This window comes from Corylus avellana, chromosome 8 (genome assembly GCF_965113065.1).
Source record: "Corylus avellana chromosome 8, dhCorAvel1.hap1.2, whole genome shotgun sequence".
NCBI classification, from domain to species: domain Eukaryota; kingdom Viridiplantae; phylum Streptophyta; class Magnoliopsida; order Fagales; family Betulaceae; genus Corylus; species Corylus avellana.
The window spans coordinates 4174906-4244848 of record NC_142497.1 but is presented as its reverse complement, the minus strand read 5'-3'; the positions used below and the strand labels follow the sequence as shown (position 1 = coordinate 4244848).

Genomic DNA, 69943 nt, shown 5'->3' with positions numbered 1-69943 from the left:
CATTCCAGGAGTGTGTGGTGGAAGCAATAGAATCCAATGATCCATATATTGATTTCAGGAAATCTATGGAGGAAATGATTGAGGCTTATGGGTTGATGAGGGCAGGGAAAAAGGACTGGGAGTACCTAGAGGAGTTATTGGCTTGGTACTTGAAGATGAATAGGAAGAAAAACCATGGATTTGTAGTCCAGGCCTTCATTGATGTGTTTGCTGGGCTTCCTTCTTCTTCTTCTTTTTCTTCTTTTTATTATAGTGCTTCGGATTCATCATCAAAATCGAAAGACTGGCGGGAGATTGAGGTAGAAAGCAATATTCCTTCATGTGCAGAGAAGGGAAAATCTCCAAAATATTGTTGAATTGTTTAATAAGCAATCCATCCATGTATTGTATTGGTCAAGGATATATTTATAATGACCATGAAATTAGAAGGAAACTTCTAGCTACCTCTTTTCCTCTCAAATTTGTAAAAATAAATGCTAATTAATCTTTGATCAATACACACCCTAACAGATTTCCTATTATCTTCTTTACTTTCATTAAATATTATTTTCTTTTTAACAATTTTTTTTTTTCAATGGCCATATGTATTGAGCTTCAAATCCGAGAGCATGCAACAAACAGAACTCAAAACACAAAATAGATGTTAGAGAAAAGAAGCAAATTAAAGCAATTCAACACTAATATTTAAAAGCCAAACAAATACTGAAGTCACATGCAAATAAATAGTAATTTATGAAATTCTGCACAATTTGATGCTCGAAAAGCCAACATTTTCTCACACAAACTTAGCCCATATCGGCCACTTGAATAGATTTACAATAAACCTAGAGCGATTGGAAGAGAAAAAGAGGCGGAGGAGGAGTGCTACCATGTGGTGCTTGCCACATAAGAAAAGCTTATGCATGGCGGTGACACATCACGTTATTGTTGAAGTGTTGATTAAATAATTAAATTTACCTCGTTTAAATTTTTAGAATAAATTGTGATTAAAAGAAATGTTTAAAAAAAAACATTTGTCTAGATAACCCTTCCGTACGTAAATAGTGAGAATGGTTCAAACAGGACATACAACTATTTAAACCACATCAACATCAATGGAGGTACAAGATTCGACAACAATGGACGTACGGTACTGTTCAAAGTAGCAACTGTATATATATATATATAATTTACAACCTTTGAAAACCTTAAAAACGGTAACTTTTTTTCACAATTTCGGTAGCGGTGAAAAAGAAAATAAAAATACAGAAAACATTTGCCCTTCATTAAGTGCCTTATTATAATTATATTGAGCTTTCACGTCTACCACATCGGTTTCTTGATGATCTGATCAGATGTGAAATTTATACCATCCTGCCATCATGACCATCAAAGTTTTTAATGGTCAGTAAATTAAGTTTGTTTTTTAATATATATATATATATGATCATAATTAGAGGATCGAGAAGATGGAGTCTGTTGTTTTCAATTAATGGGTTTGCTGTGACAAAAGATAAGTTTTGGTTTGCTTGGTGTGCGTTCATTGTTGAAGGTTGCCTGCCTTCTGTCACAATATATATTACGCAGAAGATAAAATGTTTTAATTATTTATTATGTCATTAATATATTATTAATAGATAGTGGCGGAGCCACTTGAGGCTTTGGGGGTGCCACTGCACCTCCAAAGCTTTTAATTTTAATTTTAATTTTTTTGCTATTTTTCTACTCAAGTTCCACACGGTACCCCAAGAATTTTTTTTTTTTAAAAAAAAATTTTCTCTCCTACTTATGTTATGCAAGTTACCACTCTACACCCTCAAAAAAATTTTAATGGCACCCCAATATCAATTGTCTGGCTCCGCCACTATTAATAGATTGACAATCTCTCTCTCTTTCTCTCTCTCTCTGTGTCATGGAATGAAACACATGCATGCACCAAGAGACCCAACACCTTATCCGTTTTCTTTCTTTCTTTCTTTCTTTCTTTTTTTATTTTTTTTATTATTATTTTTTTTTTTATAACTTTTTCCTGAGCTTTACTCGTGCAATTTTGAATACTACTTTGGCTTTAGTTGAGCCGGAGCTCGGAACATTTCTTCATACAAGCAAACCTCAACCCCTTTATCGGGAATCATCGTGCTTTTGTTGGCCTTATGGGTGCGAAGGACTACATATTTTCAGCCGAATTCAACCTGAGTTATGGAGCTTCATTATCGAGCACTAGGAATTGCCTTGAAGAGCAACGGGTTGGATTGAACCCTCCCTCCATACCACCTTTGCCCAAATTTTTTGGTTGCTGGCCTATTTTGACTGTCGGTATATATGTGCCATGAGCGAACAAATCAAGGAATGGATTTGAGGAAGCACCGACTGGATGAGAGAGGGAGAATGTTACGGCCTTTTCATATTAGGCTAGCCGTATTAAGTTTATATTATGTTAGCATAAGGCGGCTAACTCTAGACTTATTAGGGTTAATTATGATATTATTTTAGAAATTTTGAATGCATTTGTTTATGAGATTATGTCATTAGCGACATCTAAAGTTAATTCCTTTAAGAATATATGAGATTCTCCCATTAATTACTTTATAGTTGGGCCTTACGATTTTATTAATGTAATCTTTTAGTTTTGCTTGCCAATGTTTGCCTCCTTGGAGGCACTTGCTTGTGTAGGTCGTCATTACCTCATGCATGTTACACACCAGCCAATTCTTAGTATTCAGTTTTCACTACATGGCTAATAGTATAAATGGCGAAGGATCAAACAAGCCTCCGTGCGCTGACACATGGCTTGCATGCTTAAGTGAGACTCCGCTTTTCACTATCACTGCCACTCTCCAACGCACCTCGCTATTGCCACCACCGTCCACTCCGCTCCTCACTGACTTCCTCTGTGACTCCTTTAGGCCTCCACTCGTCGTTCTTTGTGTCTCCATCGGGCCCCCATGCATTGGAGCTTGTCGTCCACACGCTAACACATGGCTTGCACACTTAAGCGAGAGTCCGCTTTCCACTATCACTGCCACTCTCCAAGGCGCATCGCCATCGTCGCCAACGGCCACTCTGCTCCTCGATGACTTCCTCTGTGACTCCTTCAGGCCTCTACGCGTCGTTCTTTGTGTCTCCATTGGACCCCCATGCGCTAGAGTGTGGCCTCCATGCGCTGACACATGGCTTGCACGTTTAAGCAAGACTCCGCTTTCCATTATCACTGCAACTCTCCAACGCATCTCGCCATCGACTCCACTGGCCACTCCGCTCCTCGATGACTTCCTCAGTGACTCCTTCAGACCTCCACGCATCGGCACATGGCTTGCATGCCGTGGACAACCCACATTCCTCCTTCGTAGCCTATCTCAACCATCCTCCGTGGCTAGCTGCCGTTGGTTTTTGTTGTCTTTTTGTTGTATTTTTTGTACTTCTTTTGTTATTTGTGGGTTATGGTCTCCTTAGATCTAGTTTTTTTATCATGTGAAGGAGACTTTTTTTTTAGAATGTGTTGGTTCTAAGTTCACAAGTGCCTAGCTCCCCTCCTCAACCTCCTCTCGGGGATTGTTATTTTTACCTAATAGAGATTCGGGTAAGGTTGAAAGGTCCCTTGAGGATCATGTCTTTGCCCATTCGAGTAGGATTGGACAGTGTCGCGAGTGTCGTGCACCTACCCTCCTCTATTTTGGTGTCTATACTGCTTTATGCTACCAATTCATTGGCTTTTGCTCAAGGTATAAAGGACCAAGACATTTTTTACCCATTTGGGGATCATTAACACACCTATTTCATGTTTGTTGTTTCCAAATTCGGCGTTCTTTCTTTCGTTTAGATTTGTTATTGGAGAGCCCACCTCTCTTGGACTTTTTGTTCTTTGTAACTCTTCTTATTTTTATTGAATGATAAATTTACAACAAAAAAAATTGTTGAAGGATCAAAAATATCTTCTTCTTTCTTTTTTGTACAAGTGAATTTAGTCCAAATTAAGAGGAGATCGAAGATTCAACCCGGTAAGTAGATTAATTGTAGGGGCGGAACTACATGGGGGCTTGGGGGGTCTTCAAGCCGCATGCATGTTTCCCCAAAATTTTTTTAAAATGCCTTTAGAATTTCTTTTAAATTAGAATATGCCCCCGCCCCAATTTTTTTTTTTTTTTCTTTTTTTTTTTTTGTGTACTTTTGCCCCTCAAACTATAGATGCTAGTTCCTCCCTTGTACGTGTTATCCCTTGGGATTAAAATATCTTGTTTTAAGTTCCTCTTGGGAGATCGAAGATTCCTCTTGTTTTGCTTAATGAATAGTGGTTCAAAATACTTAACTAGGAATAATATCCTATGGGACCTTGTTAGGTAAGGGCAAGTATTTTGCCTTTTTCAGTAAGATATTATTGTTATATAACATAGACCATTTGTGTCAACCACTAGTACAAAAGATTAAGAAATGTAGCACTAAAAATCATTATGAGAAATATATAAATTAACCCGTTTAAAATTTGATGTTAATTTTCAATTTCATATCATATAATAAGTATTTGAAAGTACAATTAGCGTTTTTCATTAAGACAAATGTCACTCTCTCTCTCTCTCTCTTGCTTGCTGGGGAAGCATAATCTAAATAAGAACAGAAAGTTCTGGAACCAAGCTGTAATCAACAAAACTACACATGAAAGTAAGAGAAAGTGCAACAAAGATAGCCCAACCACTAACTCATTAAAACTACACACTTCAGTACTACTTAATGCATGCTCATGTAGGAATTTGTATGACATAAAATGATACAGATTACTATACAGACCAAAAAAACATTATATATATATAAAAAAAAATTAAAGAGAAAAAAAAAAAAAAAAAAAAAAGATTATCCCTTCTAGGCAGACACATCGTTCATCTGCTAGCTACCATATATGCTTTAAATTTGATCAAATCCCATCTCTATTGATGACTAAATTAAATGAAGTGGTTACCTTCCCATGCAGCTTCCTTGCACGTGCGAATTCAATGACCTCCCATGGCTCTCACACGTGCCAGTCTGCCACAGCTAGGATTCACATGGTTTTGACGGTTTCTGTAGCAGAATCAGCCTATCAGAGAGAACCTCATCCCAGATCTCCTTGAAAGCCTTAATGATGACGTCATGGTGGCAAGGCGAATTCAGCCGGAGAAAGCAATCAAGAAGCTCCCGGAGATCGTCTTTCGAGTAAATCTCTTTCTCTAATATCATCTGAAGCATCGACTGCCGGAAATCTCGATAAGGGTCACTCGAATCCTTCTCCACGGCGATGCTGTCGCTGATTTTCTGGCACGGCGTGGGAATCTTTGAGCTCTTGGGGTCGGTTTCGGATTCGGAGATTGTGGTGGATGTGAAATCTTCTTCGTCGATTGAGAGGCCGCCATTCCTGTCGCAGGAGCTTGAGGAGGAGCCGGAGGGATTTGGGTTTTCGTCGGCGATGATTTTTGGCTTCGCCGTTGGCTGAAATACATCTGCGGGTTTTGTCCTGCTACACCCACACCCTGCATTTGATGTAAAAATGGTTCTAAGGAGGTTTTTCTTGTTGGAAGACATGAGAGAGAGAGAGAGAGAGAGAATTGGAAAGCTTTTGCAGTTATAATTAAACTAGCGGTTTTGAGAGAAAATGGAAGCCATTTGCACAGAGAGAGAGAGAGAGAGCTGCGAGGAATAAGGTGTTCTTGGTAGAAGTCCTTTTCAGTATTGGCTTCTGTTTAGAGAAAAGTTAAAAAAGGGTAGTTTTGGGCAGGAGTCATTTTTTTCAAATGTAGTTGAGAGGAAGATACTCAAACAAAGTTTAAATTAAATTTAGCTCTAATAAGTTATTTTAGTTGATTTAATTAGTTATTTTTTTTCAAATTATTAAACATCAAACTTTAATTAAGTTTTTTTATTTTTATTTTTATTTTTTTATTGATGAAATAAAATATATAGTTTTAAAAAAAGAAATTGAGAGACACTTGAGTTAACGTAGCAGGCAACTAGAGATTGGGCATGTGATACTGAGAAACAACTCTCATGATAAGATTATTTATTTTTTTTTTTAAAAAAAATTTTGTTTATCTAATTTGAAATTGGGATATATATATCCATTTATTCTTTTTCCGGGTGGCTTTGGGCCTTCGGCTACCCCCAACCGGCCCTTTGGGGGGTGGCCAAAGCCACCATCCCCTAGGGCCCCGGGGGTGGTTCAGTCACCCCCTAGCTAGGGCCTACGGGGTGGCTGGCCACCTCTATCCGCTTATGAATTTTGAAGGATATTTATGAATTATCGATATGAACTGGGAAATTTGTCTTATCGTCAGTTGCTTTTGTAATTTCAAAATTATTTATCACTTATTTTAACTTGATAATCCTATATATATATATATATATATATATATATATATATATATATATATATATATATATATATATATTTTTTTTTTTTTTTTAAAAAAAAAAAACGCATATTTAGGGGTGGTCAGACCACCCCACTCCCTTTGGCCAAATGATCAGTGGTCGAACTACCCCTAACATGAGCAAGATTCGACTACCCTTTCTGAGCATATCTGTGGGTGGCCATCCGGTGGTTCGGCTATCCCTATTTATTTTTTTAAATGTAAAAATATCTATATTTTTTTTTTATCCAAATTGTTTTCCCCGTGGCTCTTTTAAGCCAAGTGAAATTGATCACCTTATTCAATAGGTTTGGAACATATTGGTGGATATTGGACCGGCATTAATGTGATTATAAAAAGTTATTCAACTATGCCTTGAACTAATAATTAAATTCAGATTTTCTGCTTCATCTTATTGTAGAAGCAAAGGACACCCAGAAGATTGAGTTGCTTTGTTTGTTTACCTCCAAATCAATAGAAGAGTATATTTGAAGAGATTGCTTCAAATCAATAAAAAACAAAGGGATAACAATGGCCCTATTGAATAGTGAATATATCGTTACATATAAAGGTATAATTATTTTGCTCTCTTCATACAATACGGTTTGTTCCTTTTCTGCTTTCAAAGGGTAACAAGCTAAAAAGAGCTGGTAAAATGGCATACGTGTTCTATGAAGGCCCGGTGAGGATTCGTAGTTGGCAGGGCAGAATCAGGATTATTATTTATTTATTTTTTTTATGTGGCGATTTAAATTTATATAAATAAAAAAGCGTATAGATGCGTATAGTGTGTGTGCACGGACGTTTATGTACAATAAGAACAAAAAAAAGTCTGAAATTGAATATCATATTTAAGTTGTAAGTCTAAAAACATGCATGTCATAAGTCATAAAGTAATATGACATAAGAGTATAAAAGTAAAAATCTATCATATGAGAATCAAAAACTATTTATTTGACGAGGCCAAAATATCACAAAATAATATTTTTGTACTCGTTTTAAAAATGTTTAGGGCTATGTATGCTCCTACAGGCTTGGAGGTATGAAAATCTCACGGAGTGCCACCTTAGTAAAGATAAAAAGGATTAACAAACAACAAGCAACGGATAAGCACGCTAATGCAAAATCATGGCGCATTAGCGCAATAGTTTGATTGCTCAGCCTTTTGTCCATGTATACGTTTAGGTTTAGCTTTAATTTGGTCCTATTAGAATTTTTTTTCACTATTTTTTTTTAAAAAAAAAAAATGAAAAAAGTACATTAGATCGTCTATAGTTCAGTCAGTCAAGTAATGCTATACGTATGACTTTAATTCATGTTTTATCCCCAAAGGTAATATGGCTTTTCAAATCACCATTGAATTAAAATCAAAAAATGATCAATCTTAAATTTAAGAGTAATTTTAGAAGTTCCTTTTATGTCACTGTAAAAATGAGGTGGCTTTTAAAATCATCATTTAATCAAAATCTAATAGTGATCAATCATAAGTCCAATGGTGATTTTAAGAACCACATCATTCTTGGAAGCATACAAGAGTGATAGAAAAAGAACTTATAATATTGCATAATTTTGAAAGTCACATTATTCTATTCAGGACTTTTATCCCTATTTACTTATAATATTAAGTGATTTTAAAAGTCACATTACTTTTAGAGATAAAAATGGGATAAAAGTTCTACTCATATAGCTAATTGTTTGACAGCAATATGTCAAAAAGAAAAGACTTTCAATTGAACGAGTATGACGGAAATGAGATTAGGGTAAATTTTATATTCAACTTCAAAATCTTTCCCAACAAACTCAAAAACTTTCAACTAAAAGACTATAACTTTCATGATTTACCGTCCTTAGATTAGGGTTATATTATAGGTCACGGCAGTTAAAACTTTGGCTTTGAGAAATGATATTTAAGTAGAATATCAAATGACTCTCATACAATTATGATGATGTGACAGTAAATATCAACTATTAATTTTTATTTTTACAAACCTTTGTTGATCCAAAGGTTAATTTGACTGCAACATCATGATAGTTGTATGAGCAATCATATAAAATTCTAATAAATAACATTATTTAGGTTAGGTTCAGAATGGAGAATTGAGATCCCCTACAATTTCCTTTAAATTTGAGATCTCAAATTCATAAATCTCAGCAGTTCATCTCATTTAAGGGTCTAAAATAAGCTATATTTCAGCATTTAATGAGGAAGTTACGAAACATAGGTTTAGGAATTATGATCCCCTCCAGTTGTTGTTTCTAAGTTTAGTAGCTTCCTCATTAAATGCTGAAATATGACTTATTTTAGACGCTTAGATGAGATGAACGGCTGAGATTTATGAATTTGAGAATCGAAATTCTAATTCCTTTGAAATTTGAGATTCTCAAATTCATAAATTTCAGCCGTCTAAGCATCTTATCTAAATATATACTCAAAAGTTTCAATTAAAAGTAAGTTTTCAAGAAATTCTTATTGAAACCTAACAAATTATTTTGGAAACCTAAAAGAATGATTTATTTGAGGTGGAATTAATGAGATAAATGTTGTTCTCAATTACTAATTAATGTATAGAATTGAACCATTAATTCAACACTTTTACATTTACATATAATTGTGGAGTATGATTTTTAACTTCATATATTCTTCAATAAATAATCAACTCTTTTTAAGATTTGATCGACTTGTTCTTAACGTGTAAATTTTCTGCAAAAGACAGGTATACATATATTACTGTCCTATCCGAAATGCTTTATATATTATTAAACTCATGATCCAAACTATAAACTTTGCGAGAAGAATCAAAAGCTAGGAAAAAAAAAAAAAAACATAATCGAATACACAATTTGAAAATCTAATAATTAACCAGTTAACTGCAGCAACAAAACTGAACAAAATAAAAATAAAATCAATATTAATTGAAAATCTACCACCAAGAACATTACTCAGACACACGAACAGCTCCCAACAGCCTATTGAACGCGTCTGTTATTGCCACGATAACATGCTTGTTAATGAAATTAATACAAGCATTCACCGGAGGACTTATCCTATCCCAAACACGACGCCAATAGTTTGATTGCTCAGCCTTTTTGTCCTTTTTAACCATGTATACGTTTAGGTTTAGCTTAATTTGGCCCTATTAGAACTTTTTTTTTCTTTTTTCTTTTTTTTTAAATCCCCAAAGGTAATGTGGCTTTTCAAATTACCATTGAATCAAAATCGATCAATCTTAAATTCAAGAGTAATTCTAGAAACCCATTTTATGTCATTCTAAAAATGAGATGGATTATAAGCTCAATGGTCATTCTTGGAAGTTGGAAGCATACAAGAATGATACAAAAAGAACTTATAATATTAAGTGAAAAGTCATGTTACTCTTGGAGATAAAAATGAAATAAAAGTTCTACTCAAGACTTTTATCCCTATTTTGTGGTGATTTACTCGTACATAGAATATTCTATAATTGTTTGACAACAATATGTCATAAAGAAAAGACTTTCAATTGAACGAGTATGATGGAAATGAGATTAGGGTAAATTTTATATTCAACTTCAAAATCTTTGCCAACAAACTCAAAAACTTTCAACTAAAAGACTATAACTTTCATGATTTAATAAGCCATGTTTCATATGACTTATTTTAGATGTTTAGATGAGATGAACTGTTGAAATTTATAAATATGAGAATCTCAAATTTAAAGGAAATTCTAGGAGATCACAATCCCATGACGGGAAATTCTAGGAGATCACAATCCCATAACGGGATTCAATTTTTTTTTTGAAGGAAATTAATCCGTTTATAATTTCTCAGATCAATTGTTTTTAAAAGCCTCCTCGATAGGCATAAAAAAAAAAGGGAAGAAATAAAATTATCTTTGATTATTTTGAAAACGATTTACTCGAGGTGGAATTAATGAGATAAATGTTGTTCTCAATTAGTAATTAATGTATAGAATTGAACTTTTCAACAGTGGAATATGTTGATAAAAAATAAAAAAAAATAAAAATTGTGGAGTATGGTTTTTGACTTCATTCTTCAATAAATAAACTCTTTTTAAGATCTTGTTCTTAACGTTTAAATTTTCTGCAAAAGAAAAGGTATACATATATTACTATCCTATCCTAAATGCTTTATATATTATTAAACTCATGATCCAAACTACTATAAACTTTGCGAGAAGAATCAAAAGATAGCTAGGAAAAAAAAATAATAATAAAATGCACAGTTTGAAAATCTAATAATTAACCAGTTAATTGCAGAAACAAAACTCAACAAAATAAAAATAAAATCAATATTGAAAATCTAATAATTAACCAGTTAATTGCAGAAACAAAACTCAACAAAATAAAAATAAAATCAATATTGAAAATCTAAACATTACTCAGACACGAACACCTCCCAACATGCTTGTTAATGAAGTTAATACAAGCATTAAGCGGAGGACTTATCCCATCCCAAACACGACGCCAAATGCACATATTTTCGGAGCTTGACGCGCTTCCTGGCATTGGAATCGGCTGCAAGTAAGCCGAAGCAGCCTTCTTGACAAGAAAATTACTAATATGAATCTCTTGAGCAGTTTGAACTCCAAAGCTTTCTGACAAGAAACTTCTTCTTCGCCTTTCCATCCATGATGATGCGGGCATCAAATCTCTTAGCGAAGTATAACCTAGTAAAGGAGAATCTATAACCTTTGACTCGGCAGCTGCAAAGGTGGTGTCCTCCTTAACCATTCTTGGAAAGCTTCGACGTTGAAGGCTTTTAATGAAAAGCTTCCTCCATGAATTTGGTATTGTTTTGAAAGATAAAAATTTGGTAGGCTTTTATATATATATATATATATATATATATATATATATATGCATGTAGAATAAGGTTGACTTGGTTTTCATATAGAATCTTATTCAGTATTAAACTCTTCATTTAAAATCCCCAATTTTTAGATAGTTTAATCTTTTTGATATATTCAAAGATTTGGATATAGTTTTAGATTCAAATATCACTATCTTCAAAACAGACTTTTAACTGAATGCAACTTACTAGCTAGTATTCACCCGTTTATTGTGCTGACACTAATACTTGAGAGATTGAATTTCTCATTAGAAAAACTAGATAAATAATTTTAGTTCATTTTTTTGTGAGAATTTGGCTTGACACATTTTCCAAATTCCTTCCGCCCGTTTATTGTGGGGGAGACAAATACTTACTTTGATATTCTCATTAGAAAAACTTTGGTTTTTGACACATTAGACGACGTTGGGATGTTCAAGTAGTGGGCGGTCAAAAACTGTTCTGCATCCGCTATTCATTCGTCCGCATGGGTTGTAAGCAGATTTTCAACGACCCCTTATTTCGGGCAGGTGAATGCCATGCATATTCGCTATCCACATAATTGCAGGCGCAGGGAGGAATATGGGTGGCGGATTATAGTGTTTAATTTGTATGTTGTTGCATGCATTATGTGTGATGAATGTTGGGACTTTATTTGTGTATGCTTCAATTCATGCATTTAATATTGGCTAATTTGGCATGGTGGTTTGAAATGTCACTAACACACTAAATTGACCTTGCGTGTTCAGTACTATTCAGCTTTAGACATTATTATTATTATTATTATTATTATTTTGATATGTCCACACAAGAGAGGGGAGAGAGATTATTTAAAGGCAATTGAAGTTATAATTCATTTGTATTTTATAATTCAATTCAATTGTATTTTGTAATTATTTTCAATTTAGTTGTATTGCCCAAAGTTTATAAATGTATGTATTTTTCATATTAAAATTCCATTATAAATAGCACTCACAATGGAGGAGCTAGCCAAATAGTACTTTTATCTAAAATGGCTAATCAAATTTGTAAAAAAAAAAACCCCCACATTGGAGTAGCCAAAAAAAAAAAAATACAAAATGAATATTTTATTGGATTAGCCAAAAAAAAATGCAAAATGAATATTTTATTAAGGAGCCATTTTATTTCTCTCTCTACATCTCTCTTTTCCCAAAATTTTCTCCTACTATTTCTCTCTCCACATCTATTTTTTTAAAAAGTTGAAAAATATGATCTTTAGAAAAAATACAATCCTTATATATATATATATAGCTCATAGGATGTAGGAAGCCTTTAAAAATTCATAAGCTAAACTAGATAAAATGAGTTTTAATGAGCTATTTTGCATAAAAATTTGGCTACTCCATTGTGGGTGCTCCAAATGCATGTATTGCCCAATGTTTAGTTGTTTACAATTCAATTGGAATTTTCCTATTACAATTTACACAATTATATTCAGTTCAAAATTTGGATTAATCCCATTTAAAAACCTCATAAACAGCTTTATAAAACAATAGGCTCATATAAATTAAGTTCATAGTTTTTTTTTTTTTCAAAAAAAAAGAAAAAAAAAAAGGGCAAAACCAAAAAAGTTTGTCACACGCAGCCCCTTCAACTATCAATTTGTTACCAAAAAAAAAAAAGGTCATTCCTTTTCCTTTAGTTGAGCATGTTGAAATGGACCGAATTTTCCGCACGTGCCATACACATACATGTAGACCGGTGGGGCCATGGCCCCCACAAAAATTTAAAAATTATTTTTGGGATAAATGCAAAAAAAAAGTATATGTTGTTAGCCTAAATTACAAATCGTTCATTGTGGTATCAAAATGAATTTAAAGGTCCTTAGGGTATGTCAAAAAAATAGTTTAGTCCATGAAGTCAAATTCTGTTAAAATATTTAACGGATTCTGTTAAGTGACATGTCAGCTCTAATAAAATAACAACACATGTCACTCTTAATAAAAAAAATATAAATATATAAACTTAAAAAAAATAATAATAAATAAAAAACCCAAAAAAAATTATTATTTTTAAAAAAAAAAAAAAAAAAAGAAAAAGAAAAACGTACAAATTAAAGAACAAAGAAAAAACAATTCATTACCCAAAAAAGATTTTAACCAAACCTATCTACATATATATATATAACAACGCAAAGAGAAAATATCACCTTGAAGTCCTGGTCAATTTCATGAACAAGCCTCTGGAAATGAAGCTTTCTATTCAGGAGCTCGGTACTCTTCTGATACTAAAGGATTTGACTACATAACATTAACATAACATTAATTTTTTGTTTTTTTGGTTTTATATATTTATATTTTTAATATATCTATTTTTTTTTTTTATTAAGATCGAGTGCCACATGTTGTCATTTTATTGGCGCTGATGTGTAACTTAAAATTTAACAGAATCCGTTAAATGTTTTAACATAATTTGACTCCAAGAACTAAATTGTTTTTTTTTGTCATACCACCCTAAGGACTTTTAAATTCATTTTGATATCACATGGAGTGATATGTAATTTAGGCTAACCACATGACTGATTTTGCATTTATCCTGTTATTTTTTTTAGAAATAATTCATATCTAAGGCTTGCACAATCGAGTGATCAATAAATAATCAACTTGTTTTAAGATCTACACCTTTTTTTTTTTCTTTTTTGCGCCTTTCTAAGATCTACTTGTAATTCTTAAGGTTTATTTTATACTCATAATCCAAACTTTTGGCTTTGCCAAAAAAAAAAAATACAAAATTTGAAGATCTAATACGCCCACTATTATTAACAAACTCCTTCTTTGAGGAGTTTGTAGTCTGTTTGGATTGAGTTAATCTGTCTAAGCTGCTTAGCTTTATGTGTCTGTCTTATAACTTTCTTATGTTTTAATGAAATTCAGTTTGTTAAAAAATAAAAAAAAATGACAGTGGCAACAAAAGCTAAAAAAAAAAACACACATATTGAAATGACTCTCATATATACATGCTAAAACTTTTAGAGAAACTTGTTACTGAAAATCTACGCTTATTGACATTTTCATTCATCGCGGCGAGTCGCATGAATACCTCCCGGCCAACAACCTATCCAACGCGTCTGTTATTGCAACGATAACGTGCGTTTTAATGAAGTTAATACAAGCATTAACGGGAAGCGACACCCTGTCCCAAACACGGTGCCAAATGCATTTGTTACCGGAGCTTGGCATGCTTCTGGACACCGGAATTGGCTGCAAGTAAGCCCAAGCAGCCTTTTGGACAAGAAAATTACTGATAGGAATCTCTTGAGCAGATTGCATGCCTGAATTTCTTGGCAATAAATTTGTTCGCTTTCTCATTATGGATGATGGGGGCATCAAATCTCTTAGCGAAGTATAAGAATCTATAGCCTTTGACTCGGCAGTTGCAAAGGCTGTGTCCTCACGAATGGTTCTTGGAAAGCTTCGACTTTGAATGCTTTTAATGAAAAACCATCTTTTTCTTGATTGAGTGGAGTAATCCATAAATCCTGTTTTGTTTTGTTTTGTTGTATCAATAGAGTTATGTTTGATTATATTGTTTTGAAAGATGAAAATTTGGCAGGGTTTTTGAGATATTAGTGCACAGAATGATAAACAATAGAATTATTGTTAAAATAGATGAGCAAAAAATAACTTAATTACTCTATATATGGTATGATTGACTAGGTTGCCATGTAAAAACTAAACTCTTGATACGGTTAATCCCCAGTTTTAAGGTAGGTTGGCCCAATTCTTATGTATATTAATTTGCTTAATCTACCAATTATAGAACACTCTAGAATGGCAGGTATATTCAGCGCATGGATTTGGGAGTGCGACCAGAGTAATTTTATATTTTTAAGGTTCTGTTTGTTTGGACGTAAAATAATTTCTGAAAAATATTTTTCGTATTTTTGAGTGTTTGGTACGACCGAAAATAATAGTCAACGAAAAATATTTTGAGTTTGACTAAAAAAGCTTCTTAATTTTCGAAAAATGGTTTTCATTTTTGAAAACCGTAAATTATTTTCTGAGTTTGAACATCTCATTATCAAATCGACAGATCCAGCTGAGATGTCACCTGGACTTCACCAGGTCACTATTGAGATCCCACCTAGACCTAATTGGGACTCTTTACCGGGACCTATTCAAGACTCGCTGGGCCACCGCCTGGATTTCGAGGGGACTTGGTCGGGCCAAAGTAAGGACCTAGTCGAGACCCAGTCAAGCCACCATTGGGACTTTACCAGGACCCGGTAGGAACCCCTGCTTGGACCCGGTCGGGACATGTCACGACGGTTTTTGTTAAAAAAAAAAAATTCAATGCCTAATAGTCTCTCGCTCGTGTCCAAAGCTGATGGATATTTGTTGCAGCTGTAAACGTGTTGCGATGCTTGTGTTGCTTCTTGTCCCTTCTTTTGACCACAGCTTTCAACGGGGCGGGAGAAACACAATGACCAAAATAACCTTTTGTTATTTTTAATCTTTCTGAACCTTTTTTTTTTTTTGGGTATTCTTTCTAGACCCTTGAATAATTCTTTGATGTTCCAGGAAAAAAGAAAAAAGAAAAAAAGAGCAGTCACTTTGCTGGGTTGTGAAATGTAAACTCTACCAATTAAATTTTTGGGCTTTTTCCATTACACGAGACATGAATCCATCAAAACATGCGTCCACATGTTGTAGAAGTCTTATTAATGCAGCCTGATTTAAAGTAATTCAAATATTATGATGAGTACCCTATACGGAACATATCATCTCTATTCTATTTTGGATTGGAGAATATCTAGTTAATTGTCAAAATCTCTTTAAAGAGATCGTAAGGCTATAAATGAGACATCATTCGCATTAATAAAAAAAATAATAATAATAATATATATTTAAAAAAAAAAAAAAAAAATTAAAAAAGTAAGGGGTGGCCGGCCACCCCATTTGGGGTCTGGGGTGGCCGAAGCCACCCCATGGCTGGACCACTCCTAAGGGCCAAATCTTTTTATTTATTTATTTATTTATTTTGCGGGGTGGCTTCGGCCACCCCCAGCACCAACTGGGTGGGTGGCTAGTCACCCCTTTGTTTTTTTTTTTTTTTTTTTTTTAAATTTATTTATTTTTTAAATATATTGTTTTATTATTATTATTTTTTATTATTAATGGGACAGATGTCTCATTTATGACTTCAAGATCTCTAATCATCAACTGAATATTCTCTAGTTCAAAATGAATTGGAGAGAATCTTATTCTCCTATACGAGACTTGAGTGTGTTTTGAAATTACGATCATTATTATTGTTATTATTATTTTGTTGTTGGTAGAACATTAACAATACACCAAATGTCGAGTTGAGAAGACATAAGAAAGACACAAAGGTTAAAAAGCTTCGTTTAAAGTACCAACAGAACCACTTCTGATGCTTCAGTTAATAACAATAAAGTGAAAGGGATTATGTTTCCCAATGTTTCACATTCAATAACATATGATTTTGTGTTAAAGAAGAGAGGGAAAAAAAAAAAAAAAAGTCCTAGTGGTATTATCATCTATATCTCACATAATTAGTGGAAAGAGTTTTATTTTAAACTGTTAAAGTTATTAATCTGAAATCTATTTTTAAAACATATTACATACACTTTTAATTATCATATTATTTTAAAATTTTAATGAACTGAATTAAAAAAAAAAAAAAAAAACCCTCTTCCCATCTAATAAAGGAAGCTTTCCAGGTGTTTCTTTTAAATTTTGCGGTCTTGGGACAGGTGTCATTGTGATCCTGTTACTCTGGAAATGCAATGAAGCCCATGATTACCAATTTACCACCGACCAAATGAAACCAATTGTGCATTGCGGGGGGTAGCAAAGTAAAACGCAATCCACCCGTGCTTTCGTTGCTTTGCTTTGCTTGGTTCACATACATAGTCGTCTCCTCTCTTTCTATTGATTTTCTGAAGATATTTACTTCTTTTCTCGTCTCGGAATTTATAGTCATGTTTTAACAGATAGAAAAACCTTTGGTCGGCTAACAATGGCAACAGCTCTGCCAGCGCCTTCTCTCGCCTATGCTTCTTGCTCCGGCAGTGGGCAGCTCAGAACCTGCTACTGTGCTTCAATTCCACCCTCCAAATCCAGTTTGAAGCGCTTCAGTGTCAGGGCTCTCAAAGAAAAAACAGAGGAAACGAAAACTCCGTCTTCCTCTCCTTCGGCTGAGGAAATTACGAAGAAGTATGGCCTTGAGGCTGGTCTCTGGAAGGTACCCATTTCTTCTCTTCTCCGTGTCTGTTTGTGTTTGCTTGTCTGTGGGCATCTAAACTGCTAACTTTCATTCTAATTCTTCTTTTTCTTATGGGATTATGGCTGTTCTCCATGGTACTAGTCCTATAATGCTGTTATGTTTTTTTATTTTTTTTTAATTTTATATACATGAGTTTCCTTGTTCTTTTTATGTGTAAATTAGATGTTTGATGGGTATAGAGGGTGTCATATGGGAGTAAATTGCAGTCAATTCTGGAAATTTTCAACATCTGTTATTGGTTTGGTCGCTTAGGAGTTTGAGGAATGAAAGGAAGAAAGAAATTAATTCTGATTTAATGTATTTTGTGTGTTTGCAAGAAGTAGCATCCAGCCTAATTACTCTTATTAAGTTCAGTGGAGTGGAGGATTTTATGTATCTTTCAGAATCCCTGGGGAAAACTAACTACGAAGTAGCTAGTACTTTTTTGAAGATGTGTGTTAATGCTTTCTTGATTACTGTGTGGCATTTGAAAATGTCATGGATGTCTGCAGATATTCAGGTCGAAAGAGGAAGGAAGGGAAGGAGCTGAGGAAGGAAAATCAAAGGGCAATCAAGCCAAGGAACTGCTAGCAAAGTATGGAGGAGCATATTTGGCCACCTCCATTATTCTCTCTCTGATCTCTTTCTCGATCTGCTATGCACTAATTAGCGCTGGAATTGATGTCCAAACTTTGCTGCAAAAGGTAAGGACAAATAATAAAGATCCTGATCTAGTTTCTATCTATGAACTGCAAATTGCCTGATCCTCCAAGGTATATGATTTTCATTGTACATACTATATTATATTTTCAGGTGGGGATTTCGACTGATGCGACTGGGGAGAAAGTTGGTACCTTGGCTTTGGCATATGCTGCACACAAGGCTGCATCTCCAATAAGATTCCCTCCAACGGTGGCTCTGACTCCCATTGTTGCCAGTTGGATTGGAAAGAAAGTTGAGAAAGAGAAATAGCCTCTTTTTGGTACAACCAATATTGTTTCACATGTAACATATCATGGGATTTTTCTTACTTCCAACTCCTGATTATAAAGGCAAATGATCTTCACGACGACCACGTTTCTCCAGTCCTATAATGCCTGCCTTCTTTTTCTTTTTCTTTTTCCTTTTCTTTGCATTATCGGGTCGGGTCCGTTTTGAACCACAAGTTTATAGCTCGCGATGGTTAGTTATGGCATGAACAAGCTTAAAACAAAATGACTGTTACCACCATACGTATGTCGATGCCACCTTGCTCCCACGTTCAAATCCCTCGGAGCAGTTGAGCATTTCATATAAACCAGGTAAGTTGCATTACGATGCCACCAATAATATGAAAGACTTCAAGCACAAATCGGGTAGCGTATAAGGTTTAGGTACTTCATTTCCAAAAATCAGTAGGGCTTTTCTGGCTCATCATATTGGTAAACGAGTCATCACATGGTTTTATTTTATTTTTCTAAGCATATGAAATATCTCTTCATTACTTGAAAGAACACAGATTCATCCTATTCTCTTACTTCTAATTTCTAAACAATACGAAATACATCTCTTCAGACTCTTCAATACTTGCGAAATTAACCTAGAGGTCAAGCTAGTCAGTACAATAAAGCCAAGAATGCTAATATACACCGGTGAACAACATTGGTATTTTCTGCTTCTTCTTTTTTTCTTCTTTTTTCTTTTTTCTTTATTTACTACAAGAAGAAATACCTAATATATGGTACTTAACTGTACAAAGAAGCTGCGACCTCCACCTTCCATCCAATAGTTTCTTGTGCATTTTTTTTATGGGAACATCCTGCAGGCATCTCCTTGGAACCTTCAATCTAACCTCCTCCAGAGATTTTACACAATCGAAAATGGTTAGACATCATAGGTTCTCATGAATAACAAGTAATTGTATCCTCGATTAGATTCATCAACATACGCTTTCCAAGTTCTCAACTCTTAGTAGGGTTAGCGGGAGGAGGCTCTTCGGTTGCACAGGACGGTGGAGTCTGGGGGTGTGGTGTGCTGACATTAGGCATGAAATAATCTTCATGAAGTGCACCCAGGTCATTCCATCCTACCCCAGCTATGGTAAAGAATCAAGGAATTCAGTACTCACTGTAAAGATTTTAAGACGGGGCAAATCAAAAATAACTCAAAGAAAAAAAAGGAGCAGCATCTTTGCTGTGAGGATACGTTCCGTTCGCCACATGTCTGTGATGCTAACATCAGCATCTGATAAAAGCCAGTAATCTGCATCACTCTGAATGGTAAAACAGAAAACATTAGTACTCATTGTTGTTCCTTTCATCAAAAGAACAAAAGAAACTTCAGTAGAACTGAAACAAATATTTATTAATGACGTCATTTTTTAATTTTTTTTAAACTATTAACTTACTGGTAGGAAACTATTTAAGTTGGGGCTTGCAAAATAACCAAACAGAAGGCATTATTTTACAGGTTAAATTATTCTGCTCTTCTAAAACCTATCGTTTCTTCAGTCATTTGATGTCATCACATTTTAGACATTTTTTTTTCAGAAAAGCAGAACATGTAGTTTCTGCTTGTAATAATTTTTTTTTGGAGCTCCAGTGAACGAAAAAATAACAAAACTGTTTATAACAGATTGTATCTTTCAAAAAAGCTATTATACCAAACAAATCAAGAGCCAGACTTACATCAACATCTGATGGAACAATCTTCATGATTCCACTCACAAAGTCCTGAGAGGCATTAAGATCTGAGCACATTCTATGAGCATCTTGTCCCTGCATTTCAATCTCCTTTCCTCTGCTCTCCTCTGCGACCATTGCTGTTGCTGGGTTCTCATCAAACCCTGAACTTGATGGAACGTTTGGAGGTACCTCAACACCATTAATCTCCTCAAACCTTTCTTCAAATTGACTAGAGAGAAAGATAGAGAGTCAGATTATCCGGATCCGAAATATTCAATCATTACTTACACTAGGATTGTGTCTTTATCTTTGCTAGTGCAGGGAAGACATTAATGACTACAGAAAATGCAATGATCTTGTAACCAGGTAGAATCAATGATACCTTACAAGGTAAACATCTACGGGGCCCATTGTGCTCCTTAGGACTATCCTGTACCTCCTCTGGGGATAGTCAACAGCCTGGTACAAATTAGAAAAGTCATTGAGAAATATGCATGTAAATACATAAAATGAACTTTCATCTATCTTGTCCATTCTTAAATTACCTCATCAGGATCTGGGACTTCCAGAGTGGTGCCATGTGGAGCTTTAATTGCTATTAACGTTTCATTCTGGTAGAAGCAATTACTGTATGTATTTAGTTGACTGGTAAGAGAAATTTATTTTAGGAAATGCAAGGTTGCCAACTCCAATTATATATGGTGACATTACTAAAAACAAACCTGGAAGCAGGGTAAGCCCTTGATGTCTTCCTCAGTGACAAAAAGCCACCTAGCATGGGACAAAGGCTAGATTGTATCAACTAAAATGATACCAATTATGGATACAAAATAAAGATCATAACATCACAAAAGTGAATGAATCTTGGTGGAGTAAAATGGAGGGCAATTTACTTCTGATGGTTCTCATCTTCACTGAGCTCCCTCAATCGTTCTTGCATTTCCCTGCAACAGATTTGAAGCCTCAGCACATCAACGGTTGGAAAAAAAAATTGTAATAGAGCAAATCTAGGAAAGGCATAGGTAAGTAACCTTATTTGCTCATCTAATCTGCTCTCTTGAATGGAAAGGTTTTCAATTTCTGCCTACATTAAAAGAAAGAAAACATGAGGCCAAATCCTTCACCTTCAAAAATATGCAAACATTATTTACGCTCATTTTTTTTTTTGGATAAATAATGTATATTCAAACAACGAGCAGAGGGGGGCAATCGATGTACACAGGAAATATACAAGAGACCCCTAATCCGAAAAGAGAAGAACATAAATCTAAGAATTCAGAAAAATTAGAAACATTCGGAGTAGGCCAGGCCACTCTCCATGAATACAGCGTTTATAACACCAACTTCTTCAAATCGGTCAATCCTCTCTCATATTCATCAAAACTTCGAGTGTTCTGCTCTAGCCAAATACTCCACATCACATACAAGGGAACCATCTACCATATATGCAAAGCAAGATGGTTGCCCAGTTGTCCTCTCTAACTTCCCAAACACTCGCTCACCCTGCGAGGCATAACCCAATCAACACCAAAAAGCTGAAGAAGTACACTCCATATCTCTGTTGCAACCGTACAATGTAGGAATAAATGATCGATCTAACTCTCTATCATGCTTACTCATACAAAACCATTCAATCACCATAATATTCCTCTTGCGTAAATTATCCACTGTTAATATTTTCCCTAGAGCCGCCGTCCACACAAAGAAAGTCACTCTCGGTAGCACCTTACTTTCCAAATACTTTTCCAAGGGAAAATATACTGTACCAAAGTAGACAAAACTTGATAATAAGATTTCATTGCAAATGTCTTCCTTTTCGATGGAATCCAACAAATTGTATCCTCACATCCATACCAAACTTTTTGGGAATATAGCAACTCAAAGAATCAAGAGACCGCATCCACTTCCCAATCACGCACAGGCGAATAAACAACACATTCCAATGTAGAGTACCATTTTGAAATTGCATATTCTCCGCCACCCACGCGTCCTTCCCACATGCAATAGTGAACAATTCTGGAAAAAGGATCTTCAATGGTTTTTCCCACACCACACATCATGCCAAAACAAAACTTTAGAACCATCTCCTACCTCATAACGCACATGGTGTGCAAAACCATCCCACCCCTTCCTAATACATTTATGCTCATAATTACTACACATTGGAGATAAAATGATGTATTTGATCCATCACCATCAGAATGTTATGCACATGATGGTACATATATAACAAACTCAAGTCAGGAAGCCTAATCTAACTTTTCAACAATGATGACCAACTTCACCAACTGCTCATTTTCACGATTCATGCTAAACGTGCTACAAGGGCAAGGGCAATAGCCTTAAAAGAATGTGGATTGAACTGGTGACATGCGAACAGTATGGCCAATGATTAAAAAGTCAAGGCACTAGGTGAGGCTAACATGAGGAAAAACCTGTGATGTCAACCCAAAATGGTTGGCATACTAGCACTGTTGAGTATATATTCATATAAACATATTTGCTTCACTATAGGCCAAATGTTGCCTTTACAATCAACCTAGCAGAGTTAAAAATTCACTCTCAAAAGAAAATCAAATCATACTAAAGGGGGGAAAAAAAGGGCACAAAATGTTTAAAGAGCTGTGCAGAGCCTGAGCAACCATGGTTCATGCATGACAAGAAACAATTTCTCTATTTGGCATACCTGTAAACTGGAATAATTTTCATCAGCCTCCCCTGGCTTTGAGACATCAACTCCCCTAATCAAACAATCAATCAAACTGAGTGAGTTCTCATGTGCAGTAGATAATTGATTTTCGCAATTTAGAAAACAAAATATGACATTAAACTTTCAAAAAATAAGAAAGCATTTCCATACTTCCATTGGATTCTGTTTTTGAGCTTCTTTTCTATGAGACCAATTCCTTCAAGGACATTTGTTATATCATATATCCTCCTCTTTTGCACCTGTAGCAGAAATCTTCAACTTATAGAACTTTACAACAATTGGTATGTTGAACCAGACAGAATAATGGTCACCTCTAAAGTTTCAGCAGCTTTATTTAGATCAAGAATACCATCTTCAGCATGTTTGATCAGATTGATAAATTTTTTTGTCAAGAGACCTGAATGAGAATCATAGGACATTGTTGTCACTCTTAAACAAGAAATTGGTCTATTCCACAAACAGAGCTATACTGAAATGAGCCGTGCTTCTTTAAAAATAAAAAATAAAATATAAATTAATCAACAAAGGCAGAAGTAGTAATTCTGTTACCAAGAGAGCTGTCATAACGGCAAGGGCCAGCTGGAGTGAGATTATTGCCGGAAGGAGAAGCTGCCAAAATTTAGAGAAAGTTTTGCCATAAATGCATCTTACACTTTCTGCTAGGACCAATGGAGACAGAAGGAAAGAGAAGTACTTGTGCTAATTGAGAGGATTCAGATAGTACCTAATTATCCTTTGATTTACAACAAATAATGAAAGAGATACGTAGCAGGAACATAGATATGGGAACATAGTCCTAATATTTATACTCACCAACATTTGAGACTGGAGTTTGAGGTCCAGATTTATTGCACTTTGTAAGCCTTGACGTTTTGCTTCCCTTTCCCCCTTTTACTGACATTGGTGTCTGAAGGGGACTGTTAACTACTTCAGTGAATCCAGAACCTGTTATTCTATCACCAGACTCAGCTTCATAGTCTGCTGTGTCACTCTTCCGCTTTAAATGCTAATAAACACCATTATGTTTTTGAAAAATTCAATCAGCAACATGAGCAAATACATTTGATCACAATTCAAATAAATGCAAGAATTCAAGGTTCCATTCAAGATAAAAGAATGCTAATGAAACATACAAATATGCTGGCTGAAAAAAAAAATCAACGAATTCACAGCCAGCCTAATTTTCGAGAGGCTAGATATGCAACTAGAGAGAGAAGTTAGCTTTCCAACTTATCAACTGACAGAAGTAGCAACAGCAAGACTAGCTAGTTCGGTCAACCAAAAGATCATTGAGTTGTAAATATCTCATCATTCTCAATAGCAAACTACCAAACATCTGAAATTGTTATATATCTGAGATTTCTCAATTGCAAAATCATATTAAAAATATTAATTTTCTAAGGAGCAAACTTATTTAATAAAATAATGGAAACAACTGAACAAGGAAATGCAATAAATATGGTATGATTAGTTGACAAACACGAGTATAGTGCTTCCATATAGAAAAACCTCTGATACATCCTATAAACGTCTAAAAGTGAAACCCAACCAACCAAATATCTTAAACTCTGAAAATACATATGCCTATTCAACAATAAGTCACACTTATTGTGAAACATTTCTTTGTTCTTTTCAAACTCAAAAAATACTGTGAGAAGGAGAGTCATTGTAAGAGATTCTACCAACAACAAACAGCCAGCAACACCACTTTCAAAAGTGCAAATGCATCAAATTCCACCAGCATCCGACGCCCTCAAACTGCATGATCCAGACCCCTAGGGCATTAATATTGAAGACAAATTTTGAAAGGCAAAGGATCATGCAACATTATGTCCCTTACCTCTACTACTATAAAAATGACTTAAGCTTCGCCAACGACCTCTCACGATCCTCAAAACTTTTGTCTTCACGCATATTCCTTGAATATGGGGCAGTTTCTTACGAAGAAGTTCAAAAATAAGACTTCAACCATAAGCACAGTACTTCATCATTGACAAAGGTTCCTATTACCACAGTAGTACACCATATCTACGTGAGGAGTTCAAGTTTTCATTGTAACAAGCACTATGCTGTAAGATGTCATTCCTACAAAAGACTAGCAAAGCTCAAATCAAAACCATCAGATTTGGCATATCTCATTTCATCTTATCTATGCTTCCCAATGACTGACTAACCGATCTCGGGTACAACATATTGAAGAAATAAAATTATTTGATGGCCCAAAACTTTTGGTAGCACTACTGAGCAGCAATGTCACTATCTCATAACACTTCATTGGTATATGTCAATCAAAGAAGTCTTGGAAGCACCTAACAATTACATCCATTTCCAGCACAACAAATGGATATACATCTAAACACTAAAATGACCAGACTATTGATCTGACAAACAAGTGTGTCAAAACTAGCATCAGTACTTTGAATTTTAATAAAATCAATGCAAAATGATCATGTTTAGAAGATCTTTCAGTCATTTCCATAGATAAGTAATTGAAGATTCTAAAATAGATTCAGTTTGTCCACTAGAAATTAACTCAACATTATAGATATGGGCAGGGACCGGGATACCCCAAACATTCATATCATCCAGACACATGTTGAAAAGACTTAAAGCCATGGCAATCATTATTTATAGAGGCTTAATGCTATACTAAGATGTCAATCTAAGATATTTTTCAACAGGCATGTATTCTAGAAATGTGTTCGACATTCAGACATTTCAAAATATTTGCAATCAAAATCTCTATAATGAAGTGTCGACTAGTTACAATTACTTCCACGACTGGATAACCTAGCTAATTGTATCAGCCATGATATAAGGATGTAGGTTGCATGGGCAACATTGAGATGACACAGAAAGCTCTCTAAGTTCAAAACATCTGTCAATGGGTACATATTCAGGCGAATGTGGAACAGATGAGCACCTGTAGAAAATGCATCAATGTATACAATGTTCTATAGTGAATGGGAGCGAATCAATATTTTTTTTTTTTTTTTTCTGTGATCAGCGCTTGGACCATATTTGCATCAATATATAAAATGTTCTACTATCTATGTTCAAGATGTAAACATGTAAAGAAAGCTATTTATTTAGCATCACTATGGAAAAGAGGCCGTTTTTCAATCCTTCATGATACCATGTGGTATGGATCACCATTCCAGTACACATCATTGTCATATTCCATCAGCACCTTGTAATTTTATATGAAAGGTGACACAGGATAGTACTTTGATCATTGAGAATCCGATATTCTTAGCCCAATTACCATGTCCAAAATCTTGACTATCAATTGTTTATCAATGACTCTGACACAGCTTTTATCAATAACACTAACAACATTGATGTCTCTGATAATTCCAAAAAATATTAGAACACCATAGCTCCTTATTTATGATCTCAACATACTTATCAACACATATTTAGAACATTGAATGTGCAAAATTAATTTACTTAGATGAGCATTCACTTTTTCAGATAGGTCACTCTATTGCTTGTAAGAAGATCTAGATGTAGCTGGAGTTCTACATCAAATGTGAGCTGCTTCCTCTCCAACAAGCACCAAAGAAGAGTGTCAAACTAAGAATGAGAAACTTATTAGGCAAACACTTGTGCAGGCGGCTGAGCATAGATAGCAACCCAAACAAATCAGTAACTAAGAGTTGGTCAAATATTATCATTAGAACAAGTATTAACAATTTGCAAAGGAATCCATTCTCTTGCGCAAGCATCTTCCAGACAAAAAGAGCATTAGTGGCTAACAACCTTTCTCCAAATTTGCAGATGAGGGGGGCCAACAGGATGCCAACTATCATATCATAATCATGGTTTCACAAACATGAATAACAAGAAATGTAACAATCACCATATCCACATAGTCAAACACACAATCAACCAAATGTCCCCCCTAAAAAGGCTGCAAATTTTACCGATTAAGCAAGAAATGAAGTCAGTCAAAGAACCAAACAGATTCAACCAAGTCACCGCGCTCCAAAATAGACCAATATTACCAAAGAAATATGAAATTCCCAAATAATCACAGTCCAGTAAAAGAAGGAAACAACCTTGTTCCACAATTTCCACAAATCCAAACCCCAAGAACTCCCGATCACTAATTCCAACAAATCAAAACATCAACGACTCATTCCGCTCACTTGCTAAGCAGATCCCAAGGCAATTCTCAAATCACAGACATCACTAAAAAAGAAATGCATAAATTTTACCAAAGCAAAAGTAAGAAGAACTCACAGGAGACTTGACAACGATGGCCTCAGCTCCGTGATCAGCAGCACCGCGGCGAGGATCGGAGAAGCGGTGATATTCCGCTGGAGTAGCGAACGTGGGCTTCAAAGACGAGAATGGTAGCTGCCGCCTCGGCGGCTGTTGCTGCGGCTGCTGCTGCTGCGTGATCTGCTCGAAAGGCGGCTGCGCAGACGGTGCCGGAGCTCTCGGGCCCGACATCAAGCGGCGAGAGATCGAGCTCGAGTGAGCTTTGCGGTTTGGGGGTTTTGAAAGAGAGAACGAGAGAGAGACAAAGAAAGAAAGAAGACAACTAAAATTTAGGGGAACAGAAGGGAAATTGGATGGGAGGAGTTGGAGGGAAAATTGGGGGCGGGGAAGCGGGGATCTGAGGGTGTTTGGGTAGAAGGAAAATGGAAAAGCGGGAGAGAGAAAGAGAGCAGAAAACGAGGGAAACAAAGGGCAGGAAGGAGGGAATTTGGTTCGGATATAGATGTGGAGGGAAGCACTTATAAATTTACTGGCAAAAGTTAATTGTTTTTCTTTTTTTCTTTTTTATAGAAAACAAAAATAAGTTATAAATTAATTATATAAGACTAAGGAGAAACGAGTGGGTGCCTACGTCTAACCGCTTGGTGCGTCTAGGATCACATGCGCTCTGGTCCTCCATACTCTCCTTGACTCCTAGTCTAGGCTTTTACAAAAAATGTAGAATCTTATTATGAAAATATTCGAGAGTATTACCGTTTTTATTATATTTTTTTTATAAAAAACTCATATAATAGTTTACATTTTTATGAAAAATGAGTATAACTAAAATGTTTCGTGATAATTTATATTTTAGTGATTAACGTTATAAGTATTATAGAAATTGTTATATGATGGTTATATTTTAATTATTAAGATAATTACCACATTATTTATAAAGAATTTGTAATAAAAATTATAATATACTACTGTCTTATCAAATATGGTTTAGAGTCGGTTTCAATAAGTACGATTTTAAAAATATCGTTTTTGGGATTGCCACTTTTTAAAATCGTAAAGGCATTTGATAAAATATGTTACAAAGTATTTTTTTTGTTAAATATTTGTTATGCGAATTCATGATTTTGGTTTAAATTCGCACTTTTTTTTAAATAAACACCTCTTATCCTGCTTATTAAAATCGCATATTTTTTTCTTATTTTAAATTTAAGTGTTTTTTAAATCGCAATGTCAAACGTGTTATATTTTGTGATATATTTAAAAAATGCAGATTATTTTTACAAAATCACAATCCTAACGCACCCTTAAATATAAAAGATATATATTTATGATTGGGAAAACAACTATTTAATATTATCTGAATTGAAATAATTGTATGATTAATAACTAGAGTTCTACACCGTCAAAATAACAAATTATGCTAAATTTAAATCTACTTGAGCAAATAAAAATAAAATCGTGCGGTGGGCTTCTCTTTAGCGAGATTGGAAAGGTTTGGATGCAGATAGATTTGAGTGTAGCGTATCGAAGCTCTTGTGTGGTGTGAGAAATAAGTTCTGGTTTTTCGCGGTTAGGACAAAGACAATTAAGGGGGTTCGAATCGGCGATGCGCGCCTTTTGTTAAGGGGGAATTAAAGTGGCGATTAATTGGCGCGTAATGTATCAATCGCGATTGTTTCCACTGTCACACCAACTACCCAATCAAGCAAAAGCCCTAACCAGCTTTTCCCCCCCACCAGCACAGTGAGTCACGACTCATTTAGGCGCCACTCTTTTAGGGCACCAACGCGTTTCGCACTTGCCGGGGCTCTCGTGGGCTGGGCTTCTTGCAGGCTTTGTCCACACAAGGAATATGGGCTAAACTTTGAAACCCAGTTTTTTCTTATGACCAAATTACCCTTCAATTTTCTTTTTTCTTTTTAATTTTCGATTAGAAATTAAGGATAAATTTGAAATTTTATAAAAATTTTTAAGGGTATAAAAAGGTAATTTCATCACTTTTAACATCAAAAAACTAACGAAATGAGTAGATTGCATCAAATTGAAAGTTCGGAGGGTCCAATTAAGAAGTTTCGAAATTTGATGAGAACTTTTCAAATCGTATGATAGTTCAGAGGTCCTTTATGAAATTTTCCCAATAAATAAACTCTATAACTTACTCTTCTCATTTTCCTTTTTCTTTTCAACTATAGACCCTTATTCTTGAATTCTATATTTGTTAATTGTTTCTTGAACTCTACGTGCGTTATATCATTGTGCTGAGCCGTGATTTTTTTTTTTTTAATATTTTAATAAAAAAAAAAAAAAATTTTGTCAGCATGCTATTTATCTTCACCCCATTGTGCTTGGGCTTTTTGCTAAGCATAGACTTCAATTATGTAGATTTTGCTTTTTATTTTTTATTTTTCGTAAAACAATGGGATAGAAGAACATGTTGGGAGTTTATAATGCATCTAGACCAAACAAATTACATTGTTTTTAATTTTTGCTAGGCTAAGGCCTATCTCGACCCCATTCAACAACCCAAGCATCTAGTACTTTCTAGTAAACTATATTTGGAGCGGGTAGTGTCAAATACTATAATTCTATGTAACAATTGTCTAATAATGTTGACTTGACACTCTAACTCAACATTGAACTATTTAAAAAAAAAAAATAAAAAAAAATTAACAAGGGATTAATCGAAGATGTAGTTGGAAATGCCACATCCATCTTGTTGGATGAATGCTAAATAGAATTATAATATCCGACATTTCTCATTGGGAACTGGCATACTTTTAGATAAGTAAATGATTGTCTACTTGAACAAATGGGCAAGATCCGGATCATCCAAGTTCACATCCAACCATCCACTGAAGCGCATGTATTCTAAATAATGTTCTGGTGGCTTCACAGCACGAGGGTTTCTTGGAGTAAAGCCATGAATCCTCTCAACATCTCGAGCAAGCCACCTAACATATGCAGGATCCAGAGGAGGCACAACCTTCAATAGTATCTCTCCCCTTTCTTGTTGCTTCACAGGCTGATTTCCCATGCTAAGGCTCAGCTTCAAAAACAAGTAAATAAATCAATCAACAAGAGGCACATTCTATACATTAGCAAACGAAACAAGACTTCTTGTTACACTCTACCCTCTCACACCATTGCATGGATGTAGCAACTCGTGTGGATGCATCTATTCCTTTATTAAAACTGCTACATTGACAAGATTCTTGGAGTTACAGCTAAACATTTTGGTTGATAAACATGAAGGAAGCAGAGAGATATTATGGCAATCAACAGAAAAAGCATCGAGGATGAAGCTAAGGGTTTGAGACAGCAGATGAAAAAGAGAGATGATTTTAGGCATGCTCAGAGCACAAGAATCCCTTCAACATTCTCAGATGCCACTGGCCACCGTTCATTGTATTGAACAACTTATCATGTCATTCATTGGCACCCATTTTTCTTTTTTTAAAGTAATCTAGTTTCATAAAAAAAGGAGAGGGGCACAACCAAGTACACAGGAAGTATATGAGACAAAAATCCAAGATTTCAAACCTTATGCATTGGAAATCTAGAAAAGACTACCTATTTGAATGCAGTTGCAAAGCTTACAAAATGAAGTTGCAGCTGGTTGCATTAAAGCATCGCTTCCAGGAGATTTAACTCGATCATTTGATGAATGTGGAGAAAGAATATATGATTCAAGGCATTGACAGAACTATAGAACAGAACTGGATAATGGCGAGAAATTGGCAACATGAGACAACTAAAAAGAAGGCTATATCAAGAATGACATTGAACACCTATTTTTCAAGCAAGGTTTCATCTTTCTACAGGAGCTTTATTATCTGTGTCTATGCAATGGGATACCAGTGGCATTGCCAGCATGCCATTCAAACTAAACCAAATCAAACGGAGCCCTAACTAGTGAAAAGAAAGTGTTTCAATGGAAAAAAAAAAAAATACACATCCATTAGCTAGTCTAACATGAAAAATAAAGCTAAAAATTTAGTGTCAAAATTGAGAAAAACAATGGGAGTGAGATTACCCAAAAGACACTATTGTGAGAATTCCTGTATTAATATTCGTAAAATCAAAGAAAATAATGTGTTATGCAAAGTCGAGTGATAAATGTCAGCAAAAACTTCACTATTTGAATTTTGAGCGAACCTCTAATCCTCATTAATCCAAATTCATGGGTACAAATCCACATGAACACTACCTTTAGGTTCCCGTATACAAATCCAAGTATACGGGAAGTATACAAGAGAAACACCCAATTAAGAACCCAAGATTTCAAATCTCATGCATGGGAAATCTAAGAAAGCTAAAAGAGACGATCTATTTGAATGCACTTGCAAAGCTTACAAAATGAAGTTGCAGCAGGTTGCATTAAAGCTTCACTTCCAGGAGATTTAACTTGATCATTTGATGAATGTGGAGAAAGAAAATAAGATTCAAGGCATAGACAAAATTACAGAACAGCGCCAGATAATGGCAAGGAGTCGGCAACATGAGACAACTAAAAAGATGGTTATATCAAGAATAACATTGAACACCTATTTTTGAAGCAAGGTCTCATATTTCTACAGGAGCTGTATTATCTATGTCAATGCAATGGGATACCAGTGGTATTGCCAGAATGTCATTCAAACTAAACCAAATCAAACTGAGCCCTAACTAGAGACTCTTTTATCTTTAGAAGTGAAAAGAGAGTGTTCCAACGAAAAAAAAAAAACACATCCATTAGCTAGTCTAACATGAAAAATAAAGCTAAAAATTTTGCGTCCAAAATGAGAAAAACAATGGGATTGAGATTACCCAAAACACACTAATGTGAGAATTCCTGTATCAATATTCGTAAAATCAAAGAAAATAATGTGTTATGCAAAGTCGACCGATAAATGTCAGCAAAAACTTCAGTACTTGAATTTCGAGCCAACCTCAAATCCCATTAATCCAAATTCATGGTTACAAATCCACATGAACACTACCTTTAGGTTCGGAGAAAACTGAGACAAGTAATTTGACAGGTCAAACTATTTTGTTTTCTCAAACGCATATTAATTCTAATGGTTACTCTTATATAGTTTCTCACCACTACGTTATTCTAAATGTTATTTTCTTTCCCTTTCCTGCGTTTTCTCATCACCCTATAAGAAAAACGGGATTAACAAAAACAAAAAAATATAATTTGTGATCAATATAACTTTAAAATTAATCAAATTATGTTAAACCACAATAAAATTCAAAATTTCAGTCCCCAAGCTAGTTGCGGAGAAAACGAAGGAAAAAAAAAATTGATAATGTTTAAAGTCTTGGAGCAAACAGAACTCTCAATTGGCCTAAACAACAGCAAGGGAATAACGGGAGTGAGGGACGTCAGCATTCGAATAATGAGAAAGAGCACTAACCTTGAAGTAAAATCAAGACTCGGGCTTCTTTTTTTATTTTCCTTCCGCTTTCTCGGCAACCAAACAGAGGGTTAGGAAGGCAAATTCTAGAGAGAACAAGAGCAGATATACTCAAGAGAGTCAGAGACTCAGAATCACACACCGTTTTATCAAATTTGTGATTAAGAAGGGGTGAGCAAATACCCTCCCAACCCGTCCCGCACAGGCCGGGTTTTATGTTATTTTTCTCGGATAGAGTTTTTTTTTTTAACCCGGGCGTGTTGCGGGTTATAATAAATTTTTTCCCGGGTACCCGCCCCGCTCCGCACATAACCTAACCTGAGGAAATACTCTCTCGCGTCTAAGACTAAGCACAGCCTCCATTCTCCAGCCGCCTCTTCTTTTGCTCTGTGATTTTCTTCTCCAGCCCCAGCCTCCAGACCCTCCGTCCCTGAGCAGCCGAGCAGCTGGAGCACGGGAGCAGGTATCTCTCTCTCTCTCGTCTAAGCCTAATCAGTAAGCCGCCTCTCTTCATTTTCTTCTCTAGCGCCGCTCCATCCTCCTATCCCGGAGTCCCGAAGCAGCCGTCGTCGTGCAGGTATCTCTCCCTTTAGGAGTTGTCGTCGTGCAGCCTCTACACACTGCAGTAATTTCTTGAACATTTTTTTATAATAACCCGCAACCCGCCCCGCCCCGCCACCCCGGGTTTGAAAAAAAACCCGTATCCGAGAAAAATAACATAAAACCCGGCCCATTAACTTCTCTTTCACTCTCTGTGTTCATAATTTGTTTGCGGTTTTACCCTTCAGTTTACAGAATTTGCCAATATTCGTCGATCTGGGTATGTCTTTTTGGTCAGATTGATTATTTTTACTCCTCGAGCTTCTCCTTTGAAGGGTTTGTTTAATTCTTGAATTTTTTCTTTTCTTAGTAGATTTTCATATTTAATTGTCAATTGTTGAAATTGGTTAAGCGGATCTTATTAGTAGAGATTATTTCATTGATTATGTAAGAGAAAACAACTTGGTTTTGTGATAATGGTTTGAACAGATTTTTGGTTCAGTATTTGAGAGGGAGAGGAAGGAGAAAGTGAAATGAACAAGTTAGGGTACGGGTTGAACCTGAGGCTGTCAGCACAGAAGAAGAAGCAGCAGCAGCCATCAAAGCCTCCCCGGCCGCCTCCTTTTGGATTTAACGATGAGGATGAAGATGATGTGGAGGGGGATATTTCTCGGCAGGCTAGCAAGAACAAGTCTCTCAAGGATGTGAGTCAATGCCCATTTGGGTTTGATTTCTTTGTAATGTTGTTTTTATTGGTTTGACTTGTTTTTTTGAATTTCTGCTTTTGAAGATTGAGGAGCAGCGGAAGAAAGCTTTGGAAGAGGACCCCACGGTTTTTGATTATGATGGAGTTTATGATGAAATGAAAGAGAAAGCTATTCGGCCTCAAGTGCAAGACCGTAAAGAGAGAAAGGTAAGTCTTGTTCCTTCACTCTGTTTAAGTACTTTTATAGAGCATAATTGAATGGTTTACGGCCAGAAGGTCTGGTAATCTATCAAGCAGCTAATCTCAAAACAGTAAAAATTTTATCTTTCAAAGAGCGTAAAAGTTTAAAGTCGAGCATCATAAAATTGTGGTCGTGTGTTTTATGTTTTATATGTGTATTTGATATGGCAGTTGGGGGGCGGCGGTGAGTTTGTCCTTTGAATTGTATCAATCATATGAAAAATTCTCCCTCCCAACTTCACCCTTAATGAAGGGGCACCTTTATCTAATGATATTAGTCGAAAAAGAAAAATAAAGTGGTATGCTAACTATGTAGAATTAAAGCATAGCAGCAATGAAATTATGTTGATGCATTTTGGTTTTTGTCCTTTACCTTCTTGTGAAAGACCGTTAGAATTTGATATATTCTGAAGCTTGAGAGGCATCCTCGATTTTCCTATATTTCGTGCCTAGTTTTGATACACTTCAATAGCAACAGGGCATATAACCCAGCTTTGAATGTTTCATACATTTTTAAGAGCAACGTGGTACTTAATTGAGGATTGCAGTTTGCCACTGACCTGGAAAAGAGAGGGAGGGAGGGAAGATATCTTTCTGGAGTTAGAAACTTTAAGCATCAATTTCTTTAACTAGGTTAAGGAACTGGGATTTTCTGGTTGAAGTAATGGGCATGCTTAAAGTGTTAGGGGTTAGGATTGGTCTTAGGTACAAGTCTTGCCTATACAATAAAATAAAATAAAAGGAAAATGGGCTTAAGTGAGGCTTCCTCCTTTCTGAATGATTGTTTTCTACTGAGAGGTTGTTGAGCATCCAAGCTCTTCGGTTTACCACCACCAGATCTTTTTCTGTTGTTACATCTTTGTTTTCTTCATCTCTCGCTCTCTACCATTGACATTTGGAAATCAACCTTGAAGAAAATGTACTTTGCATCATTAGGGAAGTGTTAAAATCAAATTGTCCCAATGTAATTTATATTTAATGAACAAATCCATGATTTTGAATGAGGCCATTGAAGAAGAAGTTTGATTGATTCATAATAATTGATGAGAGGCACCAGTTTAATATTGGTATTTGATGAATTCTAGCACTAATAATAATCATTCAGATTGTATAGAATCGGAGAAGGCAACAATGTGGTGGATTAGCTAATGGTCTTCGGACCAAATGACATTTTCTTCCCTCTAAAAGAAAGGAATGGAGGCCGAGATCATGGGAATTGGGATCAATCATGAATAATCAATGGGTTCTGCTAACTATCAAAAATAAATAAATAATGATAATGTTTTGTTGATTTAAAAGTGATTTTCCATAATATTATCTAAGAAATCTCTCTTTGACGTCACATGGGTCATGCCTGGAAGGTGGTAGCTTTGTTAGTGTGTTGGCGATGTCAAAGAGGTAATCGTTTAGTTAAGGATGTGTGGAGAATAGCCCCACTATGCTTAATGTGGACTATTTGGAAAGAGCGGAATGCACAATGTTTTGAAAATCATGAGAAGACGCACGAGCTCAAAAACATGTTTGTTAAGACCCTTCTCAATTGGGCTGGAGTGTTTAATGTTTCCCAGTTTTCTACCATGCCTAAATTTGTGGGTTTTTGTTCTTCTTTTTGCTTTTAGTCCGTTCTTTGTATATGTCTTGTGTACTAGGGTTACGCCCCTCTGCGTTTTAATGAATCAATTATTTATCAAAAAAAAAAAAAAGATTAGGAATATTCAAAAGCTAATTTATCATTATCAACTTTTAGAGGTAATGTGATGAATTTTATGATGGCTGATTTAAAGCTAATTTATCATTATCAACTTCTTAGATGGTCAGATTTTTTTTTTTTTTTTTTTTTTTTTTTTTGGGGTGATTTAACGCAAATTGCAACTCCATACCCTTGCACACGTTTTAGCTTTTAGCTTCTAGCTTCTAGCTTCCATGAAGTCCCACTGCTTTGGTTTCACTTCTTTGGTAACTAAGGGTAGTTTGATCTTAATGTTTCGAACCTTGATGTCATATGACTTGTGAATCTTACTATATATTTCATATGAAACCATGTTTTCTTTTTTAAAAAGTGAACGACCTTTATATTTGTGGTTTCAGTAGGAAAAGCCTCACCTCTTTACTTGTCTCAACACCATGTGATCAAACACTGAAGAGATACTTTAGTCGGTGAATGGAATTTAGTCTCATGTAGCAACATTTTGTTTCATGTCTCAAAGAGCCTTTTTCCGAATAAATTCAGCATTTGTTTTTAATTCTGAAAAAATAAATTGGAGCAATTATTTTTAAATTTCTTGTTCTTCATAGATTTGGTTAAATGGTCGCTGTGCTTGCCAAAAAAAAAGGTAATTAAATAGTGGTTGTAACTGATCAACATGCTCGTTTCTGTTGCAGTCAAGATATATTGAGATTTTGAAAGAAAAAGCAAAAGAACGTGAGCAATACCGTGAGGTAGTGTTTGAGCGAAAAATTGCTAAAGAGAGAAGCCAAGATGACCACCTCTATGCAGACAAGGACAAATTTGTCACGCGTGCTTACAAAAAGAAACTTGCAGAGCAGGCAAAGTGGCAGGAGGAAGAACGTTTGCGTGAACTTCGGGAAGAAAAGGAGGATGTATGTCTAACTTTTTCCAAGTCTTGTTGTGATCTAACTTCAGTTTTGATTGACAATTATGATCACATTGCTTGTTTTGTAGTACTTTTGCCCTGTGATGAACTGAAGATTGCCAGTTTAATTTATGCATCTAATTCTTGCGTCCTCTTGTGACTTATATTAATTCTTTTTTATTCTGTTTGCTGCACTCTATATATATATATATATATATATATATATATATATATATATATATATATATATATTTTAGGCAGATGGCATATGGATGTTTAAATGTTTTAGTAGTTGGATTCCAATATCTAGGTTGAGTTTTCTCCAACCATGGTAGAATGATGCAGTCAGCAAAAAGTTCTCAGAAAAACTAGATCAAAGATTTTTTTTTTTTTTTTTTCTAAAAAAAAAAAAAATCGAAAAAATGGTCTAGTTTTGATGTGGGACCTAATTGGCTACCTTCATAAGCTACTTTAGGTTGGAAACCTGCTGCTTCAGTTTTAATTAAGTTTTACTTAAGTAGGGATAATCTGATAAACCTTAGATTTTCTGGAATGGGCTGTACCAAAGGCTCATGAGTCTTATTTTAATTTTAAAGTCTTTTTCTAATTTGTTTTAGTAGTTTCCTGCTCTATTTAGTAGTTCTTTTTCTTTTTAATTAGGAATCCTAGTCTATATAGGAAAATGATTGAGAATATGCTTAGATAAAGGCTTTTATGTAATTTGTCAAATTCAAAGAGATTTCTAGTAGTGTTCTTAAAGTTTTGAGGGTATAATTGTTTTCTCCTTCCTGGATGTGATTGCCTAGACTTTTTCTTTTCTTTCTCTCCTTTAATTCATTGTTTTAATCCCAGGCAGTTATTAAATTGTTTCTAGATTCAATATTTTTTTCTTTGGTAACCTATCCATTCCCAAGTCCTTAATCATCAAACCCTATCCAAGAAGCTTTAGAAAACTTAGGGAAAAGCCAAATTTAATCCCTAGGTTTTCATACGATTTAATTTAGTCTCTAGGTTTTTAATTTCAATAATTAGATCCTTAAGGTTTTCCTTTGGTTTTAAATAGCTCCTCTTTCAACATTCCATCTAATTGACTAACGGCATGACATATTAGACCAATCAATTAATACCAGGTAGCTCTCGTTTGACACTCATGCACTAACTGTACATGTGACATAACACACTTACTTCAATTAGAACTGCATTATAGAAAGGGTTTTCTGTGCATCTTTTTCCAAAAATTCTTCAACTGGCTCACTCACATTATATTTTATGATGTCATTCCGCGAGGGGATCTTAATCCTATTTGTTAACTTTATCCTTTGGGTGGTATATAATTCCTGAATGTTTTCAATTGTAAATGTCAAGGAATAGGCTTTCAGCATATACTGATAATTTTATTTTTGGGCTGATTTAAAGGTTACAAAGAAGAAGGACTTGAGCGATTTTTACTTCAACCTTGAAAAAAATTTCGCTTTTGGTGCGAATAATGATGAGTTGAGGAAACCAGAGAAGCAGGTTGAGTCAAGGAAGGCGGAGAGACAACCTGAGTCAAGGGAGCTTGAGAAGCTTGAAGAAAAAGGCTCCATTGATACATCAGATAAAGGTCAGACATCGGACAACTCAAATCCACCTTTGGAGGCTTCGGTTGTGGAAGAAAAACATGGAGGTGAAACTTCCACTCTGCCTAGAAGCTTCATGTCCTCAGATACAATGCCAGTTACCAACACTTCAGTTGAAGAAAAAACTTCAGGTGAACAACCATCATCAGAACAGCCAAAGCCTAACCACCATAAGAGAAGTGGAGATGCTGTGGCTGCAGCAAAAGAACGCTATTTGGCACGGAAGAGGACTAAAGAACAGTAAAAGCTCTCTCTCTCTCTCTTTCTGATCATGTCATGTGAGTTTTAAAATCCAAAACAGAATTTCTTCTCATTGTAATCTGGAATACCTGGTGAAGCATTCTCTCAGGATCAGATTCTGTGTCTGTACATCTTGGCCTTCCCATATGGGGAGGAGTCTGATAGTTTTATGATTGATTTGATATCTCAAGTATCAGGCCCAACAATCCAGAAGGAAGAACATAAAAAACCAAGATCTTGATCTCTAATGTTAATGCTAAAACCGATTGTATTTAAGCAGCCTACCAGTGACCTAAGATCATCATGTTCATTTTTAGAATGTTATTAAATTTGTAAACCCGTGTGAAGCCAAATAGCATGTGTATCCATTGGTCTCGATTTGATTCATGATCCAGCACTCTGCTTAAGTTGCTAGATCCTCATTATAGATCTTTCTATTTATACAACAAAATTATGTAGAGAGAATTTTTAAATAGATTGGGATCTCCTGAAATTTCTGCTGCTCAGTTGTTTCGGGCAAGGGGGGGATTGCACCCCTATTTCACTACTTGGCCAAATTCCGAATTCAGGAAACTCCATGGAATTCTAGTTCTTTTTAGGCTCCACAAAAAATATTTTCAATTTTCTTAAAATCATTTTTTGGTGTTTGATTCGTACAGAAAATAAGCGACCGGCGAAAAATAGCCGGTGACCTCTGATTGACGTAACTTTTGGGGTGGATCATTATTTATATAAATATTAAGGTTGACTATCATAGATTAAGAGTCTGTTTAGGATTACATTTGAGAAATCGAGTTTTTAAGTCAAAAAAAGCTTTTGGACAAAAGCTTCATTTTTAACTTTTTGCCAAAAGTGCGTTTTTGTCGTTTTTAGGTTTTTTGAACCCTTAAAAGTGTTTTTAATTTTTTTACCAAACGAGTATTTATTTATTTATTTTTCAAATGGATTTTTTGAGTGTTAAAAACACTTTTAAGCATCTTTAACGTAATTCTAAACATGCTCTAAGTCTGTAAGCATTTTATATTCTTTTTAAAATTTTTTTTTAAAAAAAAAAAAAACAAAAGAGCTCAATCTTGATTCTTGAGGAATGCCGAATGAGTAATCAGTTACCAGGTGTATACAAACTTATGTTCAGATCAGTACAAAGTTAAGTAATATAATTGAATTGAAGCAATTCAGTTCCAAAAGAATTGAAATTGCCTATTGCATTATATTTTACCCAAATCGAATTTTTTAAATCCCAACAAAATTCTCAAGATACCCTCGTTTTTTTTTTTTTTAGAAAAAAATATTTAAATTTTTTGCATAGATTGAGACATGAGTATTTTTGTAAATATTGTTAAATTCGGACCAACACCTTAATCTTTACAATTTTTTTTTTCTTACAACAAATAAGGGCATTTTGAAAATTTTAACCTCTTAGTTAGGACTTAGGAGTTAATGAAAAATCCTAATGAAGGTGTGACATTGAAACAATTGAAAGATGGATACACTATAGGGAGGACATTTAAAAAATTGTGACAATTCAGACGGGTTAAAAGTGAAGTTTTCCTTAAAAAAAAAAAAAAAAAATTGTATTCTCATTGTTTAGGTAATTGGTCTCCCATCTATATAGTACTCCACGTGATCATCCCTAATTAAGAAAATAGCAAAGAGCTTTTTCTCTCTCAAACAGCACAAACGCAAATGAGCCATGGCTGCTTCTTCTCTTTTCCTTTGCTTCCTCACTCTACTCCCTCTCTTATTCCTCATTTCTTCCACCACCGCCATCCCACCTCCAATTCCATGCCAAAACCTCAACTACTTAGCCTCCTCCTCTCTACGACTCTAACCAGAGCCTACCAACTCAAAAATCCCCAAAATCACCACTACCACCTCCACCCCCCACCAGGCCACCACTAGGCTAAATGAGATATGTTAGAATTTAATAAAAACTTTATATTTTGCCCATAAAAGTTCATGCGGCAAGATGTCACATCATTTTTTTTAGAGGAAAAAAGACAAAAACAAAAAGAAGATGACGTGACATCTTATCCCAAGGACTTTTATGAACAAAATATAGAGTTTTTATTAGATTCTAGTATATCTCCAAAAAATATGATGCGGCATCTTGCCACAAAATATATGATGTGGCATCTTGCCATGTCATATAAAATACTGAGTTGACTTAAATATGTGGCATAAGGAATAAATGTCACGTTTTTAAGTGGAGTGACATGGAGCTCCGTTAAAAAATTGGACAGAACTTAGATGGAAGTATCAAATTAGTATTTCACCGAACAATATGTATCATATATGACACTTTTTTAAACCGAAGTGACTATTTGATTTTAGCGCCAACCACGTGTACCCTTCAAACAATTAATAGCCTATGATATTATAGAAATTGATTATTATTTTTAATAGATAAAAGAGAAAAAATGAGAGTGACGTCGGTTCTCTTCAGTTTGGTCTTTGTATTCAGTATTCAAATTATTTCCCTCGCAGAAAACAACCAAAAACCTTCTGAAAGCAGTGAAGCTTTTACACAATCAAATGAGAACTCAAAGGTACAAGAATTCTCTTAACCATCAGCTCCCGCAACTCTTGCGCCTACTCGTGCGACATGTCTCAACCCAACAACAAAACCTCTCCTCAAAACTGGTTATCTTCTACGACCCCTCAGCGCAACTGTCTTACATGGAACTATCTCAGAAATTCTACGAAGCTATGAAAGCCTGTGCATCCCTCAAGTCCACACCCATTGCCCAAAAACTCCATGCCAAGCTCATATCAACCGGCCTGGATTCCTCCATTTTTCTCCAGAACCATCTCTTGCACTTGTACTCTAATTGCAATTTGATCAATGACGCTTGCCGGGTTTTTACCAATATTGAGCATCGTAATGTTTTTAGTTGGAATACGATGATTAGTGGGTTGGTTGGGTCGGGTCGGATGAGTGAAGCAGAGAAGATGTTCGAGGAAATGCCTGAAAGAGACCCTGTTTCTTGGACTTCGATGATGTCGGGCTATTTCCATAATGGGCAACCGGAAAATACTGTAAATATGTTTTCTTGGATGATACGGGATGGTAACTGTGTTGATGACCCATTTTCCTTTACTTGTGCAATGAAGGCTTGTGGTAGTCTCGGCTACATCAAGTTGGCTCTTCAATTGCACGGTCTTGTGGAGAAATTTGATTTTGGAAGCAGCATGTATATGGCTATTCAGAATTCGATAATGGATATGTATATTAAGTCTGGAAATGTGAGTCATGCAGAGAGGGTGTTTCTAAGAATCCCTGACCCGAGCTTGTTTTGTTGGAACAGTATGATTTATGGTTATTCTAAACTGTATGGCGTAGAAAGCGCTCTTGATTTGTTCAACCAAATGCCTGAACGTGATTACGTGTCTTGGAACACGATGATTTCAATCTTCTCTCAACATGGCTTTGGGGTTCAGAGCCTTAGTATGTTTGTTGAGATGTGGAATCAAGGTATTAGACCGAATTCCATGACATATGCCACCGTCCTAAGCGCGTGCACTAGTATATATGATCTGGAATGGGGTGTCCATTTGCATAGTCGGATTATTCGCATGGAACCAGCTGTTGATGTTTCTGTGGGTGGTGGTCTGGTTGACATGTATGCAAAATGTGGATGCTTAGAATCTGCTAGGCGGGTATTTGAGAGCTTAATGGAACAAAATGCAGTCTCGTGGACTTCTTTAATCAATGGATATGCACAGTTTGGGCTTGAAGCAGAAGCTTTGATACTGTTTAATCAGATGAGGGAGGCTCCTGTTGCCTTGGATGACTTTACTCTTGCAACGGTTCTTGGGATTTGTTCTGGTCAGAAGTATGTTTCTATTGGGGAGCAGCTGCATGGATATACAATCAAGAGTGGAATGGATTACTCTGTTGCTGTAGGGAACGCCGTTGTTACAATGTATGCTAAGTGTGGAAATGCTCAGAAAGCAAACCATGCATTTGAATTAATGCCAATTAGAGATATAATATCATGGACAGCGATGATCACCACATTCTCTCAGATTGGTGATATTGAAAAAGCTCATAAATATTTTGATAAAATGCTAGAGCGGAATGTCATAACGTGGAATTCAATGTTAAGCACATATACTCAACATGGCTTTTGGGAAGAAGGTCTCAAGTTGTATACTGTAATGCAAAGGCAAGGGGTTAAGCCTGATTGGATCACTTTTGCTACTTCAATTAGTGCCTGTGCTGATTTAGCAATATTAAAACTTGGTATCCAAATTGTAACTCAAGCTGAAAAATTAGGGTTTTGTTCTAATGTTTCAGTTGCAAATAGTGTTGTTACTATGTATTCCAGATGCGGACGAATTGAAGAAGCACAAAAAGTTTTTGACATGATATATGAGAAAGATTTGATCTCGTGGAATGCGATTATGGCAGGATATGCTCAAAATGGTCAAGGTAGGAAAGTAATAGACATTTTTGAGAATATGTTGAAGATGAAATGCTCACCTGATCATATAAGCTACGTATCTGTTCTATCGGGTTGTAGCCATTCAGGGCTCGTACCAGAAGGAAAACATTACTTTTATTCCATGACTAAAGATTTTGGCATCTCTCCTACATCTGAGCATTTTGCTTGTATGGTGGATCTGCTTGGTCGGGCTGGATTACTGGAGGAGGCCAAGAATTTGATTAATGGGATGCCTTTTAAGCCAAATGTTGCTATTTGGGGGGCTCTGCTAGGTGCTTGTCGGACTCATCGCGACTCAAAATTAGCAGAATTTGCAGTGAGGAATTTGCTTGAATTAGAGGTGGAGGACTCTGGTAGTTACATCCTTCTAGCAAATACGTATTTAGATTCTGGGAAATTAGAAGGTGTTGCAGATGTGAGAAAACTGATGAGAGAGAAAGGAATCCATAAGATTCCGGGCTGTAGCTGGATAGAGGTTAAAAACAGGGTACATGTGTTCACTGTAGATGACACTAATCACCCGCAAATGAAGGACATTTACAGAATGTTGGAGGAAATCATGAAGAAGATAGACGATACAGGAAGCTACATTAATGCATGTAGCTCTCTTCATTGTCAGGGTTACCACAGTGAGAGGCTTGCTGTGGCTTTTGGCTTGATTAGCTTGCCTAATTGGATGCCTATCCAAGTAATGAAGAATCTTCGAGTTTGCAATGATTGTCACTTGGTAATAAAGCTGATTTCTCGTGTTACCTCAAGGGAACTTATAGTGCGAGATGGATACCGATTTCATCATTTCAAGAATGGATTTTGCTCTTGTGGAGATTACTGGTAATCTGAAGGTACGGAATTTGTATCTAATTATCTATTACTTTTATGGATATAGATTTCTTTTTTATTTATTTATTTTAAATTTTACTAAAAAAATATTTATATAGTAAAATCAGTTAATTCTGAGTTGGATATATTGTTTTTGTAGTCTTGGTACTTATGAAACTCCATCCAGTTTAAAGTAATGGAAATTGAGAAACTAAATTTGCTAGTATGAAAATGCTGAGATGAAGCTACCTCTCTTTTTTTTTTTTTTTTTTTTTTTTTTTCTAAAAATGGTAGGCTGGGGAGACCAATTGTGGCTATCCTACATGGCGTGACCATAGTAGCGCCTACCTGCTGGGAGTCGCATAGGAGGGGTCTATAAGAGCACCTACTTACAGGAGCACGAGCAATCCTCTTTCTGTCCTCTTTCTGCACTTTCTACACCTTGTTTCTTTTTCATGTTCCCCCGCTTAGAAGCTGAACTGAAATAAATTGCAATAATTAATTTACTCAAGATATCTGGAGTAAACTAGAAAGACCCTTTTGCTTAGTAAATTTTACATATGTATTTTTTATTGGTTTGAGCAACGTGTTGGCGGTTACTCATAAGTAGATGCCCCATAATAGATCTTGCCTCTTAAATTCCGTATGTTGGTTAGAATAGAGTAATTTTTACAATTTCACTTATTTTAGTAAGGTGCTTAGGCTTAAGAGTTGGTTTGGTAAGTTAAAAGTAGAACATTCTTCCTGATTTTTACATCTGCTTGCTTTTCTCTCTGTTTTTTATTTTATTTTAATTTGATTTAGGGAAATTAGGGAAGAAGCAACCCATAGGCTCTCTAGCCCTCAAGCTCTGCTCTCCATACTCTTCTTGGTTTTCATGACGGTGTTTGTGAAAGAAATTTCTGTCCAGGTGGGAAGAACACAGCTCGGAAGGATGTAAGTTAACCCTAAAAGAAGTAGTTCTTCTTTTTGTTTGATTTCTTTGTAACATATTTGGTTTATGCATCTTATTTTCCTTTTTCAAGATTGAGGTGCAGCATAAGAAAGCCCTAGAAGAGGATCCTGAGTTTATGATTAAATGAAAAGGAAAGCTCTTATCCTCTTAGCACTAGATCGTGAAGAGAGAAAGGTATCATGATCCTTTGTTTTTACATGCATTTAAAAGAAGCACACTTAGATGGCTCCTGAGAGCACGTAAGGAAAAAAATTGCTTATTAATCAAGTGGCTGACCTTAAAACAGTTGCCAATTGGAATTTATCAAGAAAGTTAAATTTTTTTATTAGAATATGGTAATATGATTGTTCCTGAAGAACATTAAATTAAGGGTAAATTACACTTTATCCCCCCAAACTACTACTCCAGTTGCAATTACATCTCCAAACGTTAACTCATTGCAACTCGCCCCTACGAACTACCATTTTGTTCCGAGTGGGTCCTTGGGTCGATTTGGGGTGTTGACTTTGGATGGAATCCGTCAACACGTGCAAGTCACGTGACACAGAGCCCTATGAATTGATAGAAATGTCCCGGTTTGAGAGTGGAAATTTTATAGATGCTTGTGACCGTCCCAAATGTTTAAATTTTGTGTTGCTTGCCGAAATTATCATCATTTATCAGATGGGAAATTACTAAAACACCATGCATTATTGTTTAGGGTTTTAAAATCAAGATTTTTTTAGCACTGTTAATGAAGGGCCAAGTGAATTGACCAAAAGGACCTCGTCGATTCAGATAAAAGTACGCATGTAGCCTTAAATTTGTCTTGATGGACTAAAATGCCCGTGAATCTGCACCAAAAATTACAAAAAAGCTAGTTTCTTTTCGTTTGGACTAAACCACTTCAACTGACACCTTCGTTGAACCACTGTCTTCATCCTTCCCTGGTCTGAAACTCTTAGTCATGTCTTGAAGTTCCACCAACATTCCAAAGGCTGTATGTGGGGTTGGTAGCAATGAAAACTTGGTTCTTAATTGGATGTAGACCAATCATCAGGGTAGATGCATGTTTTTTAAAAGGGCCTTTCAAAGGTCAATTGATGAGTGCTGTCGGGAAAGATGTGAATGACAATATGTACCCAATTCCGAAGCTGAAACTAAGGACTCGTGGTCTTAGGTTTTTGGGGATGCTCATGGCAGAACTTGGCAGAACTTGGTCCAGGTCTACCACATAGGGGGAAATTTATTTCAGAAGGGCAGAAGGTAATTAAGTTTACTTGGGTTGATTTACCCTATGTTTAATGCATAATATAATACAAAACTTACTTTGTATGTGTTGTCTATGTAGGGGCTGATACCAAGTTTTAGTGACATCATACCTATGGTGGACAACTGAATTTGTGTAAGACATTTATTTGCAACTTTAGCGATGGTCATAGAGGGAAGGCCTTGAAGGACAACCTATGGCCAATGACTTCAGCATACATAGATGCGGAGTTCAATGTGGAGATGGAAGAGTTGAAGCGATTGAGTGAGTCTGCATATAACTATCTTTCGAAGATAGATCCTTCATTGTGGACACGATCTTGGTTCAATGATTACATCAAGAGTGATCTCTTGGTGAACATGTCTCAGAGTTTCAATGCATACATCCTAGAGGCTCAGGACATCATTACAATGATTGAGATCATTAGGAGAGAGCTGATGAGGAGATATCAGCTGAAAAGAGATGGGTTCAAAAAATGATGGCGACACATGCCAGCAATAGCTAAAAAGTTGGATAAGGCTAGGTTAGCATCATGTGAATGTGTCAACTTATGCTATGCTGTGGATGGTTTATTTGAGGTTGAGAGTAAGCGGCAACTGTATGTGGTGAACCCAAGGCAAAGAACGTAAAATAGGACTTAATAGGCATCCCATGTGCCCATGCAATATCCACTATACTCTTTGACGGGGGTAAGCCCGAAGACTACGTGCATGAATTTTACAGTATCGATGCATACAATAGATGCTACAGTCCCATTATTTATCCAGTCCCTAGTGAGGACCAATGGCCAAGAACTACTGAAGATTCCCCAGTACCTCCTAGAGCTCGAGCGCAGCCTGGTAGGCCAAAGAAGTTGAAGAAAAGACAAGTTGACGAGCCCAAAAGCCCTAATCGGATAAGAAAGGATGGTGTAGTGATGAAATGTTCTTATTGCCCCAAGTTTGGGCACAACAAATGGACCTGTACCAAAAAGAAGGGATCCACATCATCATCACAAAATGGAAGCTGATGTCCATTTTTTGGCACAATTTTTTGTGCACAACTACTAACGTTTTGTATGTTGATGACAGGTTGTATCTAGGGCTACACCAACTGAACATGTGACACAACCTTTAATGTCCCATGTCATTGCCTAGACATGCAGTATGATTGTGCTTGATTAAGGCGTAGTTGAGAAAGCAGGAACTGCCTTGTGCTAAGGCAGTTCCTCTGTGTCCAAAGAGCAAACATTTTGGTGCTAAATATAGTAATTTACATATGTCATAGCACAGGAATCTCAGTCAAAGTAGCTTGAAATCAGAAAAAGGTAAATATTTACAAAGCACTGGATCAGTGGCTGCCACTTTCCTCGACAGAAGAATGTTGAACATGCTGGCTTCTGCCACGGCCCTGCACGGAGCTGGTAGCAGAACTGTGTTTCCAAGAGTAAGTTGGAGAAACTGTTGAACCATGATGCCCCCTCCCTTGATGAGTTGGAGGAGACACGAATTGTATTCTCTGCTGCTGCACATTATCTGTTCCATATCTTACACCATTTCTAGATGGCCAAAAATTGTCGTTCATCGACTGAGCTCCTCCATGAGGCCTGAGCTGTTCATTTATGTTACAACTTGAGCTAACTAGACTGCTGTAACACTTTCCAGCATCCCAACTTGACACTGAACTCTTCTGTTGGGCAAAAGAAGAGCTAGGTAATATGACTCTTTCTCTGCTCTCAATATGTTTGCTTGTATTGGAAGTATCATTCACTTTTCCTCTACCAGCCCATCCAATTCCAGCACCTTTATGTATCACCTCAGAAGATGAATCTGTACCAAATCTCCTGTGATAGCCTTCATGTATCATATTAGGGGAGGAGCTTGAAGCAGAATCAGGGCTACTATCTGTTTCTATTATATCTCCATCGGTAATACTCTGCATACATAATATTGTGGTTTTATTGACTACAGTGAATGGTTTGTCATTTTCTTTTTCATGGTAGAAATCAACAGCAAGATATATTAATAATTTATGATTTTAACTTTTTGGTCTGAAGAAGAACAAGAGGGGAAAGGATCAATAAACCATCATTGGCAGGTAACTATAACAAATGCCAACTGCTATGTCTTTCAGCAGCTATCACAAATAGAATTAGATGCAAGACATTGTTCGAGTTGAAGTAGAGAACACCCCCATGAAGCGAAGCTTCACTAGTTGAAAATTTTCCCTGGGGGTAAAAAAAAAAAAAAAAATTGAAGTACCTTAATTGGAAAGATAACACCATCAAGTAGGCGGGGAATATGCACAACATCATCACACATATCAAAAGACACACATCTGCAACATCAATAGAAGTGATATCAGAGGATACATAAAAAAGAAAACAAGTCTGGAAAAATGTGCTTTAAATGTTGTTTCCTTACAGGACACAGTTCTCTTCAATGTTGTTATGGACTTCATTGTAAACTATTTCAGTATCCTCATTAGGAAGATGAATAAAACCGGAAATACCATCACTGATAGGTAGAAAAGAAAACAAGAAGTTAATATATTTGTCAACAAGAATATTAATAAATTTGATGTTAAAGAAAGAAAATGTAACCTAGCACAAGAATCCACCCACCTGATACTGGTATCAATCTCAACCACTTTGTTTTGATTTGGGGAAAGTGACAAAATCTGGGATGCCAATTTGTGTGTGCTACTCACATATAACTGATCGACATTGTTTCTGTTCCTCAGTGCTTCATCCCCCTGTAAAATAAAGTTAGAAAAACGCTTTAAATCTCTATAGAACATAAAGTTATAAAAACAAGGCTAAAGTGTAATACCTGTAGATCCCTTTCTAATTCTTTAGTTTCAGATAGAAGGCGTTCTTCCTCTATAAATGGGAGCTTGAGGATTCCCTTAATCAGAAACAGAAATGTGTAAAGTTGCAGGTGTTTTTTAAGACATTGAACAAAAAAAGGGATTTACAAAATTATAAGCAAATGAAAAAATATTTCTTAGAAATATAAGCAGACCTGCCCCAACAAACGTTTTCCATCAAAGTCGATATCAAAATCTAAGCATAAAAGAAAGAGCGGAGTCAGTTTTTATATCAAATCCATTGGTTTTAAGAAACTCTACAAATCAGACTTTACCAGTAGGATAAAAATCAATAATCTTGGACTCTGCATCTGTCATCAAAGCCTGGTAAGCTTTAGGAAGCACATGAGCACTACATAGGAGCACATATTCATTTAATTTATCGATTTATGATAAATTCAGCACAAACATAGAAGAAGAAGAAGAAGAAGAAGAAGAAGAAGAGAGAACAGGAAAGTATGTTACCTCTTTGGGGGTAGTACAGCCAATAGTTGATCAAATGGTTTTAATGGGGAACCCTTTTGAAACTCTACACGGACCTGAGCAAGTCCCTTCAAATCTGACGCAAATGGTGAATAGTAGTATGGGTAAAACCTGTAGTAAATTGTATTACATTATTAAGAGGCATTGTAATTAGGGAACTTCATTTTATAGAATTGTCTTACCATGACCATGATGGAACTCCTGAAAAATAATATAGAAGAACCCACAATAGTCCTTCAGTGTACTTCTTTACCTTCAAGAAATCAAGCAACAGGGGTTAAATCTTTTATGAGCACAATTTAAACTCCTCTTACCTCCAAAAAAAAAAAAAAAAAAAAAAAATGGTCCAAGCATTGAACTAAAATTTGAGGAGTTTTAGTGAAACAACAATTAAATCAATATTCAGCTACACTTATATCAGTAATACACAATCAATTTAGAATGAAATAGGGGATGTTATAAAAGAAACTACAAGAAAAAGTTTGTAGTAACACAAGCTCACTATTTCTTTTCTTTGGTTTTCAATATCCCTCCAGGTTTCTGCAAAAAATTTCTCTTTGTAGTATCTTTCTTTCCAGCCAGCAGCCCCCAATCTCACCTGTGTATGGGATTAACATAAACCATCAGACATTTCTAAGAACAGACATGCATATGAGTCTTCTAAAGAGAAACCTAGGAACAAGAAAAATCTTAAAGGAAGTGATTCATACTTTGTCCGACGGCAAACGATCATTCTTAAATAGGTCAGAGTTATGATTAGATTCCCACTTTGCTCTAAACTCTTTTCTATTTTTTTTAACAATCTGCAACACCTAGAAAGAAAGTAAGAAACTAATGAAGACCAATAAGTAAACTATAATACAGAACCAAAATTATTTAATTTTTCTGGGCATATAAACATATGGGACATCTACTTATAAAGAAGATATATATATATACATGATTGAGAGAAAAATATAAGAAACTACAAGTATTATCTGAACAAGTCCTAGTTTCTCTTAAGAAACTACCATTATTCAATTCAAAAGCAGAGAAACAAGTATAACCAATTCCTTAAGTAATACACATGCAGCTCTATATTCAGAACTATGGAGTTTTTTTTTTTTTTTCTTCCTATTTTGAAAATGATGACTTACTTCAGAAAAATCGATACTTTCTGCTGAATCTCTGGAAGTTGGAGCTTTCTTACTGGATGAATGAGAATGGGTACAAGTTTCTGCTGAATCTCTGGAAGTTGGAGCTTTCTCACTGGATGATGAATGAGAATTGTTCCTTGTACCAATCTGATCCATATTACCACTTTCATTTTCATCTTCATCTTGCTAGAAAGGCATTAGATTTTGCATTAGTTCCATTAGTTTTGGAGTAGAATGCATGATACCATGGTGCTGATTGAAATTTAATTCAAAAAAAAAAAAAAAAAATGACTCACATTATCTGAATATTTGCGAAGGTTTCTAAGTGTACGCTCCCGAATTTCTGATCTTTTCTTGAAAATTTTATCTTCGTATGAGCCAACCAAAAGAATGAACTTCTCCACTCTGGATAGGTTTATATATCCCTTCCGTTTATCTTGAACAAGCTTTTGTACATAGAAATGGGAAAAGATTTAAGGTTAACAGTTGCAAACAGTATATGAAAGAAGCTACAAGATGAGAGTTATATGTTACCCTGCTCATGTCAAGTAGATAGCCACCAAGGTTCTTGAACTCTTTCTTGTAAACACTCATCAATAAATCAATAGCACCCTATATTATAAGAAGGAATGTTGCAAATAATCTCACTATTAATCCAAAATCTGTCTATACTTTAATATAAAACAGAATCACAAAACCAAATAAAGGCACATGTATACATCCATATTTTACTTCTTTTATATAATACTTTCCTTTATGCATTGCATCAATGAGTAATGACATAAATAATATAATTAACTTTCATATCACAATTATCAATTTGAAATATGTATTTCAAAAAATTGATCTTTTCTATTCCTAGCATGACAATTGTCCAAGAACACACATACACAGAGCTTACACAATTATATAGCTTTTTTCTTTTATACCTTTGTTAAGATATTAAAGAAAGAATAAACAAGTAAATGAAAGAGTGATAAAGACCTCACGAACTTCTAATGAAGGCATGCGGGGTAGGAAATCATTGCCCAGAAAAAAGCTCAAGAAAATGAAGTCATCAACTATCCGCTCAAGATCAATCTTCACATTGGATGGAGGTTCAGAAATTTTCATGTCAAGCTCCAAATATTCCCGCAGAATCCATACATGTACAAACTGCAAACAGAACAGAAATAAAAATGTATCAAATATGAAAGCTTTCAGCTAAAGTCACGGATGGTAAGGTGAATCATGACACCTCACAAGGCTTTATAAACCATGCCCTTTCCTCCTCTGAGCTTTCTTGGATTGATGGAGGCTCCTATAATATTCCAGATAGGAAGAAGTGAAGATTAAGAAAACATGTTGCAATAGTTGCAAATTACAGGCCAAAAATGCTCATATGGTTGAGAAGGCCGCAAATTGTAAAATCTCAATCTTGTAATCCATACCACATATATATCATGACGGGATAAAATATCTGAATTTACAATAACTAGTCAAATTTACCTCTCTCAAAATGGAAAAATGAACTTCATGTGTTGCTAAAGCAAGCATTATCAGATCAGCGTCCTGCATGCAATATCATATGATAAAAATACCATGAATCTCATAATATGCATTTCTCAATGACAATACAAACAACAGAAGCCAGCAGAGTTGTCATACCATACCATAGACGCAGTGCTTTGTATTTGGATTATATCCAGTACTAACATTTCTCTGTTGGCGAATAAAAGACATTATCTTATGTTCGCCCTCACCATGAACATTGGCATCAGAAACAATAACCTATTTAAATGATCAAATAAAGAATCACAGGGTAAGAAGCTAGCTAGCATACATTATATGATGGTTTTAACAAAGTTAATTCTCAAAAGGCAGACAGATATAGACCAAACCTTGATGTCCCTCCAGCCTGGATCAGTGTTTATACGTGAAATAACATAGCTTCTGAGGGCCTTCGACAATTTGTACATAAATTCTGTGCCTGGAGTGATTATATTGTGATCTGAAACTTCAGATTCTTGTCTCCCACGATGAAGAAAAACCGGTTTTCCTTCTATTTCAAACTGTGCTTTTAGCCTCTCAAAATTGGCTTCCTATATAGTAGACAACAGGAAGATAAAAGAAAACAATCATCTATCAAGCAGGAAGCAAAAATCTATTATATAGGAATTCTTAAAGTTAGACATTCCAGAAATACTATTACTCATTATGGGATGAGAATGGTAATAAAGAGGAGGAAGTGGAGCAAATTAAGGAAGTGGGAGTGATAAAAAGTTGTTGGGGACTAATCAAGTGCAGTTTGATGAGACTAAAGCTAGAAGAGTTAGACAGCTTGTTCATTGTTCTATTTCTTCTGAGAAGGCTGGTTTGATAGAGAAGGAAGTTACAGTTGATGAAATCAAGAATACCTTGTTCTCCATGAAAGATAACAAAGAACCGGGTCCTGATGGGTTTCCCTCTAACTTCTTCAAAGCTTCTTGGTCAATTGTTGGTGATGAGGTAGTGGCTGTCAAGGGTTTTTTTGATACTGGTAGGCTGTTAAAGGAAGTAAATTCTACTATTTTGAATTGGTGCCAAAGAAAGTTAATCCATCTGCTATGGGAGACTTCAGACCAATAGCATGTTGCATTGTTTTGTATAAATGCATTACAAAGATCTTAGCTAACAGATTGCTGCCTTGTTTAGGTGATTTGATTAGTATGAATCAGTCTGTTTTTATCCCTGCTAGAAGCATTTCTGAAAATGTTCTTTTGGCTCAAGAACCTGTCAGAAATTATCATAAGGATAAAGGTAATCCGAGATGCACATTGAAGGTGGATCTTAAGAAGGCTTAGGATTCAGTAAATTGGAAGTTTATTATACACTGCCTTCTCTGTTTTGGTTTCTCTATATTGTTCACTAATTGGATAAAGGAGTGTATTACCACCCCTAAGTTCTCAATTTGCATTAATGGGACTTTGGCTGGATACTTTGAAGGGAAGAAAGGGTTGAGACGCAAGGAGATCCTCTTTCTCCATACCTTTTTGTTTTAGCAATGGAAGTTTTTGCTAGAATCATGATTGAGCACACTGGTGTTAATTCTGGTTTTAAATTCCATCCTAAATGCTCTCGATTGAAGCTAACCCACTTTTGCTTTGCTGATGATGTTCTTATTTTCTCTGAAGCAAGCCTAGCTTCTATTTCTGTTATAAGTTCAGCGTTGCAGGAATTTGAAGTTTTTTCAGGTTTAAGAGCAAATCCTTCTAAAAGTTCTATATTTTGTTCTGGAATTTCAGATAGAGTAAAGTCTCTCATTATGGATGAGTTGAAGATGAATGAAGGTAACTTTCCTGTTAGATATCTGGGTGTTCCTCTTATCTCCTCTAGGCTCTCCTCTGCAGATTGTACTAATCTGATGGATAGAATCACTAGTCGTATTGACTCTTGGACTTCTAAAAATTTGTCATATGCAGGGAGACTGCAGCTTATATCTTCTGTGTTGTATACTCTGTAGGTGTATTGGATAGGTATGTTCATTCTCCCTAAGAGGATCATTAAAACTATTGCGCAGAAATTCAATAGATTTTTGTGGAATGGGAAGGATGGAGGGGCGGCAAAAGCAAAAGTATCATGGGCAGATGTATGCTTTCCTAAGAAAGAAGGTGGTCTAGGGCCGAAAAGATTAGAGATTTGGAATAAAACATATATGCCTAGGTACGGATGGAGTATTTTTGCTTGGTTAGGCTCCATTTGGGTGGCTTGGGTTAAAGAAAATTTGCTAAAAGCTAGGGAAACGTTTTTGGTGTGTTGGAGTGCCTCAAAATAGTTCTTGGGGCTGGAGGAAAATTCTCAAGGTGAGAGATATTGCTAAAAGTCTTATTAAATTTGAGGTTGGAGATGGGGAAAACATATACATGTGGGTGGATCATTGGCATTCTGTTGGAAGTTTATTTGAGAAGTATGGCCATAGGATTGTTTATGAAGCCCAAACTAGAATATTGGAGGAAAAATTGTCCTCTGTTTTGATAAGTGGTGAGTGGGTCTGGAAACCTGCAAGATCAGAGGCTATGGTGGAAATACAAGCTGGAATTATGGAGGTTAAGAGGAGAAGTTGTGACAGGCCTATTTGGGCTGGCTCCAAGAAGGGTGTCTTTGTGAGCTCAGACACTTGGGGATTTTCTTAGAGAGTAGAAGGAAGTGGTTGTTTGGTGGAAGTTGGTGTGGTTCCCGTATGCTATTCCAAAGAAGGCTTTTATTCTTTGGCTTACTATGAAGAACAAACTCACAACTGGAGAAAGGATGATTAAGTGGGGATACATTGTTGAGGTATGCCTTGAATCTAGTAGGTGGGAGCTTCTGGAACTTTCTAAGAAGAAAGAGTCTTCTTGATGTTGGTGGAACATTCTGGAACCTTCTAGGCAACACAATGGTTTTCTTAAATAAAGGAATGATGCCTTTGTGTTTGTGTACCACAGAGAAGTGTCAACAATTGAGAGATAAGTGCTAAAGATTGAGAGCACCGGTGGAGAGGGAAAAAGAGAGAGAGAGAGAACCATACATAGCAAAGAAAGGTTTTTTCTTTTATTCTCGGTTGAGGAGAGTGAGGTTGGGTGTATTGGGGCTTTGGGTTTTGAGTAGTTTTCTCACCTTGTAATTCTCTTGTACTCCATTTTGATAGTGGATTTCTCTCCGGATTGTTTCCGGCGTGGATATAGGCTTGTTAAGCTGAACCACTTAAATCTATGTATCGTGTGTGATTGCTTATATTTGTTATTCCGTGTTCTTCTTATTTTTCGCATCTTACAGGTCTTGGAAAATAGCATTTAATTTCCCAACAACTAGTATCCGAGATTTTGGTTTGAGTGGGAGCGATGGCAAAAGAAGAAGGTAAAGCAATCGGGATCGAAAAATTCGATGGCATAAATTTTGCGTATCGGAAGATGCAGATTGAAGATATCCTTTATGAGAAGGAACTTCATCAACCTTTTTTAGGAGAACAACCTGATGACATGTATGATAGCAAGTGGGCTCTGCTTGATTGTAAGGCCCTGGCAGTTATTAGGCTATCATTGTCAAAATTAGTCGCACACAACGTTGTAAAGGGGAAGACTACAGCAAGTCTAATGGCAGCTTTGTCCAGCATGTATGAGAAGCCATCGGCTAACAACAAGGTGCACCTGATGAAAAAGTTATTCAACCTAAAGATGGCGAAAGGGGCTTCGGTGACACATCATCTCAATGAATTCAACACTATCATAAATCAATTGTCCTCGGTAGGAATTGATTTTGATGATGAAATTCGAGCGTTGATCGTCTTGGCGTCTTTGCCAAATAGCTGGGAAGCCGTGCCGATGCCATGAGTAACTCTGCAGGAAAGAGTAAACTGCGCTATGAAGACGTCAGAGATTTGGTTCTTAGTGAGGAGATCCGTAAGAAAGATGCTGGTGAAATCTCTGGTTTTGGTGCAGCCCTAAACTTTGAAGCAAGGGGTAAAGGTCAAGAGAGAAACTTTGTGACGGGCAGATCTAAATCCAAGAAGGGTAGGAGCAAATCCAGCTTTGGACAACAACCTGAGTGTTGGAATTGTGGCAAGACAGGTCATTTCAAGAAGAATTGTAGAGAGCTAAAGAAGAAGACTGACGACGATTCAGCCAATGTCGTGGTAACAGAGAAGCAGTGCATGATGCCCTACTTCTATCTGTTGACAGTTCTCTTGATTCTTGGGTTTTGGACTCAGGAGCTTCTTTTCATACCACACCGATTCGTGAAGTTCTCAAAAATTATGTGGCTGGAGATTTTGGGAAGGTGTATTTGGCGGACGGAACGACGCTGGATGTTGTGGGCCTAGGTGATGTTCGCATTAGAGTCCACAGTGACTCGGTATGGAAGTTGCAAAAGGTCAGGCATATCTCGGAGTTGAAAAAGAACCTGATTTCAGTGGGATAGCTGGATGATGAAGGGCATTCAATTCATTTCCACGGTGGCAAGTGGAAGGTCAGCAAGGGAGCTATGATTTTGGCTTGTGGTCACAAGACATGTACTCCTTATACGACGACGAACAGCAGGGATATAATTGCTGTTGCAGATACGGGTGTTGACTAAAAAATATGGCTCCTAAGGCTTGGACACATGAGCGAGGGATGAAGGTACTTCTGCTAAAGGGGAAACAACCGGAGTTAAATTCAGTTGAGTCTGATTTGTGTGAAGGTTGCATCTTAGGGAAACCGAAGAATGTGAGTTTCACAAAAGTTGGCAAAGCACCTAAGCCGGGAAAACTGAAGCTGGTACACACGGACCCACACCAATGGCATCTCTCAGAGGCTCGCGTTTGTTGATGACTCAAGTAGGAAGGTATGGGTTTATTTCTTGAAAAGTAAATCTGATGTATTTGATACTTTCAAGAAATGAAAGGCCATGGTTGAGACTGAAACGGGCTTGAAGCTCAAGTGCTTGAGGTCAGACAATGGAAGAGAATGCGAAGATGGGGGGTTCAAGCTGTTCTGTGCAGTGAATGGGATTAGAATATAGAAAACTATCCCTGGAATGCCGCAGCATAATGGCGTGGTTGAGCGCATGAACATGACTCTCAATGGGCGTGCTAGGAGTATGAGATTGCATGCTGGGTTGCCAAAGACTTTTTGGGCTGATGCAATGAGCACTGCTGCATACTTGATAAATAGGGGGTCTTTTGTTCGCTTAAGCCATAGACTATCAGAAGAAGTCTGGAGTGGAAAAGAGGTAAATCTTTCACATTTGAAAGTTTTTGTTGTGCTTCGTATTTTCATATTGATTCTGATGCTCGGAGTAAGCTAGATCTTAAATCTAGAAAGTGTTTCTTCATTGGATATGGAGATAAGGCCTTTGGTTATCGGTTTTGGGATGACAAAAACCGGAAGATCATTAGAAGTCGGAATGTGATTTTTAATGAATGTGCTGTGTACAAGGATGGGTCAAATGTAGAACCTGGTGTTACAGAGCAGGAACCAAAGGAGTCTAAGTGTGTAAACTTAGACAGTAGTTCTGAAGACGAAGTCCAGAACAATGATCAACAAGATGAAGAGAGTGGAGACTCACATGTTGAACGGGGAACACCTACAACGGCTGTCTGAAGGTCTACTAGAATCAACAGACCTCCATAGCGTTATTCACCCTCCCTGTTTCATATTCTGTTGATGGATGTCAGTGAGCTAGAGACATTTGTTGAAGCCTTGAAGGTTGAATATTTAATCAAGTGGGAGTTAGCCATGAAAGATGAGATGGACTCATTATTGACTAACTAGACCTGGGAGTTGACAGAGTTGCCAACAGGTAAAAAGGCTTTGCACAACAAATGGGTGTTTAGAATAAAGGGTGAACATGATGGTAGCAAGCGCTACAAGGCAAGATTGGTAGTCAAGGGATTCCAGCAGAAAGAAGGAATTGACTACATAGATATTCTCTCCGGTGGTAAAGATGACAACCATCAGAATTGTGCTAAGCATTGTGGCGGCGGAAGACTTACATCTGGAGTAGTTAGATGTGAAGACGGCGTTCCTTCATGGTGAGTTGGAGGAAGACATTTACATGCAGCAGCCATAGGGATTCGCAGTGCAAGGGAAGGAGAGTTTAGTGTGCAAACTGAGAAAAAGCTTGTATAGCCTGAAACAAGCTCCGAGACAATGATACAAGAAGTTTGACAGCTTCAAGTGTAGTACTGGGTTTACGAGGTGCAATGCAGATCATTGCTGTTATGTTAAGAGTTTTAAAAACTCTTATATCATTCTACTCTTGTACGTAGATGATATGCTCATTGCAGGGGCTAGTATGGAAGAAATCAACAAGTTGAAGAACCAACTGTCAAAGCAGTTTGCAATGAAGGATTTGTGTGCTGCTAAACAAATCCTTGGGATGAGAACCATCCGGGACAGGGCCAATAGAACACCGAAGATTTCACAGACAGAATATGTGAAGAAGATTCTCAGCAGATTTAACATGGATGGAGCTAAGTCAGTAAACACACCCTTGGGGAGTCATTTCAGACTAACCAAGGATCAATCACCGAAGACGGATCAAGAGAAAGCATACATGAGCAAGGTACCTTACGCCTCAACTATCAGAAGTCTGATGTATGCAATGGTCTATATTAGACCGGATATTGCACATTCAGTGGGAGTTGTGAGCAGGTACATGAGTAATCCAGGGAAGCAACATTGGGAGGTAGTCAAGTGGATTTTGCGATATCTGAGAGGAACTTCAGATATGTCCCTTTGCTTCACAGGTGCAGATTTGAAGCTGCAGGGCTATGTGGATGCTGATCTAGCGGGTGATGTTGATAGCAAGAAAAGTACTACAAGGTTTGTAGAAGATTGTAGCCCTTTCCACTACAGAGGCTGATTATGTGGCTGTGATAGAAGCTAGAAAGGAAATGGTTTGTTTACAGGTTTTTTTGGATGAGTTGGGTAAGAAGAATGAGAAGGACGCTCTACATAGTGACAGTTAGAGTGCCATTTTTCTTGCGAAGAACCCGGCTTCAAGAATGAAGCACATACAGTTGAGGTACCATTTCATTCGATCTCTTCTCAAAAGTGAACAATTGATACTTGAGAAGATTCGTGGAACTGAGAATCCAGCAGACTTGCTGACAAAAGGTGTGACTATTGAGAAACTAAAGCTGTGCTCAGCTTCAGTTGGTCTTCAAGCTTGAAGATAGGTGGAGGAGACATCCAGAGGAGATTGCGACTTGATGGGATTCAAGTCAAGTGGGAGATTGTTGAGGTATGCCTTGAATCTAGTCGGCGGAATCTTCTGGAACTTTCTAAGAAGAAAGAGTCTTCTTGATGTTGGCAGAACATTCCGGAACCTTCTAGAAAAGAAAGGTTGAGAGCACCGGTGGAGAGGGAAAAAGAGAGAGAGAGAGCACCATACATAGAAAAGAAAGGTTTTCTCTTTTATTCTCGGTTGAGGAGAGTGAGGTTGGGTGTATTGGAGCTTTGGGTTTTGAGTGATTTTCTCACCCTATAATTCTCTTGTACTCCATTTTGATAGTGAATTTCTCTCCGGATTGTCTCCGACAGTGGATATAGGCTTGCTAAACTGAACCACTTAAATCTGTGTGTCGTGTGTGATTGCTTATATATATTTGTTATTCCGTGTTCTTCTTATTTTTCGCATCTCACGGGTCTTGGGAAATAAGATTTAATTTCCTAACAACAAGGGTGATATACAATGTCTGTTCTGTAGGAATGGTATTGAGAGCAAAGATCACCTCTACTATGAATGTAGTTTCTGCTCTCGTATATGGAGAGCTTGCATTTCTCGATGCAATGAAGTTGATCCTCCTATGATGTGGGAGGATGTTTTGAGGATTGGGTGCAAAAAATGGACGAAGAAGTCCCCGCGTGATGTGTTGTGCCGGATTGTATTAGGCTCCACTATATATAACATATGGAGAAGCAGAAATGAGATCAAACATGATGGCCATTCTAAAACATAGGAACAGATTCTTAAAACTATTGTTTGGAAAGTTTGTTCAAGAATCTTGGGCAAAATTTCAGAGAAGTTGGAAAAAGATTCTCGTGTCAAAGCTGGAATCTACCAGTTGATATGTTGATGTAATTGAGCAGGGAAGAAACTTTTGTTGTTGTTCTTGACTTGTGATAGATGAGTTTTTGCTTTTGTGTAGGTTCTGTCTTTAGAGGCTTATGGTTTTGCAGTAGATGGTTTGGACCTGTGTTTTTGTTGTAGTGTTTTGTAAAGGTTTTATTGTCTTTACTCTTGAGTTTTTTCTAGTGGCTGGTTCTGCGATCCTAGAAGGTGTTATGTATTCTTGTTTAGTACATGAAATTCTTATTCATTCAATATATATATATATATATTCAGACAGACTAAAGATGAGAAAACTCACCCTCTTAATATTCCTAAAACGTCCAGATCGTTGTTGTTGCATTTTGGCCCATGGAGCAACTCCATCTACGTTTCAGGAAAATTTGATCAGTACGTGAAGTTAAAGGCAATCAAGCATACAGCAGCAAATATATATATATATATATATATATATATATATATGTATATATTTTCTTTTTAGCATTTGTGAACAATTCACCGCTACATGTAGCGAGCACTGTTTACGCATCCATCTTATTAATATACTATTTATGTCTTTACATCTCTTTTTTCTCAAAATTTCCGCCTACTATTTCTCTTCCACATCTCTCTTTTTCCAAAATTTTCTTCTACTATTTCTTTATCCACATCTATTTTTTTTTTCAAAAGTTGAAAATTAAGATTTTTACAAAAAATATGATCCTTATAAAAAAATAAAAAAATAAAATTTACATGATATAGATTAAAAAAAAATAATAATCAAATGTATGATATTTTTTAAAACTCATTCTCTAAATTAAATAAAGTAGATTTTAATTAGCCATTTTGCATAAAAATATGTATAATTATGGATGCGTTTACATGTTGAAGGAACATGCATGTTGAAGTTGAAGGACCGCAGTCTCACCTATTGCCATATAAAGTAACTTCCGTGGTCTTACGATACTGAAAAGGTTGTCAACGTATTCAAAGATATTATTGAATACTTCTTCGAAGGTTTTTGGAGGGCAAGGCTGATGAACAAAATAAGACAATATAAAACAAATTAAGAGTTAAATTTACTGGAAAGAACAAAAATTAAAATTAAAAAATAAGGTGCTTATAAATATTACAATAATAATTATGATTAAAATATTCTAGACTAGCTGAACTACTTTTAATATATATATATATATATATAAAAGAGAACGAACTTGATCATCGGGCTGGTAGCATATGTGGATAATCGTATTCATATCGAGGTAGAGATTATCAAACTCGATGCCATTAGGGTTTGGCAAGGAGGTGTTGATGCACTCTCCTTCATCATCTTCAGTAGCTTTAACCACAACGTTCGGATACTTGTTCGTCAACCACCGATAGAACGACGGCACACCCATCTCAGTTCTCTCTCTCTCTCTCTCTCTCGGATTAGAGTATATGGTTCTATATTTCTCATTCTATTTTGCGTCAAACTGTAGCAGAGAGAGCGACTGAGCATCTCCAGCAAATGTGAAACACTTAACAAAAGTGCAATTATCTACTCTTGCTTTTTCTGTACGGACTTCAACAAAAATGCAATTCTCTGCTTGAACTTCTTCTATACAGATTCTTACTTTTTATTCTCTTCTCTACTCTTTTTTTTTTTTTTTCATTATATTCTTACCAACATTCACCTTTCACCTGCATTTCATGAAAGAAATCAATGCTTTGTCCGAAGCTCCATCCTGCATATAACCATTGAAAATTTATTACTCTTTGAGTACATATCAAACAACACCCCAAATGAACATCCGATCCAAAACCCAAATCCAATTCATTCTTCACAATGAAGCTCCCTGCCATAATCCCATCACCCACTATCACCGCCACAAAGAGGCAGGAGACTCGAAACACCACCATAGTCCGTCACCGCCGGGCCACGCCAACTCCCCCCTCCGGCGGAGAAATTCGGAGAGCTCTTCGGAGCTAGGAGCTGCCACTTCTAGGCAAAGCACCCAGATAAAAATTAAGGTACTTTCTTAACTTTCTCAATCTAAATGCTTTGGTTCGTGTTTGTACATAATGGGTAATGAATAATTTTGGATTATGGGGTTTGAGTTCTTAAGGTGTGATTGTTGGGAATTTGTGTGCTCAACTCTTGGAGGTATGGGAAGTGGTGTGGCCGAATTTCGTATAGTGGCCATGAAGGCTGAATCACGCGCACACTCTAAATCCTCAAAAGACCTGGTGTCACACCACAACCGAGAGAATCACACTCCAACACAATGAATTGCAAATAAGCTTCTTGAATAATAAATCTCCTCGAGTACAAAGTGACACTTTAACTACCCACTTATTTAAGAGAAACATACTTAAAAGAAAACACTATAATATTAAAGATAACATAGAGATAGCTGGTTTTGGGCCCCGGCGAGGTCTGATGGCCTTGTGGTGATTCAAAGCAATCCTTTTTATGGTGGAGTTAGGTGAGCATGATAGACCGGGTTGAGTGGATTCTAATATTCCAGTTCTGATACATGGGGTGCTTTGAGAGAGAAACAGGGGTGTGTGCTCTGTGCACAATACCAAAACATGCAATGAAAAATGGCTTGACTACAGGTGATCCATTGTTGAAGTGGGGTTACACTGAGGACACAAAATGTATGTTTTGCCAGCATGTTATAGAAGTTCAGAACTCATTTGATTGGTAGAAGTCTATGCTGTTTGTAATAGGTTATCTGTCTTTCTTTGATCGTATGCAATTGTGGGGGATGCATAGTTTTTAGAGGCAATGAAGAGTATTATTGCTAGGAGGCTATCTAATGACTTTCTCAAGGAGTACTGGAGTAGTGTCGAAGATAATTCGTTTGTTTCATTCAGATAGAGATAAGAGGTTCATGCTTTGAATTGTTTCTAGATAGTCCTAAACCCTAAATTTGCTGCTGTCGTGTGCAGTCGTTCGAACGGTATTACAGGTATGCAAGCTGATTGGATTTTGTTTCGAAATACTTCAGCTCCTTCATTCTCAGAGTTGGCCAAAACCCATCAGCTGCGATCAAAGCAGCTTCCTTAGCTACAGCAGAGGAAGCAAAGTTGAAAATGCCAAGACATGCAGCAATTGCCTTGTGCTAAGGCAGTTCCTCTGTGTCCGAAGAGCAAACATTTTGGTGCTAAATATTGCAACTTAGACATGTCATAGCACAGGAATCTCAGTCAAATAAACTTGAAATTAGAGAAGGGTAAATATTTACAAAGCACTGGATTAGCAATTTAGCACATGTAATGACCCCCATATCGTCATTGAATAGCATTACACAGAAACGTAGGGCATGAAGGCCAGTCATTTCAAAAGCACGATCAGTGGCTGCCACTTTCCCCGACAGAAGAATGTTGAACATGCTGGCTTCTGCCACGGCCCTGCATGGAGCTGGTAGCAGAACTGTGTTTCCAAGAGTAAGTTGGAGAAACTGTTGAACCATGATGTCCCCTCCCATGATGAGTTGGAGGAGACCCGAATTGTATACTCTGCTACTGCACATTATCTGTGCCATATCTTACACCATTTCTAGACGGCCAAAAATTGTCGTTCATCGACTGAGCTGCTCCATGAGGCCTGAGGCTGAGCTGTTCATTTAGGTTACAACTTTAGCTAACAAGACTGCTATAACACTTTCCAGCATCCCAACTTGACACTGAACTCTTCTGTTGGGCAAAAGAAGAGCTAGGTAATATGATTCTTTCTCTGTTCTCAGTATGTTTGCTTGTATTTGAAGTGTCATTCACTTTTCCTCTACCAGCACCCCATCCAACACCAGCACCTTTATGCATCACCTCACAATATGAATCTGTAGTAAATCTCCTTTGATGGCCTTCATGTATCATCTTAGGGGTCGAGCTTGAAGCAGAATTAGGGCTACTATCTGATTTTCTACATCTTTCGTACTGAAATCTGCAACTATCATCCAAGTCACCCTAGTGCATCAACCAAATATAGGAACCAATTGAACAGATGGAATATATAGTAAGCAAGAACTGAGATATCATACCTGTTCGAGGGTTTGTTACCCTGATATTCATGCCAGAGTTTTGTTTTTATAATATGTCCATCGGCAATACTCTGCATACATAATATTGTGGTTTTATAGACTACAGTGAATGGTTTGTCATTTTTTGTTGTTGGTAGAATTAGATGCAAGACATTGTTCAAGTTGAAGTAAGGACCACGCCTGTCAACAAGAATATTAATAAATCTGATGTTAAAGAAAGAAAATGTAACCAAGCACAAGAATCCACCCCACCTGAGACTGGTATCGATCTCAACCACTTTGTTTTCATTTGGGAAAAGTGACAAAATATATGATGCCAAATTGTGTGTGCTACTCACATATAACTGATCAACATTGTTTCTGTTCCTCAGTGCTTCATCCCTCTATAAAATAAAGTTATAGAAGCACTTCAAATCTCTGTAGAACATAAAGTTAGGAAAAGTAAGGCTAAAGCGCAATCAATACTTGTAGACCCGATCTCTAATTCTTTAGTCTCAGATAGAAGGCATTCTTCGTCTATAAATGGGAGCTTGACGATTCCCTTAATTAGAAACAGAAAATAAAACATATCACCACTTCACCGTGAAATGTGTAAAGTTTCAGGTGTTTTTTAAGACCTTGAAAAAAAAAAAATGGATTTCTTGGAAATATAAGCAGACCTGCAGCGTATAACGTTTTCCATTGAAGTCGATGTCAAAATCTAAGCATTAAAGAAAGAGCAGAGTCAGTTTTTGTATCAAATCCATTTGTTTTAACAAATTCTATAAATCAGATTTTACCAGTAGGATAAAAACAAATAATCTTGGACTCTGCATCTGTCAACAGAGGCTGTTAAACTTTAGGAAGCACATGAGCGCTACATAGGAGCACACGTTCATTTAATTTACCGATTTAAGGTAAACACAGAACAAACATACAATACGAAGAGAGAAAAGGAAAGTCTGTTACCTCTGTGTGGGTAGTACAGCCAAAAGTAGATCAAATGGTTTCAATGGGGAACCCTTTTGAAACTCTACACTGACCTGAGCAAGGCCCTTCAAATCTGAGGCAAATGGTGAATAGTGGTATGGGTAAAACATGTTGAAAATTGCATTACATTATTAAGAGGCATTGTAATAGGGGAACTTCATTTTATAGAAGGGTTAAATACCAAATACCCCCCTGGGGTTTGGTAACTTTATTTTTACCCCTCTAGGGTTTCATTTTTATTACAGGACCCTCCCTGGGGTTTTGAAAAAGGACAAAGTTAGTCCATCCGTTAGTTGACCGTTAGGACTGACACGTGGACTAATCAGATGGTGATACGTGGCACCTATTTAATTTTTTTTTAATTAAAAAAATGTTTTTTTTTAATTAAAAAAATGTTTTTTTTTTTTTATAAAAAAAAAACAAAAGAAAAGAAAAGAAAAAAAAATTGGGGGTGGATCTTGGCCATTTGGGGGTGGCCCTTTGGCCATGGGGGTGGCCGAGCCACCCCCAGTTTTTACAGGGGGTGGTTTCGGCCACCCCCTTGGGCTCCAAGGCCACCCCCGATTTTATTTTTTCATTTTTTATTTTTTTTAAATACATTTTTTTAATTTAAAAAAAATTTAAAAAATTAAATATGTGCCACGTGTCAACATGTGATTGGTCTACGTGTTAGTCCTAACGGTCAACTAACGGATGAACTAATTTGGTCCTTTATCAAAACCATAGAGGGGTCCTATGATAAAAATGAAACCCCAGGGGGGGTAAAAATAAAGTTACCAAACCTCAGGGGGGTATTTGGTATTTAACCCTTTATAGAATTGTCTTACCATGACCATGATGGGACTTCTGAATAATAATATAGAAGAGCCCACAATAGTCCTTCATTGTACTTCTTTACCTTCAAGAAATCATGCAACAGAGGTTAAAACTTTATGACCAATATTTAAACTCCTCTTACCTCCAAAAAACAAAAAAGGTTTGTGGTCACTAAAGCTCACTATTTCTTTTCTTAGGTTTTCAATATCCCTCCAGCTTTCTGCAGAAAATTTCTCCTTGTAGTATCTTTCTTTCCAGCCAGCAGTCCCCAATCTCACCTGTGTATGGGATTAACATAAACCATCAGACATTTCTAAGAACAGACATGAATGAGTCTTCTAAGGAGAACCCTAGGAACAAGAAAAATCTTAAAGGCAGTGATTCATACTTTGTCCGACCCCAATAAAAATCTTAAAGGCAATATAAGAGGAATATCAAATATGAAAGCTTTCAGCTGAAGTCAAGGACAGTAATTAGGTGAAGATGGCCGCTGGGTGTTCCAAAATCCTTCCCAAATGATGGGGAAAGTTAAAATAAATGGATGTTCCCTTTAATATTTTGGAGGTCCATGTTGTCTTATAATATATGGTTACAGTGTTGGTCTTACATTATACATGACAAGTGCTCGTATATGGGAACTAGTTATGACCGTATATACATATGAAAAGAATGGATATCTGTACATATGAATAGATATTGTGATGCGCGTTGTGCAATATATGGAAGGAGCCGTTAGATGGAGCTCACAAGGAAATAAGTTCCATATAGCCGTTGGAGGAGAATCTCCCTATAGCTGTTGGAGAAGAGTAACACCTTGAACATTATACAGTTGTTATGGATCCCGTGATTGGTGTTGTGTGTCTGGACCATGAGCTGGAATCATAGTGTACTTGCTTACAGCCCCCCACAAGCTGATGGGGGAGCTAAGCACCATAAGCTTGTCACGGAGAAAAAGGAAACGAGAGGAGGTGTGACCTTTGGTGAAGATATCAGCGAGTTGGTCATGAATGGACAAGTAGTGCACTGAGATATCTTGATTGAGAACCTTCTCGCGCATAAAATGGTAATCCACTTCAATATGCTTTGTCCGGGCATGATAAACAGGATTGGAGGCAAGAGCTAAGGCACCGAGATTGTCGCACCATATTTTAGGAACAGTTGGCAAGGGAACATGGAGTTCCTTAAAGAGCATATAGAGCCAATAAAGTTCGGCAGTGAGCATGGCCAAAGCTCTATATTCGGCTTCAATAGAGGAATGAGACATGACATGTTGCTTCTTTGCACACGAAGAGATCAAACACGAGCCAAAGAAAACACCAAAGCCGGTTGTGGATCGGCGATCATCTGGGTTACTAGCCCAACCAAAGTCACAGAAAGCCGCTAAACAGTGTTGGCCTTTTGAAAAACAAAGACCATGATTGGGCGTACCCTTCAGGTAGCGAAGGACCTGCTTAGCAGCTGTCCAATGTAGAATGGTCGGGGAGCGTACATGTTGACAGAGTTGATTAACAGAGTAGGCGATGTCAGGTCGAGTAAGAGTACAGTATCGTAAGGCACTGGCTACCTAACAATAGATGTGGGGTTGGGTAGGGGGTCGCCAGCTGAGGAAGAAAGCTGTGAGCCTGACACACATGGAGCTAAGTAAGGCTTTGCTCCAACCATTCTAGTTTTGTGAAGGAGATCTGTGATGTACTTGGTCTGTCGTAGATGGAGTTGAGTGGGAGTGCAAGCAGCCTCAATACCCAAGAAAAACGTTAAGTCACCAAGGTCCTTTAGAGGAAATTCTTGTTGTAGAGCATGGATGAGGGATGAAATGGTAGCCTTGTTATTTCCTGTGACTAAGATATCATCAACATAAACAAGTAAGAAAATTACAACTTTATTTGAGTGAAAAATAAAAAGTGAGGAATCAGTCAAGGAGCCCACAAAACCAAGATGCTGCAAAGAAAGAGATAGTCGATTGAACCATGCCCAATGTGCTTGCTTAAGACCATATTATGGAGTTTGCAAACAAAGGTAGGATGATGGGGATCCACAAATCCTTGAGGTTGCTCCATAAAGACATCTTCATTGAGAGTACCATGCAAAAAGGCATTTGAGACATCGAGTTACTTGATGTTCTAGTCAAATTGAACAGCAAGAGCGAGTACAAGTCGGATAGTAGTTGGTTTAATCACTGGACTGAATGTCTCAGTGTAGTCAATGCCACTTCTCTGATCAAATCCTTTAGCCACAAGACGGGCTTTAAATCTGTCGATAGTGCCATCAGGTTTTCTTTTAATTTTATAAACCCATTTATTGCGGATCAGGTTTTGGACATAAAGTCCAGGTGCCATTTTTTATAAGGGCCTCATACTCTTGCTGCATAGCCAAATGCCATTCAAGTGCTAAGTTGGCTTGGTTGAAACGGGTGGGCTCAATCTTGGGAAAGACAACACTTAACGCTTTGAGAGGATGTTTGGTACAATAATGAAGGGTATAATCGGGGAAGGTCTTGGGTTTAATGGAGCTTGTGCGGAATCTAGTAGTCATGGGATGTAGGGGTTGAATTGAAGTAGAAGGAGGTATAGATGGTTGGGAGGGAGGCGTCTGATGTGGGGGTGGAATGTGAGTGGACGAAAGGTGGTATGGGATGAGGTCAACCGATGGGGAGCTTGAGGGAAAAGGATATGACGGGGACCTAGTAGGTGTGGGTTGGTGTATAGGAGTAATTGTGGCAGGTGGATTGGGTGGGGACCTAATAGGTGAGTTTGGAGGATTTTGGGAAGATGATGTTTCGGGTTGGTGGGTGGGAATAGGTGTGTCTGAGTGTGTTGAGGTGTTGAAATTTAAATTAAAGTCAGGGAGTGAGATGAGAGAAGGTACATGGGTCGGAGCAATCCTAGAAGGAGACGGAGAAGTTGGTCGTGTATCCTTGGCTGGAAAAAATTCTTCATCAAACACAACATGTCGTGACACATACACTCTTTTTGAAATAGGATCAAGGCACCTATAACCATGTTAGTTAGAGCTGTAGCCAAGAAAGATGCACATTTTGCTACGAAAGCTAAGTTTATGCGTGGAATATGGTCTTAGCAAGGGATAACAAGCACACCCAAATACTCGTAAAATGGAATAATCAGGTTCCTTTTGAAACAATTTTAAATTTGGAGACAAGTGTTTAAGGATGGATGATGGTAACTGATTAATTAAATAAATGGCAGTTTGAAAAGCATCTATCCAAAAACGAGTATTTAGGTGGGATTGTGCTAAAAGAGAAAAACCAACTTCCATAATATGCCTATGCTTGCGTTCTAAAATGCCATTTTGTTCAGGAGTGTGTGGACATGTCACCCTATGATAAATACCATGTGTGGTTAAAAAATATGTAAATTGACGTGACATGTATTCACCACCCCCATCACTTTGAAATTGTTTGATTATGCATGAAAATAAATTCTCAACAAGATTTTTAAATTGAACAAAATAATTAAAGACATGGAGAGGGTACATCCAACTAAATCGCGGATAATCATCAATAAAAATGACATAATATCGATAACCATTAGTGGATATAATTGGTGAGGGGTGAAATAGACTCACGGGTAGACTCAGTGAAAGGTAATTTCTTGCCTTTTCCTAACTGACATAAAGAGCAAAGGTGAGTTTTAACTAAAGTGCCAGAAATAGGGAGACTTTGAGATGTGACTAGGTGATGAACAATAGGATCAACCGGATGTCCAAGACGTGAGTGCCACACATCAAATGTGGCCTTTATTCCTAGAAAGGCGGTGAGATCACGACATTTATTCAATGAGGTTCTTTTAAGTAGATTGGATACAAACCAGCTTCACTTGGTCCTTCCAAGAGTGTTGCCCCCTTTAGAATGTCCTTAATAAAATAAGATGACCCAATTAGTATGAAATAACAATGATTATCAATGCAAAAACGATTAATTGATAATAGATTGGCAGAGACTTTTGGGCAATGTAAAATATTTTGCAAGACAATATTTGAAAAAGGAGTTTGAAAAGTGGATGAACCTGTGTTTCCTTGCCTTGGAAAGGTTGTTGGATAGAAAGATTTTCAAGCTCAGAGGTAATGTGAGCATTAGCCCCACTATTTGCAAACCAAGGTTGCTCATCTTCTTGATAAATATTGGATTGTGCCACCAAAGCAGTTAATTGTGAAGGTGGATGTCTACCTTGATAGGCATAGTCCATCCTATGGTAACAATCCAAGGCACGATGATTGGATTTGCCACAAATTTGACAAGGTGACCTTGGAGAAGTACCATGGAAAAATTGTTGTTGGCTGGAAA

At 36.6% G+C, this 69943-nt stretch overlaps 8 protein-coding genes across 13 annotated transcripts in view; 4 read left to right on the top strand and 4 right to left on the bottom strand.

The window, feature by feature from the left end:
* The window catches only part of LOC132163908 (uncharacterized), an 805-nt gene extending 345 nt beyond the window's left edge, over positions 1-460 (top strand). Inside the window, exon 1 of the mRNA XM_059574284.2 lies at positions 1-460. This exon is cut by the window's left edge and continues 345 nt beyond it. Within this exon, the coding sequence (XP_059430267.2) occupies positions 1-356 (356 nt within the window). The 3' untranslated portion in view covers positions 357-460.
* A 4373-nt stretch (positions 461-4833) lies between these two features.
* On the bottom strand, positions 4834-5624 carry LOC132164472 (uncharacterized). Its single transcript, XM_059574989.2, has one exon. It carries the CDS (start codon positions 5527-5529, stop codon positions 5005-5007), a length of 525 nt encoding a protein of 174 aa, XP_059430972.1. The 5' UTR covers positions 5530-5624; the 3' UTR covers positions 4834-5004.
* Positions 5625-17088: 11464 nt separating this feature from the next.
* LOC132163588 (FAM210B-like protein) lies at positions 17089-18500 on the top strand. Its single transcript, XM_059573930.2, has 3 exons — positions 17089-17409; positions 17943-18134; positions 18244-18500. Exons 1-3 carry the CDS (start codon positions 17185-17187, stop codon positions 18400-18402), a joined length of 576 nt encoding a protein of 191 aa, XP_059429913.2. The 5' UTR covers positions 17089-17184; the 3' UTR covers positions 18403-18500.
* Positions 18501-18587: 87 nt separating this feature from the next.
* Positions 18588-27513, bottom strand: E2F1 (E2F transcription factor 1). Its single transcript, XM_059573929.2, has 14 exons — positions 27049-27513; positions 23617-23809; positions 23353-23412; positions 23115-23200; positions 22954-23042; positions 22780-22834; positions 21125-21177; positions 20987-21037; positions 20816-20864; positions 20639-20704; positions 20476-20552; positions 20097-20322; positions 19615-19681; positions 18588-19504 (listed from the first exon to the last, which is right to left on the bottom strand). The coding sequence occupies exons 1-14, from the start codon at positions 27259-27261 to the stop codon at positions 19371-19373; spliced, it is 1419 nt and encodes a 472-aa protein (XP_059429912.2). The 5' UTR covers positions 27262-27513; the 3' UTR covers positions 18588-19370.
* Positions 27514-29594: 2081 nt separating this feature from the next.
* LOC148583991 (aspartyl/glutamyl-tRNA (Asn/Gln) amidotransferase subunit B) lies at positions 29595-32579 on the bottom strand. Of its 2 annotated transcripts, none has more exons than XM_088519233.1 (2): positions 32427-32579; positions 29595-30062 (listed from the first exon to the last, which is right to left on the bottom strand). In XM_088519233.1, the coding sequence occupies exon 2, from the start codon at positions 30059-30061 to the stop codon at positions 29825-29827; it is 237 nt and encodes a 78-aa protein (XP_088375359.1). In that variant the 5' UTR covers position 30062; positions 32427-32579; the 3' UTR covers positions 29595-29824. The 2 variants fall into 2 exon arrangements, with proteins under 2 accessions (XP_088375359.1, XP_088375358.1); XM_088519232.1 differs by having other exon boundaries at positions 29595-30073; positions 32427-32575.
* A 167-nt stretch (positions 32580-32746) lies between these two features.
* On the top strand, positions 32747-38712 carry LOC132163606 (uncharacterized). Of its 4 annotated transcripts, none has more exons than XM_059573955.2 (5): positions 32747-32889; positions 33456-33670; positions 33757-33879; positions 36295-36513; positions 37923-38712. In XM_059573955.2, the coding sequence occupies exons 2-5, from the start codon at positions 33500-33502 to the stop codon at positions 38367-38369; spliced, it is 960 nt and encodes a 319-aa protein (XP_059429938.2). In that variant the 5' UTR covers positions 32747-32889; positions 33456-33499; the 3' UTR covers positions 38370-38712. The 4 variants fall into 4 exon arrangements, with proteins under 4 accessions (XP_059429938.2, XP_059429937.2, XP_059429940.2 ...); XM_059573954.2 differs by having other exon boundaries at positions 32747-33003; XM_059573957.2 differs by lacking the exon at positions 32747-32889 and adding an exon at positions 33036-33246.
* A 2163-nt stretch (positions 38713-40875) lies between these two features.
* Positions 40876-46000, top strand: LOC132163321 (pentatricopeptide repeat-containing protein At2g13600). 2 transcript variants are annotated; one of them, XM_088519115.1, is made up of 4 exons: positions 40876-43655; positions 44446-44568; positions 44658-45832; positions 45918-46000. In XM_088519115.1, the coding sequence occupies exon 1, from the start codon at positions 40901-40903 to the stop codon at positions 43646-43648; it is 2748 nt and encodes a 915-aa protein (XP_088375241.1). In that variant the 5' UTR covers positions 40876-40900; the 3' UTR covers positions 43649-43655; positions 44446-44568; positions 44658-45832; positions 45918-46000. The 2 variants fall into 2 exon arrangements, with proteins under 2 accessions (XP_088375241.1, XP_059429550.2); XM_059573567.2 differs by having other exon boundaries at positions 44437-44568.
* Positions 46001-47149: 1149 nt separating this feature from the next.
* Positions 47150-61303, bottom strand: LOC132163907 (5'-3' exoribonuclease 3-like). The gene is made up of 23 exons (XM_088519116.1): positions 61045-61303; positions 60759-60864; positions 60149-60217; positions 53418-53446; positions 52183-52383; positions 51950-52072; positions 51791-51853; positions 51540-51602; positions 51287-51457; positions 50837-50914; positions 50595-50748; positions 50348-50478; positions 49877-49969; positions 49669-49764; positions 49349-49419; positions 49149-49277; positions 48959-49035; positions 48839-48879; positions 48647-48721; positions 48439-48569; positions 48239-48331; positions 48077-48152; positions 47150-47750 (listed from the first exon to the last, which is right to left on the bottom strand). Exons 1-23 carry the CDS (start codon positions 61228-61230, stop codon positions 47166-47168), a joined length of 2841 nt encoding a protein of 946 aa, XP_088375242.1. The 5' UTR covers positions 61231-61303; the 3' UTR covers positions 47150-47165.
* Positions 61304-69943: the final 8640 nt, after the last annotated feature.

Coding starts and splice junctions, on each gene's coding strand:
- LOC132164472 (XM_059574989.2), bottom strand. CDS start 5,529: ATGTCTTCCAACAAGAAAAACCTCCTTAGAACCATTTTTACATCAAAT.
- LOC132163588 (XM_059573930.2), top strand. CDS start 17,185: ATGGCAACAGCTCTGCCAGCGCCTTCTCTCGCCTATGCTTCTTGCTCC. Junction 17,410..17,942: donor TTGAGGCTGGTCTCTGGAAG/GTACCCATTTCT, acceptor GGATGTCTGCAG/ATATTCAGGTCGAAAGAGGA. Junction 18,135..18,243: donor TCCAAACTTTGCTGCAAAAG/GTAAGGACAAAT, acceptor TTATATTTTCAG/GTGGGGATTTCGACTGATGC.
- E2F1 (XM_059573929.2), bottom strand. CDS start 27,261: ATGTCGGGCCCGAGAGCTCCGGCACCGTCTGCGCAGCCGCCTTTCGAG. Junction 21,038..21,124: donor AGATTAGATGAGCAAATAAG/GTTACTTACCTA, acceptor AATCTGTTGCAG/GGAAATGCAAGAACGATTGA. Junction 19,682..20,096: donor TTGTTCCATCAGATGTTGAT/GTAAGTCTGGCT, acceptor TTTACCATTCAG/AGTGATGCAGATTACTGGCT.
- LOC148583991 (XM_088519233.1), bottom strand. CDS start 30,061: ATGGGAAATCAGCCTGTGAAGCAACAAGAAAGGGGAGAGATACTATTG.
- LOC132163606 (XM_059573955.2), top strand. CDS start 33,500: ATGAACAAGTTAGGGTACGGGTTGAACCTGAGGCTGTCAGCACAGAAG. Junction 33,880..36,294: donor AAGACCGTAAAGAGAGAAAG/GTAAGTCTTGTT, acceptor TTTCTGTTGCAG/TCAAGATATATTGAGATTTT. Junction 36,514..37,922: donor TTCGGGAAGAAAAGGAGGAT/GTATGTCTAACT, acceptor GCTGATTTAAAG/GTTACAAAGAAGAAGGACTT.
- LOC132163321 (XM_088519115.1), top strand. CDS start 40,901: ATGAGAACTCAAAGGTACAAGAATTCTCTTAACCATCAGCTCCCGCAA.
- LOC132163907 (XM_088519116.1), bottom strand. CDS start 61,230: ATGGGTGTGCCGTCGTTCTATCGGTGGTTGACGAACAAGTATCCGAAC. Junction 49,970..50,347: donor CTCATTCATCCAGTAAGAAA/GCTCCAACTTCC, acceptor TAGGTGTTGCAG/ATTGTTAAAAAAAATAGAAA. Junction 49,765..49,876: donor ATCGTTTGCCGTCGGACAAA/GTATGAATCACT, acceptor TCCCATACACAG/GTGAGATTGGGGGCTGCTGG.